Consider the following 72089-nt stretch of genomic DNA (forward strand, 5'->3'; position numbering starts at 1 on the left):
CCCCTAAAATTACAAACAAACAAAAAATCTGTAAATTACATATCCAATAATGTACCTATGAAAAATATAATATAAATATATACATATAAAATATAGGTATATTATTTACCAAAAAAAAAAAAACAAAGTCAGTTACTTTGTAATTGCGTATATTTTTCATAATTAAAAATAGGTACACAATAATTTATATAAAATATAGGTACATTATTTACCCACAAGTAAATTATTTTACAATATACCTGTAAATGTGTATAGGTACATTATTTGGAATAGATAATTATGTACACTTTTCATACTAGGTAAATTATGTTTTTCATAAAACAAACAAGTAATAGGTACATTATTTTTTCAACATAATTAGTATGTACAGTTTTATTCATAAACAATTATAAAATGGATTATTAGTCATGTATAATTCATAAAAAGAAAATAACATAAACATTTTATTAAACAAACCGATTACCTAAATTTGAATTTATTGTTAAATTTTTTTTAAAATGTTTCAAAATTAATTCATACATCCATTACAACCATTTGGAGATCTTTCCAAATTCAACATCTGTCATTATCTACAATCCAATTAAAAAATGTTCCATATTGATTTCTACATTAATATACAAAATGCAATAATGGCTTAGTTGGGGGTATTTTTGGAATCTGAAAAGTATAATAAATCAGATTTTATGCTTAATTAGGTAACTTGCTGAGTTGGATCCTAGTCATGAGTTTTTACTTATACAAATTGGGTATTATTTATAAGAACAAAAAGTGAAGGGTTTTAGGTACGGCAAATTGAATTTGAAGGGTGTAAGCCAAATTTACTATAAAGTAAAAGACAGAGAATGGTGAAACATTCAAAATACTAGAAAATACACTTGGTTAATGCAAACATTAAGAATTGAAATTATTAATTAAATGAGAATAATATGGTAAATTCACATTTTTTCATATTTAAAAAATTAAAATTAAAAATAAAATTATATAATAGGTCCTACTTTTATGGAATATAACTACCCATATTATCTTTTCTTAATTCTAAAAATAAAATAAAAAATAAAAAATAAAACCAATTGGCACATGCGTGAGCATGTGCCATGGGACTAGTAAAGAAGAAAGTAAAAGAACCAACATGTTGACTCATAAGTCTACAAGACTCCTATCCATGTTTTTTTAATACGAGTGATATATATATATATTTTTTTTCCCAAACAATGAGAGAATATTATTAAAGTCAAATAGTAAGGTTTACATCACTAGTAAAACCTTGAGTACAAGATCAAATGATCTTACAACTTGAGTTTAGAAGCCCCTCGTCTATAAGACTCTATCCTTAGAGCCTCCGCAATAGTGAGGGTCATTTCAATTTTATTTCAATAAATTGAACTTTGACTTGTAGTGGTAAAGTTCAACTCATTTTAGAGATCAATATTTCATTTTAGGAATCAATAGCTCATTTCAAAGGTCAATAAAATGAATTCTGAAAAAAAATTCATTTCAATAAGTTGGCCCACCATCATAACTCTAAAGCCTCTCTCTTACATGGACAACATTACTTTTTACTTTTACATTCAATTAGTGTAAACTAGCCGTTACCTTTTTTTTTTTTTTTTTTTTTCCAAAGCAACTTGCCGTTTTTTATTATTTATTTAACTGTTTTAAAAATAAATAAATAAAACAATATAGTTCATATATATACTAGCCATTACTGAAACAAGGCAGCGCATAAAATTGCGGCCTTTGTGTCTAGAGTTGGCAGTATCTATATTTCGGATAAAATATGGCCTGAGTGGATATTTGATATTCTTAATAATGATGTAAACCTTACTAATTCGTCTTTAATAATATTCTCTCATCGTTTGACAAAAAGAAAAAGAAAAAAGAGAGAACGATTTGCGATAGATTTTTTTTGGTAAAAAGATTCAAATGTCATTGTCAATTTCCAATTACCAATCAAATGTAAGTGGGGAAGTAGCATCACTCTTTAATTAATGCAACTGAATAATTGAAAGTGAACTTAATTCTGTACAATTAATTAGGAGTGGACTCGGTCTGGGTTGGTTCGATTTTGGGTTCAACTTGAACACCTAACCATAGGCCTTGGTTTGGTTATTTTGAAAACTGAAATCGAACCATAATTGATAGAAACCGACCACTTCGATTAATCGAATATATAGCTCAATCCTCAACTCAATGGCTCGAAAAATTATTGTAGAGTACAATAGTATAGCCACGTGATATAACTCGTCCAGATTTTCAAAAATCATCATTTTGATACGCACCAGCTAGGAAAATTTGATATCAACAAAGCCTTAAATGGCCCGTCGCAGCCGATCATTTTCTAGTTTAACTACCTTCTTATTTATTTACTTATTATTTTAAAAATTAGTGTGAAAAGTGAAATTACGGCCAAAGACGTCTGTTGGTCTTACCAATACAGGCGGCGACATGAATATGAAGCTGTCTGTCTCGTTTTATATCTTGTAATTGTCTTTTGGTCTTTTCAAGTCTTGTAATAATTATTAACTCAACACGTCTTTATTATATCTTTGACTTTCATTTTCTTCCTACTACTTTTCCTGAGGGATATTTTGATTTTCAAAGAAAAAGACGTATAATCTTCCTATTTAATAAAAACGTCCCTTTTTTGGGTTGTGTTTCTAGTTGCTGAATTGGGGATTTAGTCATTATTTGAGTTTTGCGTGATTCTCTCAAGATCAATCCAACATGTTGTTGTATTTGATCACTTGAGAAGATTTACTCTTATTCGGCACATAGTTGCTTTGTACTTTTGTTTGTTCATTAATAATATACTGTCGCTTATTTTCGAAAGTAAAAAAATGTCCCTTCGTTTTTATGTGTATTAATTTTTCAGTTCTACAACTTGGACAGGAAATCGAAGAGCTAAGTAATTATTATAAGGCGCCGTGCCATTCAATCCTATTGCTTGTTTAGCAACAAAAAATTGTTTCAGAGCCAAGTAATTATTAACTTCGCCTAGAGGTAGCAGCCTTTATTTTCTTTCTTTCCAAGTCCTTTTTCTGCTGATAAACTCACTTTAAGTACATATTGCTGGCCACCATCTTTTACTGTTGATTGTAAACTTGAATCCTCCTCTTGCTTCAGTGCTAAGCAAGTGGAGTTGAATATAAAAGAGAGAGTGATATATATCCACAGAAGCCACAGCATTTTATATATCAGAAGTTGGGGAATTTTCAGTTGAGTTAGTAGTAATAATTATGGATCATGAGGACAATGAGGTGAAGAAGCCTTTTGAAATTGCAGGTAGAAGCTTAATCGACTTGGTCTTCTCTTGGTCTCTTAGGAATGTTCTCTTCAGAGATCTTTACAAACACCAGGTTTTGTTTCCAGTTATTTATCTCCTCATTATGCATATCTAGCTATTGTTCTCAACTTTCCTTTCAACTCATTTGTTAAATTTCTTTTTGTTTTGAGTTATATAAATTTCACATTATTCACTTTTGCAGGTGACCAAAATTCCAGAGACATTTTCGACAGTGGCGAGTTACATGAAGTCATTCATTCCTTCACTTATTGAGGAAACACATGCTGATTTACTCTCAAACGTTACGGCAATTTCGCAGGCACCTATTTGTGAGATTCTGACTGTTGAAACTTCTAAGCATTATAGGCCTCCCAAAGACTTGTTTTATGAAATTACAGTTGGGAAGATGATTGCGACAGAAAGCAGTGCAGGAAAATATGAGCCAGCGGTTGGAGATATCTTTGCCTTGACAAATATTAGACCAAAATGCATTGATGATTTGAACAGGCCTCCAAATTTCTATCTTATTGCATATGTTCTCGGATCGAAAGATGAAAGCTCAGACAATCTCCAGATACTCTCATCAAAGCCTATCAGTGGGGAAGGATACAAAAAAATAAAGAGCAGGAAAGAAACACTGTTTGCTGTCTATCTGACGAACATGACCACAAATGTTCGTGTATGGAAAGCGTTGAACTCAGAAAAGACAAACACCAATATCATTAAGAATGTGCTGCAAGTGCAACCCAATTCATCAGATGTATTTTTCTGTACTCTTATCCTTAAACTCAAAGCAAATAGTTATCCCTCACTAATCCATTTCATGTTTGTTTCTTACAGGGGGAGAATTCTTGCGCAATCTGTTTTTCCGAAGACATGTGCTCCCCTGACCTTTCTACAAAATGGCCCACAGTGTGCTCTGATCTAAATGATTCCCAAAAGGCTGCAGTTTTAAACTGTATCAGTTTGAGTAAGTGTCATCACCATAATGCTGTAAAACTAATATGGGGTCCTCCTGGAACTGGAAAGACCAAGACAGTCGGTACGACACTCTTTGTCCTCTTTAAGTTGAAGTGCAGAACACTAACATGTGCGCCAACCAATATTGCCGTGTTAGAAGTTACGGCACGACTCTTGAGGTTGGTTAATCAGACTCCTGAATATGGAAAGTATGGACTAGGAGATATAATTCTATTTGGGAATGTGGAGCGGATGAAGATCGATAATTATAATGACCTTTTTGAGGTATTTCTTGATAGTCGTATTAGTATTCTGTCCAAGTGTCTTGCCCCTTTGTCTGGTTGGAAACATTGTTTAGAATCCATGATAGGTTTACTTGAGGATCCAGAGCAACTCTATTCCTTGTATTTAAAGGAAAAGAGGGAACAGCACAAAAAGAATGACGAGCACGATGAAGAAACTGATAATAGCAGCTCAACAAGTGATGATGAGAGTGATCTTTTGACGTTTGAGGAGTTTGTGAAGAAAAATTTTGATTACTTTAGTGAGCATCTGAAAACTTGTATGGTAAACTTGTACACCCACTTGCCAACATCTTGCATTTCACTTGAGGTGGTGAAGGATATGATTAGAGTTTCGGATTTGCTTAAGTTGATTAAATCTATATTGCATCGGGACGGTGTTGCTAATGAAAGGTTACAATCACTTCAAAAAGATTGCACACAAATTCTTAAGTCGCTTCGTGAATTTTCTGTTCCAAATTCAAATGATGGACAAACAATAAGAAATTTGTGCTTGGCAAATGCTTGTTTAATATTTTGTACTGCGTCAAGCTCTGCAAAATTGCACACTGAAGGAATGGCACCTCTGGAAATGTTAGTGATTGATGAAGCAGCTCAGCTGAAAGAATGTGAATCAGCAATTCCTTTACAACTACCTGGTCTTCGCCATGCTATTCTCATAGGAGATGAGATGCAACTCCCTGCTATGGTTAAAAGCAAGGTTTTCTTTTTACCCTTTGTTTTCTTTAGTTTTTTAAATAATGAGAAGCTTATACACACGCACACACACATAAATATATTAACATCTTAGCAAATGAACTTGTTAGCTCTCCGAGAATGCTGAATTTGGAAGAAGTTTGTTCGAAAGACTTGTACTGTTAGGCCACGAGAAGCTCCTTCTTAATGTCCAGTATAGGATGCATCCATCGATCAGCAGGTTTCCAAAACAGGAGTTCTACAACAATCAGATATTAGATGGTCCAAATGTCAGTGAAGTAAGCTATGAGAAGTCCTTCATTGAGGGCAGAATGTACGGGCCATACTCCTTTATAAATGTAGCCAATGGAAAAGAAGAATTTGATCGCGGGCATAGTCTGAAAAACATGGTTGAGGTTGCTGTTGTATATGAGATAGTTTCATGCCTTTACAAAGGTAATTACTGTCCTAAGCTAGTTGATGTTCTTAGTTGTTGTAAGAATATGCTGTAGTTTTCTTAACTTTTCCTTCTTCGCCACAGAATTTACTCGAACAGAGAAGAAGGTTAGTGTTGGGGTAATATCACCTTACAAGGCTCAAGTTAATGCAATTCAATTGAGAGTCAGAAACTACAGTGAAGTTTCTGGCACAGATTTCTCTGTAAGTGTGCGATCTGTTGATGGATTCCAAGGTGGTGAAGAGGATGTGATAATTATCTCCACTGTCAGATGTAATGGGAATGGATCTGTAGGTTTCCTCTCCAATCGTCAGCGAGCAAATGTGGTTCTAACTCGTGCCAGGTATTACTGCATGTTACATCTTAGCTTGCTCATGTTGTAGATTAGATGTTTTGTCTGAATTATTTGTAGTTTTGATGAAGTTAATTTTTTGTGATTTTGTTGGTGTAGGCATTGCCTTTGGATATTGGGGAACGAAGCGACATTGACTAACAGTAACTCAATTTGGAAGAATCTAATTCTTGATACGAAGAAACGCAGTTGTTTCTATAATGTTGATGAGGACAATAACTTAGCTCAGGCTATTGCAGCAGCCCTTCTAGAGCATAACCAACTACATACTCTGCTTGATGCTGATTCTCTGCTGTTCAAAAATGCAAAATGGAAGGTATGCTGCTACTTCTGGTTTTCCCTTTTTGTAGTCATCATAGTATTTGCTTATGTGTTCATTAGCAATAATCAGTCTTTTTCCGATATAGGTTTGGTTCGCCAACGAATTTAGGAATTCAATAGCAGAAATTAAAGACACCGAGATTCGACAGGACGTAATTTCTTTAGTAAAAAAACTTTCTAATGGTTGGCGCCAATCTCATAATGATAAAGTGATTATAGTCCATGGTGGGACTTCTGCTGAATTGCTAGAGACGTATGAAGTCAATGAGCTGCTGTATCTCATCTGGAGCGTAGAAATTCACAAGCAGAACTCAGATTTTGTCCAGGTTATGAAGCTTTGGGACATTGTCCCACTTTCTGAAATTCCTAAACTTACACAGCGCCTTGACATTATCTTTGGGAATTATACCGTCGATAAGATGAACCGTTGCAAACACAGATGTTTTGATGGGTATGTAAATTGTCCTTGGAACTTCTTTTTTTCAACTTTTATTCCTCACAGGTTGGCAAAAAAACACAGTTTCATAATACCTATAACTTCAGTGGATTTAGCTTAAATAATTCATTATTACTTCGTTGGTGATCAGGGTCACTGTTGTTCCGAACAGATGGCTAGCAGATTCGAGCAGCTGTGACGAAGCTGATCCAACAGAGTTCCTTTCAAAACCATTTTCTTCACTCAGTCTGAGAGATAGGCCATCATCAAGTTCATCTTTTAGGTATGTTGCATGCATGCGGTCGAAAACATTTAAGCCTGTTGGGATATCCAGCTTTCTCTTCCTCTCTTTTACAACACAAAATATGTAGTGATAATCACCATTTCTCTAATTTGTGTTCATGGATTGCTTTAATTTAAGTACTAATTATTTCGTATTAATTATTATTATCAGAAATAATTTTATGTCCAGAATGGGTGGAACCAAGGGCACCAGATCGAGGCCAAGATGGTAGTTAATGTTGCTTATATAATGGTACAATTTCCTATATGTTCTTCTTTTTAGAACATTACATTTGAGAAATCTTTTCATAAAACAGACTTTGGTAAATGCTAACAATTTTGAACTTTAAAATACACTGTGTGCAGCAGCATCAGCAGGAGGCAAGGTGTTTTAGCTGTATGTTGGCAAGTTGTAGCCATTGCCAATTTACCGGATGTAGAAGAAGCATGTTTCTGTTGGTCTTTAATTTCTTGATGCGGCAATTCAGTGAAACAATTATCGAAATATATGAACCATTTTTATTACTTGATAGCTTCTATTGGCGTTGTTTTTTTTTCTTTTGGTTTGGTTGAAACTTGAAAGTTTTTTTTTTTTCTTGATTGTGGCTGTTCATGATTCATGGGTCCTCTGTTATTCTTGTGAAGTCCTATTTAAAAGTTTATTTTAAATATTAAATTTTACATTTAAGTTAATTATTTTAAATTTAATATTAATATTGGCTTAAGTGCTACAATGCCCCCTGAAACATTGGTCAATTCCCACTAAACTCCCTGAAAGTTAAAGTGACTCATTTTGCCCCCTTGACCGATGTTTTGTGTTTCACTTTGCCCCTCACCGTCAAGTCTGTTAAAAATTCGATGAAAAATGCTGACGTGGCACCAATAGGACCCACTATTTTGCTAAACTAAGTGCCATGTGTGAAGAAAAAAAATTAAAAATTAAAAATTGTCTTTTAAAAAACTTAATGTAACTATTAATAATAAAAATAATACTTTAAAACCAAAACATCCCCAATTCACCAATCGAAACATCCTTCACCCCATTATCCCTTCCCACTCCTCTCTCTTCCTTTCTTGCAGACCCAAAGGAAGCAAACACCAATCGAAATCCAGGCAACTTGGAACCAAAACCAGTTAAATGATTCGCATAATGCACATATAATGATATAAACATGTTTGGGCCTAAAATTCCACACGTCATCCCAATTGACATTGGCCCATATCAGAAGCAGGAGTTTTGGGCTTTGTTTTAAAAGACATAGATCAGCCCAGATGGTTTTGAAGGCCCAGACCCTTGTTGAAAGGACCCGACCCAAATTCCACTTTGGAATCCGAGCCGAACCCTTTGTGTGTCCGAAACCTGGCGGGTGCTGGGCACAAATGACCAAAAAAACCTTTTTATACCAAACCCAAAGACTCCAACTTGTGGTTGCACCTTGTAACCTTAGGCTGCCTACGTACCCTTCTGAGGAATCAAGCCACATGTAGTTCTTTCCTCTACTCATATCAGTCACACACTGAATATAAGTATGCCCTACACTGAACTCCCTTATCTTGGTGTAAGAATGTCTTAGACTGAAATCCTCTCAACCTAGGTGTACCTCTAATCTTGATCCGTCAACTCCATTAATACTGCTAATACCCTCTCATAGGCCGAGCCGCAATCCTCGCAGGCCTCGGAGATACCACTTCTATTCGGGCCACAACCTAGAAAAAACTATCTATTCATCCCTTAACATGATTTAGATAACTCATTTCGGTCAGGACTCGTTTACTATAAACCTAGCCCTAGGGTTGGCATTTCTGGAGTGTCTGGGACTCCGTTTTACAATCTGTCGAATCTTATACGATCCTGGCATTATCTAGATCAATGTATCTATAAATGACTGTGATTCAACAGCTCAAACATGTTGAACCCGGAAATCACACACTAGGCGAGATCCGCTCGGGGCTCAAACGTTACCCGAAATGGAATCGCGAGTACCCACTTGCTTGTGAGGACCAAGGGATTATTCTAGGACTGAATATGGTCCCCATCCTGCTGCCCACGCGCCGGCAACGCGTGGGTGGCTTGATCAATTTTCAGAGGCCGGAAAAACTCTAAACCGCTGGCCTAAACTCCTACTCTAGGTGTAACACCCTGTTTGGAACCACTTTTGTTCTTGGACCTACCCCAAAAACTGGTCGGAAGTAGCTAGAATAGCGATCCCAAAATTGGCCAAACCCTAACTCGAAAATCAACCTGTCAAACCTAGAAATTTCTTTGATCCTACCCAACCATCAGCTAGAGCACGGAAAATAGCTAGAAATCCATACCTTATTCATCCAATTTGGCAGTCGGAGGTGAGAGAACGAACGGTGGAAAGTTTTGACAAATGCTGTTTTGGCCATTTTTCGCAAGTCGTTAACTTGGCAGAGGAAGGGTAGGATATGAGGAGGGCGTCGGGCGGTTCGTTTGGGACTGGTGCACCCCAAATGGTGGCGGATGCGACGGTGGTGCCCCAAAAACCAAGCTGATGAATAGTAACAGGAGGAAGAGGAGGTGCTGCCCACGAAACATAGGGAGAAGAAAATAAATAGAACACGAGTATTGTAGCACTTTGTAGCGGCATTGTTGCTACAAGATAACTAATTTTAAAATTCCCATTACGTCCTTTTGTTTCTAGACCTTTTCTCCTTTGTTACAACTCGGAATCGGGCGTGCCGCATGTCTACGAACTCGTATCAATGTGCTCTACGCAACGATACAATTGAAATTCCCAAATTCCTTCCCAGTCATAAAGTCAACTTTTAAACCATATAAAATATTCCGAGGGTATACTAGTCCTTTCCTTGAATAAAATAATAATTAAGAATTAATTGAGGATTAGGTTGTTACACTTGTAGACTAATTAGCTAGGATTAAATTCATGAATTAAAGATTAATTACCATTTAATGGTGATTTAATCTAGGCAAGACAGTTGCTAATTGAATTTAAGATTATGCCCAGTTTCAAATGTCTTCAAAAGCCCAAGAAATTTGATCATCACCGTTGATCTCAATTCAAATCAATAGATATTTTGGAAGATCTTTTTCTCAGAAGAAGGCCCATGTGACTTTGAAAGTCAAAGTTTTCAATTGAAGCAAAGGAAGTGATGGGGAGTTAATGAAAACTGGTTAACCAAAAGAACACTCTCCATAAACATCTAAAAAAGCCAAAAAAAAGGGGCAGCCAAGTTTCCTCTCCATACTCATAGAGGGCTCTACATTAGAACATGATGTGTTTTTTTAAAGAAAAACAAACAAGAGACAGGAGAGTTTTTGGCCAGAAAAAGCAAACAGACCATCATAGAAGTTGATTGTTGATGGTTCTTCTTTGCCAGAATAATAACTTCCCCTTTTTGTGGCATTAGAAAAGGAAAATCCTTTTAAAAGATCTTCCCACCAAATAATAAAAACCCTCATTTAGAGTTCTCTATAAATATGAGAGGAGGTGAACAAGTTGGAGGACAACAAAAAATCAATCAAGACAAAAACTCTCAAGTTATATTGACAAATTCAAAAGATCAAGGTCATTCAAATCTCAAAAGTCTTCAGACTCTGAAGTAATCAAGCCAAAACTCAGGTTTCTGACCTCATTTCAATTAAAAAAAAACAATTCACAAAGGAAACGAGACTTCTCTCGTTACAAATTTGGTCAAGCATAGACCAAATCAAGCAAGATCCGGGTTTTTCACAATATGAAAACCTCAACAAATTTATAGAGACACCTTGATCAAGCAGAACATGTACTATAGTGCAGCTCCAGTTCAGCAATCATGAATCCATCACTTCCAACGCTGTCCCGGTGAAAAGGCCTCAATTCGCCCATCCAAAAAGGCTCTCCATGGCTTAAACAGATTAAAGCTCTGCCAATCTCAAACATTTGCATCGATTTCCAGTTGAAACCCATTAGTTGAAGGTGCTGACGTTCGAATCAAGCATAGACATATCCAATACAACCTGACTCAAAGGTAGCTACCCAAACAGAAATCGAAGCCCAACGTTCTGTGATCCTTTTCGGACATGGCAGTTCTCTTTTAAGTTGTGTAATAGGCAGTTATGCTAAAAAAAGCTTGATTTCTTTTAATACTTATTCTAGTCAGAACTCCCAATCTTTATTGTGGAAAATTGTGAAGTCCTCACCAGACTGAGGTAGGACAATAACTTACTTGGGAGATATTCCTCACCCAAATTCACAATCATTTGTTTAGAGTCAGTAAACTTGGCACGCAAGTTATGTATTTTTAAGTCTATTAGGGTTTTTAACTGCTAACAGTAGCACACTCATACAGAAAAGAAGATTGACTTGTTGACCACCGATGGTTTTCAAGTTAATGGGGAATTTTACCCTACGATCACATGATTACATCAAAATAGGTGAACAAAACATTACAAGATTAGCATGCTAATAATTAGGAATTAGACAAAGATTGTTTTATCAGCTGCTACAAACCAGAAACATAAACTTCATTCCTTATTAAATTAAGCAATACTAAACCCAACAAACAAACAACAACCCAAAAACATAATCTTTAATTAATTTTTTACACGTAAAAAAACTAAAACCCACCCACCCAAACACCGCCTTCCTTCTCCTCCCAAACAACAAAGATTGTTTCATCACTCAAACCGATTAGCAAACCTCATCCAAACCCGCAGAAGAACGGCACCCTGAAATTGTGCTTGTTAATGTGGTGCTCTTCGTTGGTGAGAGTCAGGACCTCACTCTCGTCAACGTAATCAATCTGACGGCTTCGAGGATTTAGGCCTCAACGAAGTGGCCGATTCAGGCCTTGGCCATGATGGGTATGGTCACGGCCAGCTTGATTCCTTTGATGAGTTGCGGGTTTCGACTAGTGTTTGCTTCCTTTGCTCACCACCAACATCAGGGATGAGTGTTTTGGCCATTTGGGCTTCATTCTTTCCAAAATTTGGGATTTTTTTCTTTGTTTGGGTCAAGGTTGGAGAAGGGGCTTTGGTTACTACAAAGACGACCAAGGGTTGGAGAATGGTGATGATGATTTGGGTTAGGAGATGAGGGCTATGGTTTTGGCTTAAGAAGGGGGTTGTGTTTTGGATCTGCAAGAGAGGAAGAGAGAGGAGTGGGAAGGGATTGGGGATTTTTTGGTTTTAAAGTATTATTTTTATTTTTAATACTTAAATTAATTTTTTTAAAGGCAATTTTTAATTTTTTTTCTTCACACATGGCACTTAGTTTAGCAAAATAGTGGGTCCTAGTAGTGTCACATTAGTATTTTTAAAGGAATTTTTAACAGACTTGACGGTGAGGGGCAAAGTGAGACACAAAACATCGATCAAGGGGGCAAAGTGGGTCACTTTAACATTAAGGGGTTTAGTGGGAATTGACAAATGTTTCAGGGGGCACTGTAGCACTTAAGCCTATTAATATTTTTTTAATTAGTGAAACTAACAGCATTGAAGCATTGGACTTGATTGTGATGAAGAAATTGAGAAAATTAGAATCACATTGACCAAAATCGTCCCTAAACCCTAACCTAGTGATCAAAATTGATTTTTACACTATTTGATAAGGTGTAGTCTTTTTGGTTTTTTGGGTCGAAGGAAATGAATAATTCATTACCAAATATAGTTACAAGAGAGTCCAAACCACAAGGTGTGGTGTGGTTGGCAAACTGCCACCTCCAACTGACAAGCTATCTGGTGCCTCAATGGTAGAGGTTCGAAACCCGTTGGAAGCACTTTGTGGCCAGGGCAAGCCGAACTGGGATTAATCCCACCCTTCGGGTGTGGGGACACCTTGTGGTATTTTTTATTTATTTAAAAAAGACGTTATAAAAGAGACCAAATACATAAGTCAGAAAAAGAAAACCAAGGCCTAAGTCATAACAAAAGAAAAGACCAATAGACGAGGCCCAAAACAACAAAAAGCGCCCAAATTACAAAAACCCTAAAATCAAACCTCACACAAACGAAGCAGCTGCCGCCACCTCCGCTAGATATGTCGTTGTCGCCACAAGAAGACCACGGTCCAAAGGAAGCAAGAAAAGGAGATATGTAGAGCAAACAAGGGACCAATATGCATCATACTCAAGCGATCATCAAGTAGTGGTCAAAATTTATGTTTGTGCAAATTTCTGCATGGGGAATATTCGTGGGTTGATTCCTCGACCTTCGATCTTCCTTCTCTCTCTTTCTCGATTCCTACAAAATAAATATGAGTAAATAGACCACACTCGGAGCGTGTTGGCCAAAGGCCCTCCGATGCCTAAGTTAGTTCAATTGGATCTTTGATAAAAGATACAACATAGCTAAAATGGACGAAGTTATCTCTCATGGGAAGAGCCTGTGGCCTTAGCCATGTGTGGTGGTACTTAGGAGAGAGGGGATAGAGAGTGGCGGCAAGAGAGGGTTTTTCGGGTGAGGAAGAGTTACCTTGAATGTCTTGTGTAGCCATGTATCTATAGGCTCCTTGTGTGCTAGGGTTTGAAGAATAATCCTTATTTGGTTAGGATTATTCTTACCTATAAATAGGAGATTTGATGGAAATCTCATCCTTGATTTGGGGAGATATTCTCATCTTAAATCAAAGATAACTTTCCTAATTAAATATGATTTAATTAGTGTGATCAATAGACTTAAGGAATATTCCTTTTCCATGTGTCGCCCATCTATTGGTTCCCGAAATATGTGTTCCCACATTTTACCATTGAGTTACAAAGCCCACATAGCTCAAAATGCAGATTAGAGTCTTAGATATGATAATGGGTTGTAGAAGTGAAGCAATTGCAGCAAACCAGCAATCGACCCAGTGAATCCTAGGGAAAGAGAACTTCAGAGTGTGAGATTTGGTGGGAGGAGAAGAAATAAGGATAGATGCATGGAGGTGTGGTGGGATGAAGGGAAAAAAAAGATGAGGGAGATCTAATGGCTGAAAGGGGCGACATGAGATGTAGAGGGGAAAGTGAAGGACGTTTTAGTTAATACTAGAAATTTCAGGGTAGAAAGGGCATCAAAAGTAGAAAGAGAAAATAAAATAGAGGAGAGGGAGAAGTCATACCAGAGGTGCCGGAGAAGCCGCCTTGAACGTTAGGAAGGGCTTTATCCCTGAATGAGTTTCGAGGCAGGCAAACTCCCGCAGGGTGCAGGTCACATGTACTCTTGGAGAACTCACCTAAGTGAGAGACATCGTGAGGCCGCGATTGTGAGAATTGGGCTATTATCTAGAACTCTCATGAGAATCAAGATTAGCACATGGCCATAAATAGCGCTACCCCGCATCCGAGTCTCAAGGTCTTAAATATCGATAGTTTCGGAAATATCGGTGGTTCAAAAACACGGAAATATCAATGGAAATATCGGAAAAATATCGATATCGATAAAAATTGGATAAAAACCACGGAAATTATGATAAATACAAGGAAATTTTTAATGAAACTTTAGAAGAAGTTTATTTAGTCAATCATCTATTATTTTGACACAAAAAATTGGAAGAAAATGCATTGCATAGTGGGTTTGTGTGATTTAAGTTGATTATATTGCGACCTGACAAACTCTATGACTTAGAAAATCTGAAGTAATTAATGAAAGAGAATTAAACACCCCTTAGTAATTTATTTATCATTTTTTAGTACAATATTTTACACTTTATAAATTGCATGATAAGATACATGAGTAACCTTATTTCACGTTATTCACTGGACATGGTACACGTTGTTATATCTATTAATTTATCAAAAATTGAAAAATAATTAAGGATGTAAACCAACTTGATTTGTTATGAAAATTAGGCACTTTACCATGCTTAAAAAATAATAGTGAAGATTGAAAATTAAATAAGAACATAAATAAATTTATCCAATGAAGAATTAAATAGGAAATAAAGAAAATGATTATAGAAATTTAAGTAATTAAGCAACAATTTATTTCACATTATTCATTGAACATGGTACACGTTCTTATATTTATTATTTATCAAAAATTGAAAAATAATTAAAGATGTAAACCAATTTGATTTTTCATGACAATTAGGCACTTTACCATGCTTAAAAAATAATAGTGAAGATTGAAAATTAACTAAGAACATAAATAAATTTAGCCAAGGAAGAATTAAATAGCAAATAATGAAAATGATTATAGAGATTTAAGTAATTAAGCAACAATTTGAAGGAGAATTTAGTAATGTAAGTACTTATAATGAATAATAAAATAATCAATAACATTAAATGGATTAAATAGAAAAGAAATAAATTATATTAAGTAATTAAGTAACTGATCAACAATATAAAATAATAAGTAATTATGTTAATTTCTATTTGGAGAAATAGCTTGCAAGTATTATAAATACTAGATTCCATAGTTTATAATTACAAAGTGATGATTGGCATGGTGGTTAAGTGACTACAGATCTTGGAATGTGGAGGGGGTTCGAACCCTTGTGTGTCGGTGTCTGCAAAACCGCAAAAACCAAACATATATGCGGCATTATCATTCACATTTCCCACTTACCAAGTACTTTCACGTTTCCCTGCCTCCCTCTCCCACTTCCCAAGGTTTTTTTTTCCTTTTTTTGGTCTGAACTTCCCAAGGTTGCAGATACATGCAACCTGCCTTCTCTCTCTCTTTTGGGCATTCACCCATCTCTCCCTTTTTATTTATTTATTCCTCTTCTTCCTCTTCCGTTTCACACACACACACACACAGTGACACACACACACACTCTCTCTCTCTCTCTCTCTCTCTCTCTCTCCCTTTCTTCTTCTATCTCTTTGTCTCTCTCCCTCTCTTTCTCTTCTTCCTCTTCCCTCTTCTCTCTCCTCCATCACAATCCAAAACAGTAAAACATAAAGACCCACTCCATACTTTTTTTCCCTCTTCTTCCCTTATCTCTCTCGCTCTCACTCTCCTTTATCTGCTTTTTTTTTCTTCCTTCTTCTATCTCTCCGTCTCTTTCCCTGCTTCCTCTTCTCTCTCGCTTCATCACAATCCAAAACAGCAAAACATAAAAACCCACTCCATAATTTTTTTTTCCTCTTCTTCCCTTCTCTCTTGCTCTCCTCTTTCTGCTTTTTTTTTTTTTTTTTTTAGTTGAGTTAAGATTGAGTTGAGAGACAGAGAAAGGCTGAGTTTCGGAGGTTGAGGGATTCATCTGAAGGTTGAGTTTAATTTTGTAAGTTCATATTGCGATATTATCGATAATATCGCGATATATTGTCCATTTAAAGCTGCAACTTGAACGAAAATATTGTTATTGAAATATCGGTGAAATTATCGATAAATTGACGATATATATATGGAAATGTGCTAAAATATCGCTGCACCAAAAAAACGATAATTTCGCCGAAATATTGGCAAAATTAGCGATAGCTGAAAACATAAACACCGTCGTTAAAAAATAGGGAGTTTCACTAAAACACCCAAAATTGGGGCTGAAATTATAAAAAAACCCAAGCACTATTTAAACATATAAACACACCCAAAACCCATCATTACACACACTCAAAACCCATTTATAAACACACCCAGAAAGTTGACTTTGGGGTTGATTTTGGGTGTGTTTCTATGTTTAAATAGTGCTTGGGTTTTTTTATAAATATATGTCTAGAATTGGGTTTATTTATAAATTTGTATAAAAAATAATACCCTAAACCTTAAACCTTAAACCCTAAATTATATATTTTTAAAATATAATTTTAGAAAAGGGTTTATGGTTTTACGGCCTAATATATAACAACCATAAACCCTAAACCCCAAAAATTATCCTTTAACCCTAAACCATCAAACTATAAGTGATGTTATGACTCATCAATTTTTTTTTTTTGGGTGGTCATTTTAAATTTGTATTACTCAAACTACATTTTTTTAAGCTTTAGGGGGAAGAAAATATATCAATGACTTCATAGGAGTAGTTGACGTTGCATTTTTTTGATATATTTTAAATTTATTATGAATATTTTGAATGAAATAGAATAAAATATTCCTACAAACACCAACAAACCACGTCGGCGTTAAGAAAGTAACGACGTTGTAAATTTAATAAACGACTTACGTGTAAAAAGGACGTCATTTAAAAGCGAAACCATGGCGAAATTTTCACTCAAACAACGTCGCATCGACGTACAAACGGTATATCACGACTTAAACTAAAAAGGTGTCGCCGTGTAATTTAATTACCACGTCATCTTTGTCGTCTAAATATCCTTTTACGTCGGATTTGTTTCAAACGATGACGTTGTTATTTTTTACAATTTCGGTTGTAGTAAATGGAACATGCATTAAACGTCACCTATACTTCCTTTAGACGTTGTCTGTAATGTACAATCGTGTTTTTTATTCCTCTCGTTTTATTTTTTTACAAACTTTTGTACTCCATAAGACGACGGTTTTTGACATAATTATGTCGTTGGAACGTTATTACACGTCGGTTATGCAATTTCATTTTTTTAAATTACGAAAACCTCAACAAATTTTCAGGGAAAAAAAGGATGTATATTATAGACAAAATTTGTACAAAAACTTGTCTAATTCTAACAAAATGTGTACATTATATAAAAATGTCAAGTGTTCTAAAAATCCTCTACTCCATATGAAGGCAAACAAACTCTACCCATTCTTTCCTGACTTCATCAATGGCTGCTTGGGGGTATGGAGCTTGATCTTTTCCCTTCGCAAACTGCAATCCATAAACAATGACAGAAATTCATTAAGCTTTATTAGGGGTGACGCTATTTTCAGAAATTCAATCACAGACGACGCTATTTTTCATAACTGACGTAGTATATCGATGCAACGACGGTAATTTTAAAGGACCGTCGTTGATAATACAAAAAACCACATAAAATAAATCTGAAAATTTTCTTCTTACCGTCTTCTCAAACTCCAGGGAAGGATCCATGATGATGTCTCTCATGAAGCGCATGACATAATAGCCGCATTCTACACTGCTTGGTTGCTTTGGTGTGCCTGGCAGAGTTTTCCAAATGGTTGCTTTACGGCATTGTCTGCCTATGTGTGAATTATACATTTTGATAGCACTGTTCAATATGTTTTTGGCCTCCTCATCAACCACTCGATTTCCGGGCAGAGGATCTAGAAAATAGACAGTTTCCTTTTTTGCTTTCACAATGAACAAGACCCAATAACGGCTGCACAAAATTAATATGAAGGTTAAACAGTTTTATACGTAGTGCATCATACAAACAAAATCCTGTTAAGGAGACTAACCCTGGATTGTAAGGCATCATGAAAATCTATTCACCATCTGTCTTTTGAAGTCGATTGGCTACCAAATGTGATCTTTCAATTAATGACCCAGCATTGGCACTAACTTGAGCAGGGTCGATAAAGCCAACCATGTTCAACATATTTGCAGCTTTCAAATTATCAAATAGGCACCTAAATATATATATGAAATGATCACATGACTTTTTTTTTCAACACAAAGGAGAGTGTGAAATAAATATTTGATAAGGACAAACCTCATATATACTGCAACCACAGTAGCCCCAATTTCTTCCATGCCTGCAAACTGTGTAATATCTTCATGCAAGACGAAGGTACTACGATCATCACCAAACACCTCCTCAATTGTAAAGGTCATAATCTTCTCCTGAGGCTTTAGTGTCGTTTCCACATCACGACAAAGGGATTGTAAAGAAGATGGCACCTCCAGCTTTGAATAATCAACTACTTCAATATTCTGTTTAAAGAAATAAAGCAAAATAAAATGACGTGGTAATTCAATAAAAACGACGGTTTAAAGGAAAAAACGTGGTCTGATAAAAATTTAAACAACGGTAACAAAACACCGTCTTGGTGAATAATTTATTACGTCATAGAAAACAAATTCCGACGTCTAATTAAAATGCAAAATTCATAGATAATGAATTTACCAGAATTTCCTTTTCTCCACCACTGGATTTATGTTTTAATAAATAAATAGAGATATATAAGAAAGCTTGTACAACAATGTAAAAATTCAATTAAAAACAAAACTGCAGTGGAAATTTAAAACATACGACGGTTTAAAGAAAATATCGACGTCTGAAATTTGAAAAACAAATAAAAAAGGCACAGTTATGAGAATTTACGTTTTCATCTTGCTTTTCAAAATCCCTAGATTTCTATTTTAAGAAATAAAGAAATATATATATATATATATATATAAGACAGATTGTACATAAAGTAAAACAATTAAATCAAAACGTCATGGTAAGGCATAACATAAGACAGTGTGTAAGAATTATGGACGTCTTAAAATCATTAAACGATGGTAAATAATAAACGCGTGGGGATTTGTCTACTACGTCGGTAAGGACTAAAACCGTCATCTAAATCACCATAAAAGTTTTCAAAAATAATGACGTCTAATGGCGTGTAAAACAAGTAAACTAAATACGACGTGGTATTCAAATCCAAATGATGGTTTATTAATAAAATCGTCATGGTATGTATTTCAAACGACGGTTTGATTCATAATAACGACGTCTAATAGCTTTTTAAAAAAACAGAGAATTCAAAGTTCAGATATGTTACCATTTCATCCTGCTTTTCCCCATTCTTGGCAGTATCATCCTCAAAATGTTGGGATCTCCCATCAAGAGCCCCAGAGCAGCTTGCTTTGTCCGACATTGGATTTTTGGGACTTTGCTCTTAACCTTGGTTTTGACAGGGGCTAGTTTTCGGTTTAAGCATGCTTGGATCAAAATTGGGGATGAATTGGGAAAGCTAACTCAGTAAATTTTCCCTCTCAGCCTCTACCAATTGCTTGGTTCTAGCCTCCATCTTTAAAGTCTCTTCCCTTGATCTAGCTTCCATCTTCAAAGTCTCTTCTTGAAGGACAAGTCTTACACTTTCCCTTAATTGATCGGCAAACTTTACCCTCTGTTGTCTAGGTAAATTGAAGTATTGCCTAGGGGAAATCCTAGCACCTACCCCTCTAACTCTCCCTAGATGCTTGGGACCCAAAGCCATTGTCAACACATCATTACTGCCAGATATAGTAAGACTGCCTTCAAAGAATTGTTTTTGCAATTCATCCTAAAACAAAGATATATAAAAAAAAGTCAGCACAAGAAAACACATGACGGTTATTTATAAACAAACGACGTATTACATAATTTGACACAACGCAATAACACAGCAATCAACGTTATCATAAATTTATCACGACGGTACTTAACTAACGACGTGGTTAGAGGTTTCAAATGACGCAATAAATAAACCACCGACATCTTATGCTATAATTACAAAAAACAGAGTAGTGATTCCAAATTCAGACTTGTAACGACGTTTTTTAAAACATCTCGACGTAGTAATATCATTCACACGACGCAAAAATATAACATAAGACGTAATAAGAATTATCAGGGCAATACACAGTTTAATAAAAATTTAAAACAGAGTGAGTAGGCTTGCAATTAATTTTGCTTTCTCTGCCACCTTTGGATCCGGGATGTTACCATGTTTGTCTTGTCTAGCTTTCTTCCATAAGGTAGATCGATCAATTTCTACCTCGGGCATGGTTTCCTCCAATTGATCCTCCAAACCAGCATATCCTTTTCGAGACAATCGATGATTGTACTCAAGTTTCTCCCTAATCTGTGAATGTTGAAAATGCACAGACACAAATTGTTCGGATAACCTTGAAGCTACAAAGGCATCCCATTCTGCTTTCTCTATGAATTTATATAGTTCAGGGGGTTGGTTTAATTTCTCCTTCTCCTTGATGAATGGAAGGATATGATGCATCGTTAGTGTAGACTTGAAATCCTTCCATTTCTTGGCAGCAGAAGATAATGGAGCGTGCCCCCTTGACCTACCACAAAAGCCATGTCAATGGCTTCCCAAATCTGCTCTTTTATATCCTTGGGGATTTCAACCCATTTCTTGTCCACAAGTGGGACTCTGGAGCGTGCCAACACACCAATGTAGGACTGCATCTCAGTATGTGCAAGGCCACATCCTTTCCCCCTTTTATTGTACTCAACAACTGGCTTGATTTTATGATATTTTCTCTTCACAACACGAGGCATTGTGCTTATACCTCGACCTGACTTTGAATCCTGAGAATATGTTGTCGTGCTGCCTAGTTCTGTCTCAACAGATGAAACAAACTTCATCTTCTTCAAGTACTTGTCTTGAGGATTTACCATTCTAAGCTCCTTACCTCCATTTTTTTTCGAGCCAGAGTCCTTACTTTGGCCTTGAGAAACCATGATTACAGACAAATCAAACCTGAAAGTGAAAATATTTCAGGAAAAAATTAAGAACACAAACGACGGTTATTTATAAAACACGACGTATGATAAGATTTTACACGACGGAAAAACATAACATCAGACATAATAAATGTTTAAAATGATGGTACTTAAACAACGACGAAACAATATAACATAAGACGTAATAAGACCTTATTACGGCGATATTTACATTCCGTCGTGATATTTATATTCAAACGACGTTAATATTAATATAACGTCGTGGTATGAAAATTCACACGACGTGAATAATAAGATACCATCGTCTATATAAGATGGAAAACAAAAACAGTGAAGTTGTTCCAAACCCTTCTTTCTTTGTCTTTGTATTTTATCAAATTAGGAAAAACAAAAACCATGGTTTAGAGAAATCAAACTTGCAATGAATATATCTTAGACAAGCAAATAAAAAAATGAAGGTAATTTTAAAAACAACTTATAACAACTTTCAGACGACGCTAGGACGACTGACGAACCGTCGTGGTCTATAAATTTAACCACGTAAATAAGAAGCTACTGTCGTCTTATTTAGTTGAAGTAGTTGTGTTCAAAGTTGGAAACTTTCCCTCTTTGTCTGTATATTTTATCAAACTTGGAAAGAATTAAAATGATTTTGGCCAGAAAAAAGGTAAAAAGATTTTCAAAACAAAAATCGTATGAGCATGCAAAACAGCAACAAAAATAGTGAGAAATTCTTACCTTTTGCATGCAATGAAAGCTTTCTCTCGGAGTTTGGTGTTTAAGTTCAGAGACGAAGAAGAAGACGAGAGGAAGACGATGAGATACACCGAGTGCTCGAGAAGGAAAAAGACGAAAAGTTTTCTCTCGAAGCTTGAAATTTTTTCTCGAGTTTGGAAACGAGTGCAAGTGTAAGTCGGTAGACGAAAAGTTGAATATATTCACACACCGTTTCATAAACGATGCGATTAATAGAAAGCGCCTTAGTATTATATATTAGACGTCGGTATATGTTTTCACCGCCCTAGTAAATTTGTTTAACGACCCTTAGTTTTCATAAAATGCCGTGTTTATATACAATTCCACGACGATATTATCTTCAATAAAAATATTAATTAATTAGTTTTCCTAGTAAATTTTTTTCTTTTACCAAAATAAAAGAATAATTAATTAATTTTAAAAAGCAATAAAAATAAGACAGCGGTAATAATAAGAATCGCCCTAGTATGTACTTACCACAACATTAAAATAACATCAACTGATGTGGTTAATAAAAAAGCCTTTTGACTTTTTGTATTCCGAAAACGACATGGTTAGTTGGGCTCTACACGTGAAAAGTTTACTTTAAATAAGTAATATTATAAGTTACCACGTCGTTTTTTATATTAAACCGACGTGGTTTCCAAACACCTTGTTGACTTCATTTTAATAACCGACATTGTTTGTAATTTAATACGTCCTACTTTTGTACAAAACCGACGTTGATTTGTTATGAAACGACGGTATTTTAAATGTAACCGACGTGGATATGAAATTTTTTGTATAAATAGAGTTTTTTTCCATGATTTCTTTCAGTTTCAGTTTTCTATTAGGATTCCAATTTCGTCTTGCCCTCTGTCTCACCTCTTAGGAGGCAATTGTTTGGATGTTGATGTGTGTGTATGTTTGTGTATCTGATTCACAAACATACACACATCACCTAAGTTCAAAAAATTGTCTCTCTGAATGCAAATCTGTGGCTACCGTCGTGAAATTTTAGGAGGCAATTGTTTGGATGTTGATGTGTGTGTGCATTTGTGTAGATACACAAACGCACACACATCATCAACTTCCAAAAAATTGTCTCTTTGATTGCAAATCTGAGGCTGCCGTCGTCAAATTTTAGAGGCAATTTTTTGGATGTTAATGTGTATGTGCGTTTGTGTATCTCAAAGACACAAATACACATACATCATTAACCTCTAAAATATTGTCTTTCTGTGGTCCGATTATGATGAGGAACAAAGTTCCATCTGATAAGATTTCGTAACCCTTGGGATCTAAGAAAAATCTAATTATGTCGGCGGTTTTCTATATAAACCGTCGTGGTTATTTCAATTCTTGTCATTAAGTTGATCTACCGACGTAGAATAACAAAATCCAAAAATAAGTTGTTAAAAAAAATTCTTATTAAGACGACGGTTTAAATATAAGGTATGACGTATAAAGTGAATAAATACGACGGTAAATTTTATAATACGTCGTTAAATGAAAAAGCCCAACGTGATGAGAGTTAAAGATACTGTCGTAGAACTATACAAGAAAGACGTCGATAAATTTATCTTTGCCGTAGTTGTACATTAATTTAATACGGCGGTATTTTGTATTATACCGCCGTGGATTTATTTGTAATTATACGGCGCCTTATACGAAAACTTGGTCGTGTTAATTTCGGAGTAAAAACGGCGGCTTTTTTTGACATCGTTGTCTTTACTTTCTACGTCTGTCTATTCATACCTTCTGCCGTTCTTTGTTGGCTTAGATTTTACTCTGTGGAAATCGTATTTCAATAAGACGTCGATTTTTTAATTAGGTGATTCGTTTTTTCGAAACAACCATTGGAATCTCCATTTTTTAGGTGTTTAAGTTGTTCTTACATGGCGGTTTTATAGAACCATCATCTAAAGAACGACGACGGTTTTCCCTTAAACCGTCGTTTTTTTCTGGTCGTCTTTGTCACTTTTTGTAGTAGTGTGAACAAAACTACAAATTCACATTAAAGCTTAAGTTTGGATCAAACTAATAAAAATTACATACTCATATTAAAAGCTTTCCCCCTAGCCTTAGCTAGGGAGTTAGTTCCCCATAAAATAAAACTAAAACATAAATTTAGAACTAGAAGAATTGGAGGAAGGAGAGAGAGCTCAAGAGAAGATTGTGAGCTTGGTATGTGTTTTGAAGCTTGAAGACTTCTCTATTTATAGGGCTAAGAGGGAGGAACATCATGATGAATTCCAACGCCACCATTCCTATTTTAATACAATCCATAACTCCCACTTCATCTTGTCTATTTTGGTGAGGTTGCCATAATTCCATTGTTGAATTCTTTTCTATTCCTTTCCCTTTTCTTGTGGCTTTCATCATCATTTTAGATAATATGCATTGAATTTGATCTTGTTTGGAGTGGATGACAACTTACAAGCATGTGAATTCCATTTCTTCTTGTTTGCTTTCATCCCATACTTCTTTTACTTTCTTCTTTTGGCATGAGTGTGGCACTTCATGCATTCTTTTCAATTCTTTTCTTGCTTCTTGCTTCCATCCCATTTGCATGTGTTAATTGCTTGGATGCTTCACTTTGTCCATTTCTTCTTCATCTTTATTTATACAATTCATTCTTTTGAAGGGGACATTTCTAGTCATGCATGTGTTTTTTTTATTCTTCTCACAACGCACACGCATGCACACCTACAAAAATAGAAAATCATTTATCAAAGTGTTTGGGCCTAAAATTGACATGCCTAGACCAACAAAGGAGGCCCAGAATAAAACTACAAAACTCAAACAGTTTTGTCTTTGAAAAAAAAAGGGGGAAACAGAAGCCCAAAATCCAGAAAGGGCTAGCCCAAGACCTATCAAAACAGACAAGCAAAACTTGGGCCTCAAAAGAAAAGTCACCTTTGGGCTCCAGACAAAAATAAACCCAGCATGATTTTGATAAAAGAAAAGACCCATTTCTTTTTAGAAAACCACGTGACACCCTTTTATCATATTTGGAAAAGTCAACAAAACCAGCCATTACAGAGATGATTAGAGAGGGTCATTAGCGCAAAGGAAGGACATCTCTGAAATTCGAAAGATCAAATCCCCTTACATATGAATATATTTGGAGATATTTCTTCTATTCAGAAGGTGATTTTCCCAAAGAGATAAGCAAACACAATCTCAGAGAAAGATAAACAAGAAAATAGGGACACTGTTCAAAAGCGAGAATTAGACTAACCATCACGGTTCTCATGGGCGGTTGGAATTAAAGAGGGTTAGGTTCTTTTTCAAGAAAAGCAGGGAAGTGATCTTAAGAACTGACTATTCAGAGCTTATCTATCAGAAATTGATCAAAACCCCATTTCTTTACAATTAAAAATGAAATATCTTTTTAAAGAAAATTGCCGCCCATTATTTAAAAGAATTACCCTACTCCAAATAACATCTCTTATAAATACAAGAAGGAGTGAACAGGGCAAAAAAACAATCAATCCAACACTCAAGTCATCAATCAAACAAACAACTCAAAATCAACCAGAAACTCACTTGAATTCCAAGTGAAAACCAGCTTTAGATCAGAATTCCTAAGGTTCAGACTTAGAAAATAAGTCATTCAAAACGAGATTTCTCTCGTTACAAATTTGGTTCAGCAAAAAACCAAGACAGGTAGAGCTTGAGCTTTTCCCAAACATGAAAACCTCAACAAATTTTATAGTACAGTCTCTAGCCCACTGAAGTCCTCGAGAACAGCCACTTCTACCCTTACAGATTGAAGAAGCGCGATTACGCCCACTCAAGCCTCACAAAAGCTTGAAGTGTATTAAAGCTCGCCAAAATTAACCTTTGGTATCGATCTACAGTGAAGCTTAGCGGTGAAGTTGTTAATGATCGTCTAGCCTGATATTTCCAAATCCAGCCGGATCAGAACCTCCTATCCAGGCAGAAATGGAGTTCCAGCTGTCCTTTCATCTTTCTAGCTTGGATATTTATGTTTATAGTTTTGTAAAAGGCAGTTATGCCTAAGACAGCTTAAATTCCATCAACCATTCTGGCCAGAACAACCTCTTTATACTGAGATAAATTGTTAAAGTCCTCACCAGTCTGAGGCAAGAAAAGAACTTACTTGGGAGATATTCCTCACCCAAATTCACAATCGCTTGTTTATAGAAATCAGTAACTTGGGCCGCAAGTTATCAATTCTAGAATAAGTCTGCTAGAATCTTCATTGCTAGTAGTGGCACGCTGATACACCAAACAAAGTCGACTTGCTGACCAGTCAATGGTTTTCAAGGCAGTAGGGAACTTTGCCCTTCCACCACAGGAGTGATCACAAAACGGGTGAACACAAAGTTAATAAAATAGCATTAAACCAATTTGACCAATTAAAAATATAATTGCACAATATTCTTTAATTACCCCTTATGTTTGTTTTGAAATTAAACGCTAAGGGCAATAAACATGTGTTATTGTGTTATTATCACAGTGGACAATGGTTCAGGGCTGGGACGAAATTCTTCAAATTGAACTTGCTGATGCTGTTGAATCTAGGGCGGGTGCGCCAGGATATTAGAATATGGGTTGCAGAAGGCGTTGTGCACTTGGGGAAGAAGACAATGCCTACTTTGAATCGGATTCTGGAAAGAAAGTGAGAGGGAGAGAAGAATAAAAAGGAAAAATGAGAGAGAGAGAGAGAGAGAGAGAGAGAGAGAGAGAGAGAGAGGAGGGAAGAAAGAAAAGAGAAAGAGAGGAAGAAGACGGAAAAGGAAAAAGAACAAAGAAAGAGAAAGAAAGAACAAATCATGATTTTTCATTTTCTTTATTATTTTTTGGTATTGTTCTGGTAAAATGACAAAATTACCCTTATAATTAACAGAAAATTGGATGGAAGTCCAAAAACTTGATTGACATGTGCTAAATTGACCATTTTAAATAGTCTGTGGGCTAAATTAGCTGAAAAAATAATTCATTGTGGAGATTTCGACAAGCGTGACTGTTCAGGGGGGGTATTTGACAGTTTACCCACATTTTATATATTGGAAGTTGGGGAATTTGCAGTTGAGTAAGTAGTAATAATTATGGATCATGAGGACAATAAGGTGAAGAAGCCTTTTGAGATTGCAGATAGAAGCTTAATCGACTTGGTCTTCTCTTGGTCTCTTAGGAATGTTCTCGACAGAGATCTTTACAAACACCAGGTTTTGTTTCCAGTTATTTATCTCCTCATTATGCATATCTAGCTATTGTTCTCAACTTTCCTTTCAACTCATTTGTTAAATTTCTTTTTGTTTTGAGTTATATAAATTTCACATTATTCACTTTTGCAGGTGACCAAAATTCCAGAGACATTTTCGACCGTGGCGGGTTACTTGAAGTCATTCATTCCTTCACTTATTGAAGAAACACATGCTGATTTACTCTCAAACGTTACGGCAATTTCGCAGGCACCTATTTGTGAGATTCTGACTGTTGAAACTTCTAAGCATCATAGGCCTCCCAAAGACTTGTTTTATGAAATTACAGTTAGGAAGATGATTGCGACAGAAAGCAATGCAGGAAAATATGAGCCAGCGGTTGGAGATATCTTTGCCTTGACAAATATTATACCAAAATGCATTGATGATTTGAACAGGCCTACAAATTTCTATCTTATTGCATATGTTCTCGGATCAAAAGATGAAAGCTCAGACAATCTCCAGATACTCTCATCAAAGCCTATCAGTGGGGAAGGATACAAGCAAATAAAGAGCATGACCACAAATGTTTGCTGTCTATCTGATGAACATGACCACAAATGTTCGTGTATGGAAAGCGTTGAACTCAGAAGGGACAAACACCAATATCATTAAGAATGTGCTGCAAGTGCAACCCAATTCATCAGATGTATTTTTCTGTACTCTTATCCTTAAACTCAAAGCAAATAGTCTATCCCTCACTAATCCATTTCATGTTTGTTTCTTACAGAGGAGAATTCTTGCGCAATCTGTTTTTCCGAAGACATGTGCTCCCCTGACTTTTCTACAAAATGGCCCACAATGTGCTCTGATCTAAATGATTCCCAAAAGGCTGCAGTTTTAAACTGTATCAATTTGAGTAAGTGTCATCACCACAATACTGTAAAACTAATATGGGGTCCTCCTGGAACTGGAAAGACCAAGACAGTCGGTACGACACTCTTTGTCCTCTTTAGGTTGAAGTGCAGAACACTAACATGTGCGCCGACCAATACTGCCGTGTTAGAAGTTACGGCACGACCCTTGAGGTTGGTTAATCAGACTCTTGAATATGGAAAGTATGGACTAGGAGATATAATTCTATTTGGGAATCTGGAGCGGATGAACATCGATAATTATAATGACCTTTTTGAGGTATTTCTTGATAGTCGTATTAGTATTCTGTCCAAGTGTCTTGCCCCTTTGTCTGGTTGGAAACATTGGTTAGAATCCATGATAGGTTTACTTGAGGATCCAGAGCAACTCTATTCCTTGTATTTAAAGGAAAAGAGGGAACAGCACAAAAATAATGATGAGCACGATGAAGAAACTGATAATAGCAGCTCAACAAGTGATGATGAGAGTGATCTTTTGACGTTTGAGGAGTTTATGAAGAAAAAATTTGATTACTTTAGTGAGCATCTGAAAACTTGTATGGTAAACTTGTACACCCACTTGCCAACATCTTGCATTTCACTTGAGGTGGTGAAGGATATGATTAGAATTTCGGATTTGCTAAAGTTGATTAAATCTATATTGCATCGGGCCGGTGTTGCTAATGAAAGGTTGCAATCACTTCAAAAAGATTGCGCACAAATTCTTAAGTCGCTTCGTGAATTTTCTATTCCAAATTCAAATGACGGACAAACAATAAGAAATTTGTGCTTGGCAAATGCTTGTTTAATATTTTGCAGCGTCAAGCTCTGCAAAATTGCACACTGAAGGAATGGCACCTCTGGAAATGTTAGTGATTGATGAAGCAGCTCAGCTGAAAGAATGTGAATCAGCAATTCCCTTACAACTACCTGGTCTTCGCCATGCTATTCTCATAGGAGATGAGATGCAACTCCCTGCTATGGTTAAAAGCAAGGTTTTCTTTTTACCCTTAGTTTTCTTTAGGTTTTTAAATAATGAGAAGCTTATACACACGCACACATTCATAAATATATTAACATCTTAGCAAATGAACTTGTTAGCTCTCCGAGAATGCTGAATTTGGAAGAAGTTTGTTCGAAAGACTTGTACTGTTAGGCCACGAGAAGCTCCTTCTTAATGTCCAGTATAGGATGCATCCATTGATCTGCAGGTTTCCGAAACAGGAATTCTACAACAATCAGATATTAGATGGTCCAAATGTCAGTGAAGTAAGCTATGAGAAGTCCTTCATTGAGGGCAGAATGTACGGGCCATACTCCTTTATAAATGTAGCCAATGGAAAAGAAGAATTTGATCGCGGGCATAGTCTGAAAAACATGGTTGAGGTTGCTGTTGTATATGAGATAGTTTCATGCCTTTACAAAGGTAATTACTGTCCTTAGCTAGTTGGTGTTCTTAGTTGTTTTAAGAATATGCTGCTTGAGAAGGTTTTAGCTTGGTACATGATACCTACTACTCGGTAGTTTTCTTAACTTTTCCTTCTTCGCCACAGAATTTACTCGAACAAAGAAGAAGGTTAGTATTGGGGTAATATCACCTTACAAGGCTCAAGTTAATGCAATTCAATTGAGAGTCAGAAACTACAGTGAAGTTTCTGGCACAGATTTCTCTGTAAGTGTGCGATCTGTTGATGGATTCCAAGGTGGTGAAGAGGATGTGATAATTATCTCCACTGTCAGATGTAATGGGAATGGATCTGTAGGTTTCCTCTCCAATCGTCAGCGAGCAAATGTGGTTCTAACTCGTGCCAGGTATTACTGCATGTTACATCGTAGCTTGCTCATGTTGTAGATTAGATGTTTTGTGAATCATTGGTAGTTTTGATGAAGTTAATTTTTTGTGGTTGTGTTGATTTAGGCATTGCCTTTGGATATTGGGGAATGAAGCGACATTGACTAACAGTAACTCAATTTGGAAGAATCTAATTCTTGATGCAAAGAAACGCGATTGTTTCTATAATGCTGATGAGGACAATAACTTAGCTCAGGCTATTGCAGCAGCCCTTCTAGAGCATAACCAACTACATACTCTGCTTGATGCTGATTCTATGCTGTTCAAAAATGCAAAATGGAAGGTATGCTGCTACTTCTGGTTTTCCTTTTTTGTAATCATCAAAGTATTTGCTTATGTGTTCATTAGCAATAATCAGTCTTTTTCCGATATAGGTTTCGTTTGCCAACGAATTTAGGAATTCAATAGCAGAAATTAAAGACACCGAGATTCGACAAGACGTAATTTCTTTAATAAAAAAGCTTTCTAATGGTTGGCGCCAATCTCAGAATGATAAAGTGATTATAGGCCATGGTGGGACTTCTGCTGAATTGCAAGAGACGTATGAAGTCAATGAGCTGCTGTATCTCATTTGGAGCGTAGAAATTCACAAGCAGAACTCAGATTTTGTCCAGGTTATGAAGATTTGGGACATTGTCCCACTTTCTGATATTCCTAAACTTACAGAGCGCCTTGACATCGTCTTTGGGAATTACACCGTCGATAAGATGAACCGTTGCAAACACAGATGTTTTGATGGGTATGTAAATTGTCCTTGGAAATTCTTTTTTTCACCTTTTATTCCTCACAGGTTGGCGAAAAACTCAGTTTCATAGTACATCTAACTTCAGTGGATTTAGCTTAAATAACTCATTATTGCTTCACTGGTGATCAGGGTCACTGTTGTTCCAAATAGATGGCCAGCAGATTCGAGCAGCTGCGACGAATCTGATCCAACAGAGTTCCTTTCAAAACCATTTTCTTCACTCAGTCTGAGAGATAGGCCATCATCAAGTTCATCTTTTAGGTATGTTGCATGCATTTGGTCGAAAACATTTAAGCCTGTTGGGATATCCAGCTTTCACTTCCTCTCTTCTACAACACAAAATATGTAGCTCAAATCACCATTTCTCTAAATTGTGTTCATGGATTGCTTTAATTTAAGTACTAATTATTTCGTATTAATTATTATTATCAGAATGAGTGGAACCAAGGGCACCGGATCGAGGCCAAGATGGTAGTTAATGTTGCTTATTTAATGGTACAATTTTCTATATGTTCTTCTTACTTTCAACATTACATTTGAGTAATCTTTTCATAAAACAGACTTTGGTAAATACTAACAATTTGGAACTTTAAAAGACAGTGTGTGCAGCAGCAGGAGGCAAGGTGTTTTAGCTGTATGTTGGAAGGTTGTAGCCATTGCTAATTTACCTGATGTAGAAGAAGCATGTTTCTGTTGGTCTTTAATTTCTTGATGCGGCAATTCAGTGAAACAATTATCGAAATATATGAACCATTTTAATTATTTGATAGCTTCTATTGGCGTTGGTTTTTTTTATTTGTTTTGTTGAAATTTGAAAGTTTTTTTTTTTTAAATTGTGGCTGTTCTTGATTCATTGGTCCTCTTTTATTCTTGTGAAGTCCTATTTAAAAGTTCATTTTAAATATTAAATTTTGCATTTAAGTTTATTATTTTTCATTTAATAATTAATCTTTTTTAATTAGTGAAATTGCAGGGATTGAGGCATTGGACTTGATTGTGGTGACGAAATTAAGAAAAGTAAAATCACAGTGACCAAAATTGTCCCTAAACCCGAACCTAGTGATCACAATTGTTTTTTACCCTATTCGATAAGGTGCAGTTTTTTGTTTTTTTGTTTTTTTGGGTTGAAGGAAATGAATAATTCATTACCAAATAAAGTTACAAAAGAGCCCAAATACATGTCAAAAAAATAAAACCAAGGCCTGAGTCATAACAACAAAAAAAGCCCAATAGCTCAAGCCGAAAACAACAAAAAGTGCCCAAATTACAAAAACCATAAAATCAAACCCTACACAAACAAAACAGCCGCTGCCGCCACAAGAAGACCAAGGTCCAGAGGAATCAAGAAAGGAGATCTGTTATCGCTTGTTTTTTTTCCTTTGAAATTACGAATTTGCTCTTAATATTGACTCAAATTTAGATGGACATTTAAAAACTTGATGGTGAGTCACAAATTGACCTATTTTAAGTAGTTGAAGTCCTTAATTTGGGTGAAAAAAAGATCTATGGAGTAAATTGATAATTGTGGTATAGTACAGGAGCCAAAACGGCAGTTAACACTTGGACTAATTTAAATTCTCTCATTCTCCTCTCATTTTACCACTGGAGCATTTGGGTTTCAAATTATATAAAAATTAGGCCCAATTTATTCCGGACTCAATTAGTCACATTTTGGGTCATACCCAAATTAGGCTCAAAACCATAGCTCTCTTCCTCATGTAATGATTTTTTTTTTTAAAGTTATTTTTTGTTTCAATGGGTAATGATTCAAGTTTGGCTTAGTTTCATTTTCGTGGCTGTCTCCACATTCTCAATTATTTGAGCCTTGTAATTTGGAAGTGAGACTTGTGAATTGAAATTAAAAAGGGAGCGGAAGACTAAAGGTTCAGACTAGAAAAAAGGAAAAAAGAAAATGTGGATTGCAGTGGAGGATTAAAGGGAGGCCAATCATGGCGGGTTGGGAAGATTCAAGGTTCATACCGAAAGCAAAGAAAAAGAAGAAGGAGCATTTCAAGGGAAGAGAAAATGAGAAGTCAAAATGCTTGACAGGTGGGAAAATGGGGTTTGTTTGTTGGTTTCAAATGAGTGGACTTGTAGACATTGTTGGATTGATGAAAATGGAAGCTGCAATTTGTTTGGTCTCGTCTGGCTATACTTTGGCTTGGTTTCACTTCCATCAAATTGAACGGTTCTCTTGCTTCTTCTTTCTTGGTTCGTCGAAGCTCTTTTTTGTTTTTCTATTTTGAAAAGTTATTTTTTTTGGTTTATTTACATTTTCTTTATTGTTTTTAGTATCGTACCTTGTAAAATGACAAATTTACCCTTATAATTAACGGAAAATTATAGGGTGGGCACAATTTCAGGTGAACCCGATCATAGTGAGTTGGGTTGGCCTAAAAATGATTGGACCTTAGGTTCAAAAAAGGGTTAATCGTTTTATTAGTCCCCCAACTTTGACTAGATTTCCATTTGAGTAACCTGAACTTCCAAAATGGTACCTGTGGTCCTTTAACTTTAGTTTCATTTGGATTACTAGTCACACCATTACTTCTATCAATTTTTTCATTAAATTTAGGGGTAGATTAGTCTTTTCAAGTTGGTTTTATTATCCCCTTTATGCAACTTGCCTTCCCTCTGAAATAGACCTTCGAGAGCTTGCCGCCGAAAACCTAAATAACCAAAAATTGCAATCCACTTCTACAACTCGCATATTGGTTGAGTAAAAGTTGGAATCGTCAAGTTTGGAAGCTTGGAGAGCAGATTAGTTCGAAGGATGGCAAGTGATATGTCTCAAACATCATCAATGGAATCTAACCAAAGCCCCAAATCGGTGAAGTATTGTCATTGTGGGAGTTTGATCAAATCAAGGACTTCATGGATAGACATGAATCCAGGAAGACGCTTTGAGGCTTGTGATAACAACTAGGTAAACAATTTTTTATTTTTGGGTTAATGCAAAAAATATTATGTTCAGATTTTGTACTGATGAAGAACTGGATAATACCGAAGCAGAAAAACAGAGTTGGAGAGCATTATTTTAGGTGGTTGGACAAGGAGACATGTACAAGAAGGAAGAATGTGGTGCCTTGTCTGCTTAGAAGAATAAGAATGATGGAGACTAAAATGAGGGAGAATAAGAATGATGGAGACTAAAATGAGGGAGACAGAAGACATAAAAAATGTTGTGGTCAACACACTTCAATCCTTAGAAGCTCGAAACTTGGAAATGGAGGGCATAATTGAAGAAAATCAGAAGGAGTTGGATTACGCAGTCAGAGACAACAGAAGGCTTAGACTTTTGCTGGAAGACAATATGATGAGGCATCAACAAAGTGAATGTAGGATGAGTATGGGCTCTTGTGTTTTATTAATGGTCATTGTGATGATGATGATCATGGTGTCGAACATGTCTGGAAAATGTATGGGAGTAAGGGCAGTGAAAACCATTTTGGAGCTAATGTAATTCCAGAAATTAGTTATGCAATCTTGTAATGTTATTAGTTATGCAAAAGGCTTATTGAATTTGAAGACTTTGGTTATTTGCAATCTTGTAATTCCAAATTCATTGACCTCAATCTGCATACAAGACTTCTTAAAATTAAGGCATACAAATGCACATGAAATAGTAGAGAAACTTTTCACATATGCAGAAGAGTGAAACTTACATTTACTACAAATTCAAATGTTCACAGATAGAGCCTTTTCTACAAAAGTGCAATCATATGACATGTTTAATACATCCCCAGATCCACCACATTTTCCAAAATAATAACTTGTTACTCAAACAGAGTATAAAACACACTTAATCCCCAAAAGAGCCATGTTTAAGTCTCAAAAGGTATCCCCAAAACAGCAGTCACAACATAGTTAAATCCTGGATGAACCCAAAACAGTTACAAAACACCATTCATCTTGCAGTGCATCTTCTTCTCATTGGTAACTTGTTTGGTGGCTGTGAAGATGATGCATCATTGGTTGTTCCAGTGACTCTCCCTTTGCTCATTGTTTGAGATGATAATCTTCCAAAGCCTCTTATTCTCCCTCTTTGACAAGACCAAACCCAAATTCCACTTTGGAATCCGAGCCAAACCCTGTGGGTGTCCGACACTTAGCTAATGTCGGGCACAAAGACCAAATTGCCCTTCTACTAAAAATCCATTTTTTAAAATAAGATTATCTTCTGCTGAAAATTCGGCAAAGTTTCCCCTGTAATTTACTCATTTCCCAAAATTTCCACCTGTCATCAAACATTTATATAACTCAATCGTTCAGCATGCATTCAATTATATCCAAATAAATTAAGCATCATAATATTTTGGTCTCAAGTCGCAATAACTCAAATAGATCAATCTGCTAACAAATTCACCTCAACTTTCAGAACAACAATAATGCAAGGATAATCTCAAACATTCTCACTCGTGGCTGCACCTTGTAACTATAGACTGCCTACGTACCCTTACTGAGGGATCAAGCCACACGTAGCTCTTTCGTTGCAAAATCACGCTAGTTCTCATATTGTATCTCAGCTTTCTGTTTCAAGCTTCCTGGCATTTCTCACATGGCAATATATAATCAATTTATTATATAAAAGTATTTATATCAGGTAATCATGCTTGGAAAGCCATAACCATTAATTTCTCGTGACACTAATGGTGACACGTCATCCTCGCTGGACTTAGGAGACATCTGGTCAACCTGATCCACAATCCTCGCTCCCACGTGAAGCAGAAATATCTACCATTATCCTATCAACAGAGTTTGTTGGACGAGTGGCAAACTCTTCGTCAAGACGACATGCTAGTTGCTGAATATATTGCAAAATTTGAGGAATTCATGCTGAGATGTGACATAAGGGAAGATCGAAGGATGACTCTTTCTCGGTTTAGATCAGGACTTCGTCCAGAGCTCCAAAGGGAATTAATTCCTCATACGGTGAATACCTTGGAGAGGGTTTTTCAGAAAGTACAAGAATTAGAGAAGTATTTGAAATCTTCCAACATAGTCAAGCGAGTGGATCCTTACAAATCTGATTTTCGTGCTGGTACATCTGGGACAAAGCCTAACGCAACATCTAAGGGTTTCACAACGACAAGTTTGGTTAGAATTGACAAAGGAAAAGGAGCACTAGTGGATACACGATCAACATCATAAACATTGACAAACAAACTGACGATCAAGACAATTTTGAGGAAGATTCTTATGAGCCCCAACAACCTGCTGAAGATTGTGGAAACAACTTTGAAGCCCCTCATCCAACATTATTAATAGTAAGGTGTACTTTGGCTCAACCAAGGAAGGAAACTGAGGATTGGCGTAGAACTTCCATTTTCCACACTTACATCAAGTCTGGTGATAAAGATTGGAAAGTGATCATAGATAATGGCAGTTGTATCAATGTTGTATCAACACTTACTGTCTCGCGTCTTGGCTTATCAACCGAAGAACATCCTGAACCACACAAAGTAGCATGGATCGACAATACTTCTTCGATCCCTGTTACCCAGTGATGTCAAGTTCCTATTCAATTTTCATCTTACAAGGATCATACTTGGTGTGACGTGGTGGCAATGGATGTGGGTCATATTCTCTTGGGAATGCCATGGATATACGATCACAACGTGACCATCTTAGGTCGAGAAAACATATGTTCATTCATCCACAAAGGGAAGAAAGTCACGTTAAAGCCACTTCAACCCAAGATTGTGAATAACCCTACACCAAGCAAGGAGGAAAAGAGTCAAGTAAGCAAATCCAAAGCCTTGCACATCATTACTTTAAAAGAATTTATTAAAGAAGTAGAAGATGCTCCCATATATGTTCTAGCCATAAGGGAATCAGGGCGTTTCGCTAATATGGAAGTGCCTTCCACGGTGAGACCGATTTTAGAAGAGTATCAGGATGTGTTCCCCGATGATCTCCCAAATGAACTTCCTCCTCTCCGAGACATTCAACATGCGATTGATCTTGTTCCTGGGTCAACATTACCCAATTTACCTCACTATCAAATGAATCCCACAGAACATGCAGAGTTGAAGCGACAAGTTGATGAACTTCTTGCTAAAAGATTTATTCGAGAAAGCCTTAGCCCTTGTGCCGTACCCGCTCTACTCATACCTAAGAAAGATGGCACGTGGAGAATGTGTATTGATAGTCGGGCTATCAACAAGATTACAGTCAAATATCGGTTTCCCATACCAAGGCTAGATGACATGTTGGATATGATGACCGGTGCCACTATCTTTTCCAAGATAGATTTGAAAAGTGGATATCATCAGATTCGTGTTCGGCTAGGAGATGAGTGGAAGACAGCCTTCAAAACAAAAGACGACCTATATGAATGGTTAGTCATGCCTTTTGGACTAACCAACGCGCCAAGCACTTTCATGAGAGTTATACACAAGTTTTGAGGCCATTCATGGGTAAATTCTTGGTTTATTTTGATGATATCTTAATCTATAGCACCTCACAAGAGCAACACCTTAGCCATCTAAAGCAAGTCTGCACGGTTCTTCGAGCAGAGAAGCTGTTTGCTAACCTTAAGAAGTGTTCCTTCATGTCTAGTGAAGTTATCTTCTTGGGGTTTGTTGTATCGTCTGAAGGCATGAAATCTGATCCGGAAAAGGTAAAAGCAATTGTTAGTCAGCCAGAACCAACAAATATCCACGAAGTGCGTAGTTTTCATGGATTGGCCACATTCTATCATGACTCATCTCACGGATTGCATGAAGAAGTGAGAATCATACCACTAAAACTTAGTCAAGCAATAATGGAAAAACTATAACTTAGTAAAATCTGGAAAATCTAGAAATCCTAGTGAAATCTGGAATCTAGAAAAAAAATAGTTTTCCTATTGAAATCTGGAAACTAAGATTTCACCCCAACCATAATGATAATCTTGGATTGGCTGATCGCTTCTTCCTTCTTTGGTAAACCTTAAAAGGTTTGTCATAGATGTCCGCATCAATTCCCCCAGGTTGAAGAGAGCTTGACTCCGGTGAGATAAAACTGTAGTAACGCTCAAGAATGTCGGGATCAATGCGTTGTAGGTCCTCTTGTGTAATCCAAGTACTATCTGAATTTGGTCTATTCTTCCACTTGACTAGGAATTTATGATATCGACCTTGTCTAGTAGAAACAATATGATCGTCCAAAATATCTTCAACAATGTCCTTTTCTTTAGGCCTAAGGTGCGGTAAGAGTGGGGTTAGGGAAGAAAAATCAGATATAGAAAATGGATCTGAATTCTCGGCAGAAGTATTGTCAGAGGCGGCAGGTTCCTTGTATGGCACCAAATCTTCAATATTAAAAATTGGGCTGATCCCCATTTCAGGAGGAAGCTCCAACATATATGCATTTGAGCCTAATCGCTTCAAAACTTTAAAAGGTCCCATGCTACGAGCTTGCAGCTTCTTTGCAATTCCCTGAGGAAATCGTTCTGGCTTAATTTGAACCATAACAAAATCACCAACTGAAAATTCCTTCAATCTGCGATGAACATCGGCATCCCTTTTATATGTGGCATTGCTATTGTTAATCCTTTGAATAATCTCGGCATGTAAGTCATGAATGTGGCGTGCAAATTCATTCGCAGACGCAGATGATCTATGCGAAGCTGACATAGGCATGAGGTCTATAGGAGCCCTAAGTTTATGACCATACACAACTTCAAACGGACTCATCCCAGTTGTTCTGTTGACTGAATTATTATAAGCAAACTCCGCAATAGATAACACAGAATCCCATGACTTAATGTGCTCACCAACCAAACATCGCAACAAATTGCCCAAATTTCGATTAACCACTTCGGTTTGCCCATCTGTCTGTGGATGATAAGCGGAAGAAAACTAGAGTTTAGTACTCATCACGAGCCATCAAGTCTTCCAAAAATAACTCATGAATCGAACATCACGATCCGATACTATAGTCTTAGGCACACCATGCAAACGAACCACATCATCCATGAAAAGTTTAGCCACTTTAGAAGCATCAAATGTCTTAGAGCAATGGATGAAATGGGCCATTTTGGAGAAACGGTCCACTACCACAAAGATAGAATCGTGCTTCCTCAGTGTCGTCGGTAGACCAAGTACAAAATCCATGCTGATATCTTGCCATGGAACATGGGGTACCGGTAATGGAGTGTACAACCTTGTATTTTGCCTATTATTTTTTGCAAGTTGACAAGTACAACATCGTTCCACAATCTTGGCAACATCACGTTTGAGACTTGGCCAATAAAATCTGTCTTCCACAAGAGCAATGGTTTTGTCTCTCCCAAAATGACTAGCTACTCCACCAGCATGCAACTCCAAAACCAGAAAGTCTTGTACTGATGTGCGGGGAAAGCAAAGTTTATTACCCTTGAAGAGAAAACCATCTTGTAAAACAAATTCATTACTTCTGGATTTGTCTTCTGAAAGTGCAGCATATACCTTCCCAAATCTGGACATATCGGATAGTCTTCTTTCAATCTTTCAAATCCAGTAACTTCCACACTCATAGTACTTATAAGAGAAACCTTACGACTGAGAGCATCTGCTGGTTTATTCTCCACACCAGCTTTATGTTTCAACACAAACGTGTACTCTTGAAGGAACTCAACCCACTTTGCATGGCGGGAATTTAATTTCTTTTGTGAACCCAATTATCGCAGAGCCTCATGATCTGAAAATAAAACAAATTCTTGTGGTAACAAATAATGTCTCCAATGTCTCAAGGCTTGAACAATTGTGTAAAACTCTGTCATAGGTAGAAAATTTTTGCTTGGCTTCATTCAATTTCTCGCTGAAATAAGCCACTAGATGTCCTTCTTGACTCAATACTCTGCCTATCCCTAACCCTGACGCGTCACAAGCTACATCAAAAGGCTTTAAGAAATCTGGAAGACGTGTTACTGGAGCCTCAACCATTTTAGCCTTAATCTCTTTGAATGCTTTTGCAGCAGCATTATACCAATGGAATTCTCCCTTCTTCATGCAATCCGTGAGAGGAGCCGTGATTGAACTAAACCCACGAATAAAATGACAATAGAATGTGGCCAATCCATGAAAACTACGCACTTTGTGGATATTTGTTGGTTCTGGCCAACTAACAATGGCCTTTACCTTTTCCGAATCAGCTTTCATGCCTTCAAACGATACAACAAACCCCAAGAAGATAACTTCACTAGACATGAAGGAACACTTCTTAAGGTTAGCAAACAGCTTCTCTGCTTGAAGAACCGTGCAGACTTGTTTTAGATGGCTAAGGTGTTGCTCTTGTGAGGTGCTATAGATTAAGATATCATAAAAATAAACAATCAAGAATTTACCCATGAATGGCCTCAAAACTTGTGTCATAACTCTCATGAAAGTGCTTGTTGGTTGGTTAGTCCAAAAGGCATGACTAACCATTCATATAGGCCGTCTTTTGTTTTGAAGGCTATCTTCCACTCATCTCCTGGCCGAACACGAATCTGATGATATCCACTTTTCAAATCTATCTTGGAAAAGATAGTGGCACTGGTCATCATATCCAACATGTCATCGAGCCTTGGTATGGGAAACCAATATTTGACTGTAATCTTGTTGATAGGCCGGCTATCAATACACATTCTCCACGTGCCATCTTTCTTGGGTATGAGTAGAGCGGGTACGGCACAAGGACTAAGGCTCTCTCGAATAAATCCTTTAGCAAGAAGTTCATCAACTTGTCGCATCAACTTTGCATGTTCTATGGGATTCATTCGATAGTGAGGTAAATTGGGTAATTTTGACCCAGGAACAAGATCAATCGTATGTTGAATGTCTCGGAGAGGAGGAAGTTCATTTGGGAGATCATCGGGGAACACATCCTGATACTCTTCTAAAATCGGTCTCACCGTGGAAGGCACTTCCATATTAGCGAAACGCCCTGATTCCCTTATGGCTAGAACATATATGGGAGCATCGTCTAATTCTTTAATAAATTCTTTTAAAGTAATGATGTGCAAGGCTTTGGATTTGCTTACTTGACTCTTTTCCTCCTTGCTTGTTGTACGTTATTCACAATCTTGGGTTGAAGTGGCTTGAACGTGAATTTCTTCCCTTTGTGGATGAATGAACATATGTTTTCTCGACCTAAGATGGTCACGTTGTGATCGTATATCCATGGCCTTCCTAAGAGAATATGACCCACATCCATTGCCACCACGTCACACCAAGTATGATCCTTGTAAGATGAAAATTGAATAGGAACTTGACATCACTGGGTAACAGGGATTGAGGAAGTATTGTCGATCCATGCTACTTTGTGTGGTTCAGGATGTTCTTCGGTTGATAAGCCAAGACGCGAGACAGTAAGTGTTGATACAACATTGATACAACTGCCATTATCTATGATCACTTTCCAATCTTTATCACCAGACTTGATGTAAGTGTGGAAAATGGAAGTTCTACGCCAATCCTCAGTTTCCTTCCTTGGTTGAGCCAAAGTACACCTTACTACTGATAATGTTGGATGAGGGGCTTCAAAGTCGTTTCCACAATCTTCAGCAGGTTGTTGGGGCTCATAAGCATCTTCCTCAAAATCATCTTGATCGTCATTTTGTTTGTCAATGTTTGTGATCAGACTTCTTGTTGTCTCCTTCGTTGGGCATTAGACAACAAAGTGTCCAAAACCTTGGCATCTGTAACATCTTTGTGTTCCACCATTTCGTGTATCCACGATTGGTTCTTCACCATCTCTCTCTAGCTGTGTTTAAACATTGGTCCAAAACAATCCAGCTTGACCCACCCATTTTATCTTAGCAAATCTCACCCTTCGAGCTTCAGACATGTCATGCCACTTAAAATAGCGATCCATGGTAGCCAACCAGTCGAGGAGTGCTTTAGGATTTAGCTCACCATCAAAATTAGGAGCGTCAACTTTCACTGATCTCATCACCCTTTCATCGGGGTCTTGCTCATAGCCACGATGAAAATTGTCTCTCTCAACGTCTCGATCATTCCTTCTATCATGACATTGTTGATCATGATTCCTCTCTTCTCCATTCACACTTGCTTCATCATGTTGGTTAGCTACTTCTAAGTCTGCAAGGCGACGTTCCACGAGTCTGGATCTTGTGTCTGAATCTGCCACTTGCTTTGATAAGTTTTCCATCATCTGATTAAGACGTTCAAAGTCCGTCTCTAGCTCATCTGTCTTTCCAGGCTTAGTTGGAGCCATCACTTGAAAAATGGTGTGAAGACAAGAAATATTCGAAAAGTTTGAACCCAAGGAAAACGAAAACCAGGCTTTGATGCCAAATTTGATGTAGGATATGGGTGTATTGAGTATTTGGGTAATTTAGCGGAAGCGAAAACAATGGAAAAACAGAAAATAAGTGGTAAAAGATGCCTTGGCTTCACACCAAAAGAGTTTGGCTTCACACCAAGGAGTCTCCAATCTCTGGAAAGTAAACTTTTCTTATTATCTCAAATCTCAATTTTAAGAACTACATAGAGAGTATTTATAGCAAACTAAACCTAGAGACAATAGGATAAAGATCCCTTACTAAAAAGGAATCCTAATCTAATCCACAAAGGAACCAATCCAAACAAACTAGGAAACTTAAATCAAATCCTACTAAAAATTGGAAAAACTAAAACTTAGTAAAATCTGGAAAATCTAGAAATCCTAGTGAAATCTGGAATCTGGAAAAAAAATAGTTTTCCTATTGAAATCTGGAAACTAAGATTTCACCCCAACCATAATGATAATGTTGGATTGGTTGATCACTTCTTCCTTCTTTGGTAAACCTTAAAAGGTTTGTCAGAGATGTCCGCATCACCACGGTCCGGATATCTCTAAGACTCGTGGGGCAAAATATGCTAGAAAAACTTAAGTTATTTACTACTATATCCAATAATAAAAAGATAAAGGCAAACCACTTAAATAAAATAAAATAAGATAAATTAAAGCAAAATGGATTAAAATAAAATAGACAAGCTCCGAATACTCTTGTATCAAACTCACGTAAGGTTCATAAATAAACATATAGATATATATATATGTATAATTCCATCTATTACTTGTAAAACAAATGTGACGCTTAAGAAAATAATGATAATTGTATAAAATCCTCAATTTAGTTTAAATCCCAGAACTTAAATTTTCTCCACCTAGGCGTACCCCCCTTTATTTCCGTCAATTCCTGATATTCCGTCAATTCCTGGCAGTCTCGGTGACATAAGGTCAACCCAGCCTCAAAGCAGGATTCAAGGGACCGTAGTAAGCTCGATCCAAAGTGGCGGTCTCTGAGACAACACTTCAATCCGAGCCGCAAAGTGGCACCATACGGTTCGTGTCCACGAAACTCGTGGGGCATTATCAAAATAACAAACTGTCTCAAGGCAACTGGGGGTACCCTCGTGGTGGGTTTGAAAACCATAACCCGTCATTTATATAAACTTTCAAGAAATTAGTTCTCAACTAAACTTAAAATATATATCCATATATATATATATATATATATACCAAAATATGATAAAAAAACCAAAAGCAATATGTTTGTGCCTAATAAATCACGGTCGTCGAAGGGACCTTTTCTTGGCCGTGGCACTGCTCATGGACTGAACGGCCACGCTTCGTCGACATTTAGTCTTTTCAAAGCGAGAAGAAAAATACGAAGGCAGGATCTTCTTGGCCTCACAACCACGGCATTATGGGCCAAGGCTGAGGTCCATGAAAGACACGGCCGAAGATACTATGGTCAAATCGTCACGTGGCCTCAGGGTCCCACGCCCCATTTAATGAAGTAGTGCCTCTAACCACCGCAGCAGAACCACTGGGTGCAAGAAGCATTTAATGCACGAGGGCAGAAGGAAGTGATTAAAGTTATGATTTGGTAACAGGAATCAGAGTGGTTAGGCGCAAACATTCTCACAAAGCATTCTCACAGCTTGAGGTCAAATCACCAACCACCGGTCCAGGACATTAAATGCGTTCCCATGGCCAAGGGGTAGAACCTACGATCAGGGCGGTGGCCGAGATTTGCCGAGATTTATGGGGGTCACACCACCATTCTTCTCAACTCCAGACCACCATGCTTCACAATCCCAAATGCCGATTTGACTATCCACTTGCCCGGCCAGGCTCCTACCATGCAGGTCTTGTCAGCCTCGAATGTCCTTCCGGGACTCCTATAAATACTAAGCTCAGGACTACATTCAAAGGGTTCAAACACCAAACCAAAAGCCTCCCACGGAGCAACTTATATTTTCTGTAATGCACTTTCAATACCTTTATTTGCTTTCTTAGGAGTAGTGGTAGACTGTAAGGAAAATCCATTCATCAATATATCATACGACCCTTGATTTTCAAGGCTGGAGCACCACCTCTGTTATCGCCTCACTCACCCCATATATCATACGACCGTCGCTCTCTAAGCAACGCGCCGGAGCACCGCCTAAAAACCCACCACTAAACGGCCTTGTAGCTCGGGCCGTGAACTCGACGGCGAGATTCGTTCCTCACTCACCACAATCTGTCGTTTGATTAGGAGTCGAACGCAAAACAGGCGCAACATTTAAACCATCTTCTACCCGAACCTCATCATCACCTCGACGCACGGTAGACCGTCTTTGGCACGCCTGCGCACAACCGCACGCATCCAAAAGGAGGACGTCATGTGTTGACACACATCCCCTCGGCCCGGAGCACTAGGCCGCGAGATTTGCGACAGACCAACACAATAATTATTCCTTTTCAACTACTAAATATATGTATCAAATACTTAGCTAGTTTGCTAGCCATATTGATCTCTGATTAGCACATCATTCAAATATTATAATAATAATCTTACAACATAATTAACCATCTGAATATATAAGCATGTGATAAATCAACAGATAATTAAATACTCATCCTGAATTCACATAAAATCAAGAAATTAAGACCATAAATAAACCAATTGAACACTCGCACGCACCAGAACTTTCTAAAAGCCTAAACATATTCTATTAAGCTCATCCTCATTATTTAATCCAAAGTCCTGGCCCTGGGGCTCCTAGAAGTGCGTGCATTGAACTGAAGGTCATTCTCAAGACTATGTAAGCTTTTCCACTGATTAGAACGGTCTAGAAGTGCCTCAGGACTCAAAAAGCGATAAGTCCCAAAAAGTGAACTCGAGACCCCATGGGATCCACAATGTCAAAATTCTGCTCCGAGAGTTCTTAGAGGTTCTAGCATGTCTAGGACTTATGTCCTGAGAGTCTAGTCTCGATCGGACGGTCGGACAACTCACGATCGCACGATCGGATGGTTACTGTAAACCTAGCTCTAGGGTTGGCCTTTTCGGAGTATCCGGGACTCCGATTCACAATCCATTGAATCCTACACAATCCTGGAATTACATAGCTCAACCTATAAGAAATTGATTGCGATCCAACAGTTCAAACGTATTGAACCCGGAAATCGCATAATATGCGAGACCCGTTCAGGGTCCAAACGTTGTTCGAATTAATATCCGCGAATTCCTATACGCTCGTGAGGACCAAGAGATCATTTTAGGTTGAAAGTGACTTCACTGAGCTGCCCACGAGCCTCCACACTCGCCGGTAGCGTGGTCGCGATCAAATTCCGCAATCGGAAATCTTCAAAACAGGAAACCCAGCTTCCTACCCTAGGTAAAACACCCTATTTGGAACCACTTTAGTTCTTGGACCTACCCCAAAAAGTGGCCGGAAGTGGCCGGAATCGCGGTCCCAAAACCGATTGAAATCCAATTCGAAAATCGAACTACCTAGGCTTAAAATTGAGAAATTCCTACCCAACTATCAGCTAGATCCTGAAAAATAGGTGAGAAAGCATACCTCACTCGCATGAAACGGTGGCGGAGGGGTCCGAACGAGCCCGTGAAATTCCGTCAAAAACTATCCAAACCGCTTGTTTCGTGGCGGTTTGGCGACCACGATGGCGGATCGAGGCGGGATGGTGGGACCGAAAGAGGGAAGTGAGGTGATTCGTTTGACACCGGTCTTTCTTGAATTGGTGGTCGGAGTGAGAGAAACCCCTCCTCAAGTCGGGGTCGAACCGCCGAATGCAGAAATTCTGGGTTTAAAAAAACTGAACTTCGAGATATTTACGGTTATGCCATTAAACTTCTTTTTATCATCACTTCTTCGTTACAACTCCGATTTGAGCCCACTACGTGTCTACGGACTTTTTTCGTCGTGCTCTACACAACAGTACAACTGAAATCCCCAAATTCCTTCCCGAATCAAAAGTCAACTTTTATACTAATAAAATATTCCAAGGGCAAAACAGTCTTTTACCTGAATAAATTAATAATTAAAATTTTATTTAGGACTGGGATGTTACACTCTCCCTCTACCACCCCTAGTTGATACAACCAAGAAGCAAAATTTGACAGAAGTGATTGAGGTTATTCAAATGATATAAGAAAATGTGAGTATGAAACCATATTCAACTATCACTTACAAGTTGGGCCATTTGATTTGGTCCAATTGGTGCACTTCCTTAGATATTTGAAGGTAATGTAAGAGGTTGAGGTTGAGATGATGATCTTCCTAAGCCTCTAATTCTCCATCTACTTGTGCCACCCCTAGTTGTTGCCACCTACAAGCAAATGTTCACATATGTGATTGAGGTTATTCAAATGACATAAGAACATGTGAATATCAAACCATCATCTTCAAATATCACTTACATCTTGGGCCATTTGGCTTTAGCAACACTACATTGGCATCAGTAAATCAAAAACCGATGCTATGAGTACATTAGGTATCGCTTTTATAAATTATGATGCTAAAAGGTAAAAAGACATCAACACAAATATTTTATTTTTGTTAGCGATGTCTTAATACCAATTTAGCATTGTCTGTTCTAACGACTAATGCCTAAAGCTTTTTTTTTTTTTTTGGGTAAAGTGGGGGGCTTTTTTGTTTTTGGCAAGCACTGACGCTAAAAGTATAATCAACACTCCAGCAAAAAAATTTCACGCTCCCTCTCCTTTTTTCAGACTTCCATTGCGAACTTGGCCCCTCACCCTCGTATTTTTTTCAATCCCTCCCAAACTTCTCGCCATTTTTCAGCTTCTATCTCCTGAAAATAAATTTTTTTTTTTTGAAAAAAAATCACAATGTTTTTGGATCTCCTCCATCTCCTTCTCTTTCCTCCATCTGGACACTCAAAGTTTGGCCACAACAAAAATAACGTAAGGCATTCGAAGAAAGGGAGAGCCATAGGCATCCTTCTCGTCTCCGAGAGAGAGCTATGGAAGTCCCTTCGTTAGGGTTTTAACCTTTTCCGTCGCCATCCTCTTCTACAATGGCGTCCTCTTCTTGTTAGAGTCGTCCTATGAGATTATTTAAGTTAGGGTTTCAATGTTTTGGGAAATTTCAATTAGGGTTTCAATTTATTGAGTAATTTCTCTAATCTTACTGTGTTTTTCTCTCTTCAACTGTCTTGTTGTCTCTTGGATCTCACTGCTTCTCTGGGCTTTAATCTAATGTATAAAAATCTCTAAGCTTTCGATGTTTGGGTGTTTTTGATTTGGTGTTAATGTTTCTAATGTGTTTTCATCTTTCTTTAATCTTCTACTTTTTTGTTTGTTTTATTTATGTATTTATGTTTCTGGATCTCATGCTTTCTTTTGTTGTAGGTATTGGGAGGTGAAGGATCTATGATTTTCTCTCTCTCAAGATTGCTATATTGCTCAACTCATCTCTGTGCTCTCAATTCACTACTACAAAAAGTGACAAAGACGACCATAAAAAAACGACGGTCTAAGGGAAAACCGTCGTTGTTTTTTAAAAGACGACGGTTCTATAAAACCGTCGTGTAATAACACCTTAAACACCTGAAAAATGGAGATTCCAATGGTTGTTTCTAAAAAACGACGCACCTAATTAAAAAACCGACGTCTTATTGAAATAGGATTTCCGCAGAGTAAAATCTAAGCCAACAAAGAACGGCAGAAGGTATGAATAGACCGACGTAGAAAGTAAAGACGACGATGTCAAAAAAAGCCGTCGTTTTTACTCAGAAATTAACATGACCAAGTTTTCGTATAAGGCGCCGTATAATTACAAATAAATCCACGGCAGTATAATACAAAATACCACCGTATTAAATTAATGTACAACTACGACAAAGATAAATATATCGACGTCTTTCTAGTATAGTTCTACGATGGTATCTTTAACTCTCACCACGTTGGGATTTTTCATTTAACGACGTATTATAAAATTTACCGTCGTATTTATTCACTTTATATGTCATACCTTATATTTAAACCGTCGTCTTAATAAGAATTTTTTTGAGATTTTCTATTTAAACCCTGCACTTCTCTTTGTTCACCCCACTACTTAAATCATTAAGCTGTAAGTTTTATTATTGTGTAAAAAGACAAAAAAGGTCATCCAACTTGATAATTAACCCTAGTACATCTATACACACACACTCACACACCCCACCACTCTTTATATTAAGTTTTAGAAACCTCCTTCCAACTTCTTGTTTACAAACTCTCTCTCTCTCTCTCTCAACTCAATAATACCCAAGTGTTAGAATTTTAGTTACAGTTCTTGGAGAGAGGTAAAGTTGTTCTCTTTCTCTAGAAAGTATTAAATTTCGGACTTGGGGTTTCATTTGTTTGTGTTTTTTTTTTGCTGGGAACAAAGAAAATTGTGGTGTTTAAATAGAAAATCTCTTTTAGTTCTTATTTTTTCAGTTTGGGGTGTATTTAAGGGTAGTTTGGGAAGATAGTGGGGTTTTCTTAGAAATTGTGAAAATTTAAATTAAAAGTTGGGGTGAACTTAGAACATGGGGTGAACTAAGAGAAGTGTGGGGTTTAAATAGAAAATCTCATTTTTTTTAACAATTTATTTCTTGGATTTTGTTATCCTACGTCGGTAGATCAACTTAATGACAAGAATTGAAATAACCACGACGGTTTATATAGAAAACCACCGACATAATCAGAATTTTCTGAGATCCCAAGGGTTACGAAATCTTACCAAATGGAACTCTGTTCCTCATCATAATCTTACCAGAAAGACAATATTTTAGAGGTTAATGATGTATGTGTATTTGTGTCTTTGAGATACACAAACGCACATACACATTAACATCCAAAAAATTGCCTCTAAAATTATTTGATGACGGCAGCCTCAGATTTGCCATCAGAGAGACAATTTTTTGGAAGTTGATGATGTGTGTGCGTTTGTGTATCTACACAAACGCACACACACATCAACATCCAAACAATTGCCTCCTAAAATTTCACGACGGCAGCCATAGATTTGCAATCAGAGAGACAATTTTTTGAAAATTGGTGATGTGTGTATGTTTGTGAATCAGATACACAAACATACACACACACCAACATCCAAACAATTGCCTCCTAAGAGGTGAGGTGAGACAGAGAAAAGGGCAAGAAGAAGTTGAAACCCTAATTGAAAACTAAAACTGAAAGAACTTGTGAAAAAAAACTCTATTTATAATTAAAAAATCAAATCCACGTCGGTTATATTACACCTAACGACGTTTAACAAAAAGAATCCACGTTGCGAAACAAATATATTGCGTCCTCTTAGTCTCAGAGCAAAAAACTAACGACAGAATCAATTAAGTAACTGATGTAGAAATTAAAGATGTCGGAAATTATAAACCTACCGCCATCTTACGACCAAAAAAGACGACGGTAGAACAAAAAACCGTTATTGTTTTTATATTCGTATTTGATTTAAATCAGTCACCCAAACAAGAAACTTTACAAATTCTAGAACATTAATTTCCGTCACTTTAATTTCTGTCATTTAAATTTCCTCGGGAAAAAAAACTCTATTTATAATGCACTGTAATTGAAAACTAAAACTGAAAGAACTCGAAAAAAACTCTATTTATAATTAAAAAATAAAATCCACGTCGGTTATATTACACTTAACGACGTTTAACGAAAATAATCTACGTCGGTAATTATAAACCTACCGCCATCTTACTTTAATATACTACGACGACAAAAAAGACGACCAAAAAAAGACGACGGTAGAACAAAAAACCGTCGTTGTTTCAATTTTATTATTTGATTTTAATAGTTTGGTATGTTCAAAGCATTGACAATGTTTAATAGTTTGGTACGTTCTTTCTGCAGGACTTGGATAGTTCAAAGCATTGACAATGTCTTCATCATATCTCCCAGCAACTACTAATTCAATTGCTCATGCTTTAGAGGCCATCTGAAGCCATTTCTATTCTTTATCGCATTCTGGAAAACCCATCTTCTTCTTCTGAAGCTCTACGGATAAAGGAACAGGCTATCACAAATCTGACGGATCTTCTTAGACAAGAAAATCGAGCAGAGGATCTTCGTAACCTTCTCACCCAGTTGAGGCCTTTCTTTAACTGCAAAAACTGCAAAAATTGTACGTAGTATTATTGATGTAGTAGCTAAAGTACCAGGCACATCTGATCTTCAACTTTCCTTCGATAGCAAGTGGAGGCCAGGCTTGCATCTCTTTTGATGGAAAGCAAGGAGCATTCAGAAGCACTAAGTCTCCTATCAGGCTTGATCATGAAAGTGAGAAAGCTAGATGACAAGCTTTTTCTTGTGGACATAGATTTGTTGGAGAGTAAGCTCCATTTCTCTTTGAGAAAGACATCCAAATTATTGTCTTTGAGATGTGAGAGAGAGTGTCTGTGAGAAAGGAAGACGAGCCTCCAGAAGAACTTGGAACCCTAAATGAAACTGAAACTGAAAGAAAGCGTCAAATTTATACAATAAATCTTTAAAATCCACGGCGGTCCTTACACACAAACCGCCGTTTAATTGTAAACATCAACGTTGGTTATTACTTAATATACGTCGTATATTATAAATAATCCACGTCGGTATATTACAAAAAAACGACGTGTTAAATCCTTGTACCATGACGCGAGAGATTAAGTTATCGACTTTTATTTTGGAGTTTACTACGACGGTACCTACAACACTACTGTCGTATTTATTTACCACGTCCTAAGTTCAAATTACCGTCGTAGTTTTTTATTTATACATCGTCGTTCTCTGTAAACCGCCGTCTTATTTTTATGAAACGGTTTGTGTATATATTCAACTTTTCGTCTACCTGACTTACACTTGCACTGTTTCCAAACCCGAGAAAAAATGTCAATCTCTAAGAGAAAACTTTTCTTCTTTTTCCTTGTCAAAGCACTGTCAGTGTATCTCATCATCTTCCTCTCGTCTTCATCGTCGTCTCTGAACTTAAACACCAAACTCCGAGAGAAAGCTTTCATTGCATGCAAAAGGTAAGCTTTCATTTCTCACTATTTTTGTTGCTGTTTTGCATGCTCATACGGTTTTTGTTTTGAAAATCTTTTTACCTTTTTTCTGGCCAAAATCATTTTAATTCTTTCCAAGTTTGATAAAATATACAGACAAAGAGGGAAAGTTTCCAACTTTGAACACAACTACTTTAACTAAATAAGACGACGGTAGCTTCTTATTTACGTGGTTAAATATGTAGACCACGACGGTTCGTCAGTCATCCTAGCGTCGTCTTAAAATTGATCTAAGTTGTTTTTAAAATGACCGTTGTTTTTATTTGCTTGTTTGATTTTAGGTTTGATTTCTCTGAACCATGGTTTTTGTTTTTCCTAATTTGATAAAATACAAAGACAAAGAAAGAAGGGTTTGGAATCTTATATAGACGATGGTATCTTATTATTCACGTCGTGGGAATGTTAATACCATGACGTTATATTAAGATACCGTCGTCTATATAAAATTCCAAACCCTTCTTTCTTTGTCTGTGAATGTTTGATTGCAGGTTTGATTTCTCTGAACCATGGTTTTTGGTTTTCCTAATTTGATAACATACAAAAACAAAGAAAGAAGGGTTTGGAATCTTATATAGACGATGGTATCTTATTATTCACGTCGTGTGAATGTTAATACCACGACGTTATATTAATATTAACGTCCTTTGAATTTAAATATCACGACGGAATGTAAATATCGCCGTAATAAGTTCTTATTATGTCTTCTTTTATATTGTTTCGTCGTTGTTTAAGTACCATCGTTTTAAACATTTATTACGTATGATGTTATGTTATTGCGTCGTGTAAAATCTTATCATACGTCGTGTTTTATAAATAATCGTCGTTTGTGTTCTTAATTTTTTCCTGAAATATTTTCACTTGCAGGTTTGATTTGTGTGTAACCATGGTTTCTCAAGACCAAAGTAAGGACTCTGGCTCGAAAAAAAATGGAGGTAAGGAGCTTGGAATGGTAACTCATCAAGACAAGTCCTTGAAGAAGATGAAGTTTGTTTCATCTACTGAGACAGAACCAGCTAGCACGACAACAATTTTTGAGGATTCAAAGTCAGGTCGAGGTATAAGCATAATGCCTTGTGTTGTGAAGAGAAAATATCATAAAATCAAGCCAGTTGTTGAGTACAATAAAAGGGGGAAAGGATGTGGCCCTACACATACTGAGATGCAGTCCTACATTGGTGTGTTGGCATGCTCCAGAGTCCCACTTGTGGACAAGAAATGGGCTGAAATCCCCAAGGATATAAAGAAGCAGATTTGGGAAGCCATTGACATGACTTTTGTGGTAGGTCAAGGGGGTAAGAACCTGGTGTTATCTTCTGCTGCCAAGAAATGGAAGGATTTCAAGTCTACACTAACGAGGCATTATATCCTTCCATACATCAAGGAGAGGGAGAAATTAAGCCAACCCCCTAAACTATATAAATTCATAGAGAAAGCAGAATAGAATGCCTTTGTAGCTTCAAGGTTATCCCAAGAATTTGTGTCTGTGCATTCTCAACATTCACAGATTAGGGAGAAACTTGAGTACAATCATCGATTGTCTCGAAAAGGATATGCTGGTTTGGAGGATCAAGTGGAGGAAACCATGCCCGGGGTAGAAATTGATCAATCTACCTTATGGCAGAAAGCTAGACAAGACAAACATGGTAACATTCCGGACCCAAAGGTGGCAGAGAAAGCAAAATTAATTGTAAGCCTACTCACTCTGTTTTAAATTTTTATTAAACTGTGTATTGCCCTGATAATTCTTATTACATCTTATGTTATATTTTGCCTTGTGTGAATGATATTACCACGTCGGGATGTTTTAAAAAACGTAGTTACAGGTCTGAATTGGGAAACGCTACTCTGTTTTATGTAATTATAGCATAAGACGTCAGTGGTTTATTTATTGCGTCGTTTGAAACTACTAACCATGTCGTTAGTTAAGTACCGTCGTGATAAATTTATGATAACGTCGATTTCTATCTTATTGCGTCATGTGAAATTATATAATACGTCGTTTGTGTATAAATAACCGTCGTGTTTTTTCTTGTGCTGACTTTTTTATATATCTTTGTTTTAGGATGAATTGCACAAACAAGTCTCGGAAGGCAGTCTCAGTGTATTTGGCAGCAATGATTTGTTGACCATGGCTTTGGGTCCCGAGCATCCAGGGGGAGTAAGAAGGGTAGGTGCTGGGATTTGCCCTAGGCAATACTTCAATTTACCCAAACAACAGAGGGTAAAGTTTGCCGATCAATTAAAGGAAAGTGTAAGACTTGTCCTTCAAGAAGAGACTAAGAAGATGGAAGCTAGGTCAAGGGAAGAGACTTTAAGGATGGAGGCTAGAACCAAGCAATTGGTAGAGGCTGAGTGGGAACATTTACTGAGTCAACTTTCCCAACACATCCCCAATTTTGATCCAAGCATGCTTAAACTGAAAACTAGCCCCTGTCAAAACCAAAGTCCTAAAAATCCAATGTCTGACAAAGCAATCTGCTCTGGGGCTGATGTGAGATCCCTACATTTTGAGAATGATACTGCCAAAAATGGGGAAAAGCAGGAAGAAATGGTAACATATCTGAACTTTGAATTCTCTGTTTTTTTTTAAAGCTATTAGACGTCGTTATTATGAACCGTCGTTTGTATTTCAATACCACGTCGTATTTAGTTTACTTGTTTTACACGCCATTAGACGTCGTCATTTTTGAAAACTTTTGTTGTGATTTAGACGACGGTTTTAGTCCTTACCGACGTAATAGATAAATCCCCACGACGTTTATTATTTACCATCGTTTAATAATTTTAAGACGTCCATAATTCTTACATACCGTCTTATGTTATGCCTTACCACGACGTTTTGATTTAATTTTTTTACTTTCTGTACAATCTATCTTATATATATATATATATTTCTTTATTACTTAAAACAGAAATGTAGGGATTTAGAAAATCAAGATGAAGAGAAGAAAGAAGAAAAACAAGATGAAGAGAATAAAGAAGAAAAACAAGATGAAGAAAAGCATTATGAAAAGGTATATTCTCATAACTTTGCCTTTTTTATTTGTTTTTCAAATTTCAGACGTCGATATTTTCTTTAAACCGTCGTAATAAATTATTCACCACGACGGTGTTTTGTTACCGTCGTTTAAATTATTATCAGACGACGTTGTTTTCTTTAAACTGTCGTGTTTATTGAATTACCACGTCATTTTATTTTGCTTTATTTCTTTAAACAAGGTATTGAAGTAGTTGATTATTCAAAGGTGGAGGTGTCATCTTCCTTACAATCCCTTTGTCGTTATGTGGAAACGACACTAACGCCTCAGGAGAAGATCATGACCTTTACAATGGAGAAGGAGGTGTTTGGTGCAGATCGCAGTACCTTCGTCTTGCTGAAGATATTACACAGTTAGCAGGCATGGCAGAAATTGGGGCTACTGTGCTTGTAGTATATATGAGGTTTGTCCTTATCAAATATTTATTTCACACTCAAATTTGTGTTGGAAAAAAAAAATCATTATAGGATAAGACGTCGGTGGTTTATTTATTGCGTCGTTTGAAACTACTAACCACGTCGTTAGTTAAGTACTGTCGTGATAAATTTATGATAACATCGATTGCTATCTCATTGCGTTGTGTGAAATTATATAATATGTTGTTTGTTTATAAATAACCGTCGTGTGTTTTCTTGTGCTGACTTTTTTATATATGTTTGTTTTATATATTTAGGTGTTTATAAATAACATGGTTGGCTTTATTGACCCTGCTCAAGTTAGTACGCATTTGGGTCACTAAGCTGCAGATCACGATTGGTAGTCGACTTCAGAAGACAGATGGTGAACAGATTTTCATGATGCCTTATAATCTAGGGTTAGTCTCCTTAATAGGATTTTATTTGAAACTTCTAACCACGTCGGTGGTTTATTTATGGTGTCGTTTGGAACTTCTAACCACGTCGTTAGTTAATTACCGTCGTGATAAATTTATAATGACGTCGTTTGCTATGTTATTGCGTCGTGTGAAACTATATAATACGTCGTGTTTTTATAAATAACCGTCGTGTGTTTTCTTGTGCTGACTTTTTTATATATCTTTGTTTTATGTTAATTTTGTGCAGCTGTCATTGGGTCTTACTGATTGTGAGAGCAAAGAAGGAAACCGTCTATTTTCTGTATCCTCTGCCCAGAAATCGTGTGGTTGATGAGGAGGCCAAAAACATGTCGAGCGAGTGCTATAAAATGTATAATTCCCACATAGGCAGACAAGGCCGTAAAGCACCCATTTGGAAAACTCGCCAGCACACCAAAGCAACCAAGCGTGTCGAATCACGGGTATTATGTCATGGATCCTTCCCTGGAGTTTGTATTATCAATGACGGTCCTTTAAAATTACCGTTGTTGCATTGATATACTACGTCGGTTATGAAAAATAGCGTCGTCTGTGATTGAATTTCTGTTTATTTATAAAGCTTAATAATCATTGTTTATGGATTGCAGTGTGCCAAGGGAAAAGAGCAAGCACCATACCCCCAGGCAACCATTGATGAAGTCAGGAATGAATAGGTAGAGTTTGTTTGCCTTCATATGGAGTAGAGGATTTTTAGAACACTTGATATTTTTATATAATGTACAAATTTTGTCTATAATATATAATGTACAAATTTTGTCTATAATATATAATGTACCAATTTTGTCTATAATATACATCCTTTTTTTTCCTGAAAATTTGTTGAGGTTTTCTTAATTTAAAAAATAATAATAATAATTGCGTAACCGACGTGTAATAACTTTCCAACGACATAATTATGTCAAAAACCGTCGTCTTATGGAGTTGGAAACAACGTCATCGTTTGAAACAAATCCGACGTAAAAGGATATTTAGATGACGTGGTAATTAAATTACACGGCGACACCTTTTTAGTTTAAGTCGTGACATACCGTTTATACGTCGATGCGACGTCGTTTGAGTGAAAATTTCGCCATGGTTTCGCTTTTAAACGACGTCCTTTTAACAAGTATGTCGTTTATTAAATTTACAACGTCGTTACTTGCTTAAAGCCAACGTGGTTTGTTGTGTTTGTAGGAATATTTTATTCTATTTCATTCAAAATATTCGTAATAAATTTAAAATAGATCAAAAAATTGCAACGTCAACTCCTATGAAGTCATTGATATATTTTCTTCCCCCTAAAGCTTAAAAAAATTCAGTTTGAGTAATACAAATTTAAAATGACCACCCAAAAAAAAATTGTTTTGATGAGTCATAACATCACTTATAGTTTGATGGTTTAGGGTTTAGGGTTGTTATTTATTAGGGTTTAGGGTTAAAGGATAATTTTTGGGGTTTACGGTTTACGTTTGTTATATATTAGGCTGTAAAACCATAAACCCTTTTATAAAATTGTATTTTAAAAATATATAATTTAGGGTTTAGGGTTTAGGGTATTACTTTTTAACGACGGTGTCTTTTTACAAGTGAGTCGTTTATTATGATTTACAACGTCTTTAATTTCTTAACGCCGACGTGGTTTGTTGTTGTTTATAAGAATATTTTATTATTTTTAATTCAAAATATTCAAAATAAATCCAAAAAATGCAACGTCAACTCCTATGAAGTCATTGATATATTTTCTTCCCCCTAAAGCTTAAAAAAATGCAGTTTGAGTAATACAAATTTAAAATGACCACCCAAAACAAAATTGTTTTAATGACTCATAACATCACTTATAGTTTGATGGTTTAGGGTTTAGGGTTAAAGGATAATTTTTGGGGTTTAGGGTTTATGTTTGTTATATATTAGGCGGTAAAACCATAAACCTTTTTATAAAATTATATTTTAGAAATATATAATTTAGGGTTTAGGGTATTATTTTTTAACGACGGTATTTATGTTTTCAGTCGATGTTTATTTTTTTGACGACGGTGTTTATGTTCCTTTAAAATGACATTGTACACGAATAACAACGTCATCGATTCAACAGACGACCCTATTGGTTCAACAGACGACGTGGTTTCTTTAAAATAAACGGCGTTACGTTCAGTGTTTGAGTCGTGGAATAATGAATTTACGTTGGTTTTGGTAAAACTTTCGCCATGGTTTATCTTAGTTTTGACGACGGATGTTTGATTTTACGTCGTACATAGTTTTACCACGACGTCTTTAATGTAATAAGCGTCATTTTTAAAGTGAAATTTTAACGACGGTTGTTTTTTCCGTCGATGTTTTAAAGAGCGCGCTTTCTAAAAAATTTTGCGCGACCTAAAATTTTCAGATTTTGCTCTAAGTCTTATACTTGTAACCTTGAACCCTAAAATTTTCAGATTTCGCGCAACATAACATTTCGCTCTCTCACTTCAACTCTAATTCAAAGTTGGGCTCTCCAGGCTCCGTCAAATCCAAGTAGGCCATAATTTGTGAGCTCTGCCTACCTGTAAGTACAAACCCTTATCTTCCCCTTGTAAATTCATTGAATGATATTAGGTTGTTTTGTTAAAGGGTTTTAGATATATGTTTTGCGATCTTTTAATAATGTTGTTGGAGGTATGAGTTCATGGATTTTCTGTTTAATGTTTTTATGATCACTCTCTGTTATGTTGAATCGGGAATGGATTTAATTTTGTCGGATCTTTTAATCACTCTCTGTTATGTTGAATCGGGATTGGATTTATTGTTTTCATGCTTAGTATATGTTGGTTTCATGCTTAGTATATGTGTTCTTAATACCCAACATAAAAATTAATGTATATGTTGTGTTCTTAATAGGGTTTTAGGTTCTTGAAAATAAACTGGGATCTCGACGCGTTTTTAGGCATACGACGACGGTTTTTTCATAAACCGTCGTCTGTAATTCTTATACACGACGATGTTCTTTAACTACCGTCGTGGTTAGAATTAGACGACGTTTGCTGAAAATACGTCTGTTTTTGTTTAAAAACTGTCGTTTGTATAATATATTACTTGTTATTAAAACTTTATATAATCTACTATAGTGATGGTCATTGCTTGTTCACTTTATTATAGATAATAGGGTATAGTGTCGGAGATGGATAAGTCATGGATGCACTCGGATAGAAAATCGAAGGCATATGAGTTAGGGGTGGAAGCATTTTTGAACTTTTCTGTGGAAAATCTTCTAACTACAACACATATCCGTTGTCCATGTGTTAAATGTGTGAATTTGAAATTGTTTGGGGTTGGAATTATAAGGGATCACTTATACTTTAATGGAGTTGACCAAAGCTATAAGAATTGGACATTTCACGGAGAACCTTGGGAAGCAACTACTAATGCTAGTAGAAATGTTGAAGAAGATGATGACCATAGTAGGTACAGTTTTGTGTCTGAAGAAATAGAGATGGATGATAATGATTTTGGTGATTTTGGATCCAATCCTTATGAGTTTGCCAATGTGATTGGGGATGGAGATCAACCATTGTACCCTGGTTGTAGAAAGTACACGAAGTTATCGGCATTAGTGAAGTTGTATAATTTGAAGGCAAAACATGGGATGAGTGACGTCTGTTTTACAGAATTATTGATACTTCAAGGTGATTTGCTTCCAGAAGGAAATACAATACCAGTCTCTATGTATGAGGCAAAAAAGACTTTGTGTGCACTGGGGCTGAGTTATGAGAAAATGCACGCATGCCCCAATGATTTCATCTTGTATAGGAAGGAGTATGAAGATTCAACTAATTGTCCTACTTGTGGTATCTCAAGGTGGAAGGAAGGCAAAGATTCAATCTTGAAAGAGGGTGTGCCAGTGAAGGTGGTGTGGTATTTTCCTCCAATTCCAAGGTTTAAAATGATGTTTCAATCACATGAGACAACTAAGATTTTGACTTGGCACGCTGCTAGAAAATCAATTGACGGTCAGATGTCTCATTCGGCGGATTCCCCGTCTTAGAAACTTCTTGATGACAAATGGCCCGAGTTTGGTAATGAGCCAAGAAACTTGAGATTGGCTCTTTCATCTGATGGATTCAATCCCCACAGTTCTCTAAGTAGCAGATATAGTTGCTGGCCAGTTATCTTAGTTACATATAATCTCCCTCCATGGCTATGCATGAAACGAAAGTCCATGATGTTGACCTTATTGATTTCCGGTCCTAAACAACCCGAAATGATATAGACGTCTACTTGGAGCCTTTGATTGATGATTTAAAATCTTTGTGGGATGGGATTAGAGGAGTGTATGATGCACATAATGGAGAATACTTTACACTCAGAGCTGCATTAATGTGGACAATTAATGATTTCCCCGCCTATGGAAACTTATCTGGTTGTGTTGTTAAAGGATATAAAGCTTGTCCAATATGCGGCGATGGTACACCTAGTCATAGGTTGAAAAATGGCCACAAAATTTGTTACATTGGGCATAGAAAATGGTTACCAATCAATCATCCATATAGGAAGCAACGTGCAGCTTTTAATGGGAAACCTGAATATGGCATGCCTCCCGAGCCATTAACCGGAGAAGAAGTGCTGCATATGGTTGAAGATGGTGACAGAGTTTGTTCGGAAGAAGAAATCAATATTCTTTGATCTCGAGTATTGGAAATACCTTCCTGTGAGGCATGTCCTAGATGTTATGCACATTGAGAAGAATGTTTGCGATAGTATCATTGGTACATTGCTGGAGATCCCTGGAAAAAATAAAGATGGGACTGCTGCTCGATTAGATTTATTGAACATGGAGGTCAAAACTGATTTACAACCCGAGTATGGAGAAAGACGTACTCGTTTGCTTCCCGGGCCTTGGAATTTGTCAAGAGCATAGAAGAGAGAGGTTTGCAATTCTTTCTATGGAATGAAGGTCCCTAAAGGTTATTCTTCAAATATAAAAAATCTTGTATCTTTACAAGATTCAAGACTTCTTGGCCTTAAATCACATGATTGCCATACCTTAATGCAACAATTGCTCCTTGTGGCAATTCGTTCTGTTTTGGAGAAGCCTGCAATGTATGCAATAACTCGTTTGTGCTTCTTCTTCAATGCTATATGTGCAAAGATGGTTGATGTTTCCAAGCTAGATAAGTTGGAAGAAGATGTAGTAGTTACTTTGTGTTTGCTTGAGAAGTATTTTTCCCTTTCATTCTTTGATATCATGGTTCATCTAGTAGTACATCTTATAAGAGAAGTTCGTCTATGTGGGCCAATATATTTTAGATGGATGTATCTGTTTGAAAGATATATGAAAGTGCTTCAGAATCGTACTCGTCCCGAAGGTTGCATTGCTGAGCGGTATATAGCTGAAGAAGCTGTAGAGTTTTGTACCGAGCATTTATCTGATGTTAGTACAGTTGGAGTGCCTTCAAGCCAAAAGATGGGAGTTTCAAAGCCATTATCAGGTTGCATAGTGAGCGTAGTTGATCGGGACCTGTTGAACCAAGCACATCTATATGTCTTGGAGAATACGGAGGAAGTCCTACCTTATATCGAGTACGTATGAGTTTTATTCTTTAAGTTTCCATTTTAAATTATTTCTTATGTTTATCTTATATGTTTGGGACCGTAATGCTTGAATTTTTCGTGTCATGTAGGCAACATATGATCCACATCAAGGCTGCTTATCCAAAATTTAGAAAGAGAACAAAGTGGTTGTAGGATAAACACAATAGCACTTTCATTCAATGGCTACGCTTCAAGGTATATGTTGTTGAATAACATATTGGACTTTTAATTTTCTTCTTTCTATGTTAGATTTAATTAAGATATGATTAATTTGCAGGTTCAAAGTGAACTTAATGAGGAAGACAATCATGGCATATCAGAAAACTTAAGGTGGCTAGCAGCTAGTCCAAACATGGCAGTGCCATCATATAAGAGCTATCTTATTAAAGGTATTAAATTTAACATCAAAGCATAAGATGATGTGCGGACAACTCAAAATAGTGGAGTTTATTTACTTGCACATACCATGCAAGTTGCTAGTGCCAAGGATAAAAACCCAATTCTCTCAAATATGGGTTTCTATGGTGTCATTCAAGAAATTTGGGACCTTGACTACCAAAAGTTTACAATCCCAGTCTTTAGGTGTGATTGGATAGATAGTACTTCTGGTCTTGTAGTCGACGAACTTGGATTTACCTTTGTAGATTTGAGTAAAATTGGACATAGGAATGACCAATTTGTTTTGGCTTCTCAAGTCAAACAAGTATTTTTTGTTGACGACCCGATGCATCGTGGTTGGTCGGTAGTGTTATCAATTCCTAATAGAGAATATAATGATGTTATTGGTGATGATGTCTTAGGTAATGTGAGAATTGAGTGTGAGCCATTTACTAGAGGGATGCCAAATGTTGACACATTTGATGAACTGGTGGGTGAGTTTGGGAGTCAAAATATTTGAGATGGGTGTGAAGATATATGGATTGAATGATGCTTATGTAATTGGCAGTGTATGACATCAATTTTGTAATATATTGTAATGTGGTTTCTTCACTTTCATTATATAGGTTTTGACTACAAAACAATCAGTACAAAAAATATTGGTTCAAGATTACAAACACGACGGTCTTGATAAAAATGTGAAAAACAAACGTCTGTTCTAATAAAAAACGACGTTTTGGAGCATTCAATGACCGCAATATATTTACCGACGTCTTAAAGCAACGTAACAATGAAGAACCACAACGCTATTGTGAAACAGTTATTAAGGATATCACGTCGGAGAAACATAAAGAGACGCCATGTAATTCCAAATAACACGACTCCAATCCCATAATACCGACGTCTAAAAGACGAGATATCTAACCTGAACGTTTCAAAAGATGACGTCGTCTTAATTTTACCACGTCGCATGTTCTTTCATAAACGAAGTGGAAAAGGATTAATTCACGACGGTATTTGAAATCCGTTGGTAAATTTGTCGACGTTAAGATATATTTGGACGTCGTTCCTTTACAAAAACAACATTATATGAATGTATCCACGTCTCTTTTCTTATGATCATGTCGTTAAAATTACTTTACATGGCGAATTTCGGATAAACAACGCCGTCTAATAGGAATTAGACGACGGTAATTTTGTTAATGATGACGTATAAATTCTTAAACACGGCGGTCTTTTGCATGATAACAATGTTGCATATTGATGACATCGTCGTCTATATAAATGAATGTGTCGTAAGTAATGACCCCAACATATTTTCCACGTCGTTTATTTTCAGATCGTGTCATTAAAATAATTTTACACGGCGATCGACTGAGAAACGTTGCCGTCTCGATGCATTAGACGACGATTATATTTTAAAAGATGACGTATAAATTTTGTAATACAGCTCTCATTTATTTGGACCCGACGTTGTTTATTGAATACAACGTCGTATGTATAAATACATGCTTCGTAAGTAATGACCCTAACATCTATTTACACGTCATCATTAATAGAAAAATCGAAGTGGAAAATTTATTTCACGACGGTTGTTGAAAATGTAGTGCCGTAGTAGGAATCAATAACGTCGTCGATTATGTATTTAAAGACGTCATTGTTTTATGTGTCGTGAAAGGTATATTTAACGGCGGTGAGTTTTAGTTCTCGTCGTTGTATGTATATCTTGTGGCCATGTTTTGTTAATATATGTCATATGTTGCCTTTTTAACGACGTTTTTTTGTTAGAATTGGTCGTCTATTCTCATCCTTGACTGTTTTTTTTAACTCTTTTTCCAGTACACAGACGTCGGTTTTTATTTGTTAATGACGTTGTTTGTTTTAACGACGGTTATTTAGCGTCGTGGTTTGATTAGGGAAAAGATGTCGGTCGATTTCACGACCATTTGAAAACGGAATACACGATGGTGAATTCCCATCGTCTTTTTCCTTTTTGTAGTAGTGATTTTTGGTTCTGTAGAGATAGATCAGGCGCCACCGCTTTTGAAGTCTCCGGTAATCTCTCTCTCTTTCACTATACATTTATGTATATAATCCGGAATTATATACTAATTATGTGATTATGGGCATAATCAATATCAGGAACGCCAGCAGATTGTTTGCCTTTAGCATTATCAGAGGCATTGTTCGCATTGGCGGACCTACAGAGGCGCAAGGAGGTGCACCTGAACCTCCCCTCGTTGGAAAAAAGCCATGGAGGTGCTAGATTTGCCCCTTTGTGCTAGCGCCCAAGGTTTTAAAGCGCTATATAAGGGGTCTGGAAATCGCCTCAAGGAGCCAATCATTTGGCAAGTTACACATACTAGCATGGTTCAAGGCGATGCAAGGTGCACAATGTGTTGCAGAGGCGTCTCTAATGGAGGCTGAGGTGATGGTTCACGAAGGAAGAAGATAACTCTATACCCTAATTTTCTTTTTCACAAACAATGTCATCCTTTAGTTTTGTTTAATGAAATGCACGTTTCATTGAAGTTTATTAAAAGTCAAACTCTACCGTTTTGGTGAAATAAAATTCATTTTCCTGCCCAAACTCTGACAAAATTAATAAATAAACAATAAATTAATAAAAACCTTACTTACAGCCCACCTAGTTAAAAGTGAAATGTTGAGTCTTGACCAATCTGTTAAAACCAAATCGTTATCACTGCAGCATATATGTATGTATAATTTTGCAAACCTCCCTAGCTTATTCTTGTTTCTTTAGCAAGTCCGCCTAGATACAAATAGTTTTAAGATTGATTATTTTGCTTCAATTACTTGATTATAGCTATTGTAATATATATTTCATTTTAATTTGTTCTTTAATTTTTTTTTAAATTCAGTCCTATCAAAATGTTATTGCCCCTCCTTTGAAAACTTCCTGGATCCGCCGCTGATTGTTCGCATGGTCAAAGCCTGCTTTGGTATTATTGATTCTAACTGTTTGATTTGAGGTTTGTTCAGATTTCTCGATCAATCAATGATCTTTCTTGATTTTCAGGTCGTTAGTGGAATAAACAGAGGATCAAGCTCTGTTTATAAAGGCTTTCTCAGTTATTTCAAAAGGGTCTTGTTTATAAAGGCCTTAAGATTGGTTGGTTGGTTGCATTGTGTTTTCTTCAACTGGGTATTGAGAATTTCTGAATTAAACAGGTTTTGGTCATTAGTGGTGGGGGATGACATAATTGTTTTTCTTTTTTGTAGGTCGTGCCATACAGTACTGGCTGCAAGATACCGCTCTCCAATTTTGAGGGCGGTCAAGAATATAGGGTTTGTGATACTTCTGTTGATATTTTATACAAATTTTGCTGAATTAGTTCTATCTTTGTTTGTATTGCTATTGTTGAATCTTGTTAATGTGTTGAATCTTGCTATTGTTGAAGACAAATGTTTGACATTGATACCTTAAAATGGCTGAGCTTGTATATAGATTTAACCCCCTGAATATCCAGGTTCGTAACCATCACTCACATGTATTATCTTGCTTTTGGCAAAATATTGGAAGGCTGTCTTGTACACTAGAAATTGTCCCAACGTGTTATTAAATTCTGCTGGAAGTAAATTCATTTGTTCACTTTTCTACTTCATAGCCTGGTTGCTATTAGTTATAATTATATACACTTTCTTAGCCTGGAAGTAAGCCAGATGCACTTATTTGTTCCAGCAATTTATGATTGTACAGTAGCTGTTCCCAACAATCAGCCACTGCCTACGCTGTTGAGAATATTTCTGGGCAATCTTCTGTGGTAGGACCATAGTCTGAAATATCGATAATATCGACGAAATATCGAGGATATTTCGGTTTTTTCGAATCACGGATATTTCGGAACATATCCATGTACATAGCGTATAAATATCGACAATATCGACGATAGTGTCGGAAAATATCGATGTCGATAATTTCGCTCACACTTCAGCAATCTTTTGTCAAAATATCGGTGTAATATCGCTAAAATATCAAAAATATCGATGTAATGGAAAAAAAAACAAAGGAAAAAGAAGAAGAAAAAAAAAAGGGAAAAAAGGGAGGAAAAAAAACACAAAGGGGATTTGAACCCCTCCCATTTTACTCCTCCAACACATTAACCACCATATATCACTTATGTTTTAGTGATAATATGCTAAAATATTTATATTTATATGGGTGGCATGTTAACAATTACATGTAAAACTATTTTGGGGATTTATCATTTGATGAATACTCTTCACAATACACTTACTGTACACATAGAGATGATGAAGATAGTGAAAAATTTGAACCTCATAGGAATTCCATGTGGTACTAAGTCACTCATGTATCTTACCATGCAATGTATAAAGTGTAAAATATTGTAGTAAATCATTATATATAAATGATTATGGTGTGTTTAATCTTTTTTTCATTAATTATTACATATTTTCTACACTCACAGTGTTTGCCAACTCGCTGTATAATCAACTTGAATCAGTTAAATCCATCATGTAATGCATTTCCTTCTAATTTTTTATTATTATAAACTAAAAGATAATTGACTAAATAAACATTCTCCAAAGTTTCAATAAAAATTTCCAAGTTTTTCTTACAATTTCCGTGGTTTTTATTCAATTTTTATCGATCAATAATATCCCAATATTTCCATCGAAATTTCCATATTTTTGGACTATCGACATTTCCGATATCATCGATATTTTAGACCATGAATAGGACAACAAAACTCTTTCTGCATATGCTGATAAAGTTACTTGTTATTAGATAACTAACTTTTTTTTAAGTGCATCATTAGTTTCTTGTAGGGAACATTACACATTCTTACTTGTCATTGATCAGTTTTTAGCTGCATATCTCAATTGGTGTGGTACATTGGAATTGCTTGATTGTTTTTCTCTTAAATAGTGAACTGTTTTACTTAGGAACCTTTAAATCATCTTGCATGGAATCAACAGGGTTTCTTAGATTTGGTTTGTATTTCTTTACTACTTTTGTTTTACTAATGTCCTAGTAATGAGGTAATCTGTTTGTAAAAGTAGTGCAAATTTTTAAGATAGCTTTTAAGTCAAAAAGTTTGAATCCAGGAATAAAATAGTGGAGACCATAGAAAATGTTACCAGGCCGAGGTTCAGGGATATATTTACTGGCTGGTTTAGCAATAAACAAGCTTCTTTTCAAAGCACTTACATGACATGTGGAAATGGATCTTTAGCATATAACTATCATATATATCTTTCCTGTATCTTCTCAAAAAAATAATAATCTGGTTCCACACATAAACAACTTGGGCAGAAACAACTTCACTGATTGCAATGTGGTAAGCTTCAATATAATCTTTTTTTTTCCCTTCTCTTTTTCTGAAGCTTCAAATCAGTTTTTCTTTGACTTTTGCATTTTAGCTCCTCAGTATGAATACAAAAGCAATTGCATATATGATTATATATAGCCTCTGCTGGTGCAAATTTGATAGAACAACAATCCAGCTTGTATATTGCTATTTTATAAGCATAATTTGTCAGTTTATGTTTTGATTGTTCTTTTATCTAAGATAGATCATTTATTAGTTTGGGTAGTTTCTTGGAAGTTGCAAATTTAAGGTTATCTTTCAATTTATTGAGCATTGTTCTTTCTGTGGTAAATTGAAATTGGTTTCCTTATTTCAGAGACTCATGTCCACCCAAATAGAGCTAGACGGAAGGGCACGTACACCCAAATGGAATTGGATGAGGTGCGAGAAGAATTGGCAACTCATGCCCTATAATGGCTTTTTGATTGAACTAAACATTCCTCCTTGATTTTACATGTCTTTCTAGCTACTATTTTGCTTATATATAGACAAGTATTGATCATTTGTGGTGTGGGGCTGGAAAAATTGTGATTTGGATGTGACAAGTACGGATCATTCAAGTGTTTTGTTTACATATATAGACAAGTATGGCAATGGCAACACAATGCCTAAAATCAGATAAAAACAACCACCAAACATCTATGATCACTAATGCCTAAAATTAGAAGTAACATTAGCATTTATATAACAACCATTGCTATTGGAGGCTTTTCATGTCGGCAAAATAGAAAAAGCGATGACGTATAACATAATTCGCAACAGCACTATTTGTTTCTGCGATGTTGTAATTGATAATACGCATCAGTATAGGAGATACCACGATGTTGTAATACCTCTTTAGCCTCCTCCCTTTTGAAACTACTAATACTGTTTTAGGTTTAGGCATCAGAGGTCAACGTTTTTTTGGCACATGGAAATCATTTACGCATAAGAGTTTACCAAATATCCAATGTTGTAAGTATAAAAAAGCCACGGATAATATATGTTGCCTATTACATAGTAATAGGCAACAGGCTTGAATACCACAGTATTTATGGGTAATAGGCAGCTAAAGGCCTTTTTTGGCATAGTGTTTGGTCTAATTACTGCCCTTGCTTGGATATTTGTAGAAAAGGCTTCAGTTTGGCCTTGGGCTTGGACTTGGACTTGGACTTAGGCTTGGACTTGGACTTGGACTTGGACTTGGGCTTGGGCTTGGGCTTAAGGTTGAGGTTGAGATGATGATCTTCCTAAGCCTCTCATTCTCCCTCTACCCCTACCACCCCTAGTTGCTGCCACCTAGAAGCAAATTTTCAGTTTCAATTATAAACATTGAGGTTATTGAATGACAAATCAGACCTGGTTCAATATCACTTACTAGTTGGGGTTGGCGTTGGGCTTGGGCTTGGGGAGCATGAGTTTGGGCTTGGGGAGCTGGAGCTTGGGCTTGCCCTTGGGGAGCTGGAGCTTGGCCTTCAGTTGCTTCTGCTTGCATCTGGAATCATTAAAAAATTAGGTTAGGTTAGGTTTTAGGTCATAACATAAAGGCAAGGAATCTTAAGGCAACTTTTACCTGTTGGACCGTTTCACATCCTTTTCTGTTGTGTCCTTCTTGACCGCATCTTGTGCACTGAATCTTGATAAAGAATCGTCTGAGCCTTGTAGGTTGTGGTTTCCAGTTCGATGGTTTTGGATTTGGCAGTACTGAAGCTGGTATTTCCACCTCCCCTAGTTCTTTTGTCCTCACCTTCCTTGTCCTTCCTGGTTGGATTCTGAAGTTGGGAGGCTTAATTGCAGGTAAACTACTCCTTGGCCATTGGTCAATGGAAGGAACAGGTCCAATGATAGGGCCATATGTTTTTAAGTAACCCTCTTTCTTGTACAATTTATCCACATTATCCTCTATGTCTTCATTTCTTTGGAAAATAGCAGAAATTGCATGTGGGCAAGGAATCCCACATAAATCCCATCTTCTACAAGAGCAAGTCTTTGCTCTTAGATCTACACCAAATTCTCCCCCATACATATGACTTATTTGATATTTCTTCTCCCGAGCCAACCTTGGTATGCATTAACTTGATGCTAACTTATTTTTCTCTATTATGTTGAAGATTCTATGACCAACAGTATACCTCCAATGTTGACAAGATGCCCTTTATTAGCCATCCTAATCATAATATACATCCTTATTCTCTCAAGGCATGTTAGGATTGGCTTATCCCTTGCATCCAAAATGGGTGCATTAAAGTTTTACATAGGTTATTTAACAAAAAATCACACTTATAGTGTGTTGCAAAATGAGATCTTGACTAATTTTTTGCTGGCCTCTCAATTAGCCACCCCAAAGAATCTAGATCCTCCTTCATATCATCCATCTTTGCTTCCCACCAAGGCAATGTGGTTGCCCTTGCAGCAGCCCATAGCAAATGTTTTAGAGCAAGTCCTGTGTGTTGGCCTCTGAAGTTGTTATACAAATGTCTCATGGACATTCTGTGTTCAGTATTTGGTAGAACTGTTTGCATAGCAAGAATTAGCCCTTTCTGTTTATCACTTATAAACACCCATGCCAAACCATTTTGGATCCCCAAGTCTGCAATTAAGAGTTCTATAAACCATATACAACTACTTTTGCTTTCTATTTCAACTATAGCATAGGCCAATGGAAACATACCATTGTTCCCATCAACACCAACTACAGTCAAGATCTGCCCTAAGCAGGGTCCTTTTAAGTGGCAGCCATCAACACCTACGACAGGCCTACATCCTTCTAAGAAACCCTTTTTAGAACTAGCTAAACAAATATAAATCCGTTCAAACAATGCATCTTCACATGCTAGTTCTGTTTTATTTACCAGAGTACTTCTTGGGTTGGTCTTCTTAATTTGCTCTGCATCATCCCTTAATCTCTCGTATTGTTCCTTATACGAACCTTGAATGACTTTCTTAGCCAATTTTTTTGCCCTATACACTTAGTTTTGTGTAACGTTCATTGCATAGTGTTCCTTCACCTCATCTTGAAGTTGCCCTACCGTCCAATTGGGATTTCTTCTCATCTTATCACAAAATCTTTGTGAAATCCACGCTGAATTAGCATATCTCAACCTGTCTACTCTGCCACATGTATGTTCAGCATGTATAGCCTTTACTACAAAAGTGGATTCCTCTTTATCAATCCTAGATGCATAAAGAACAAATGCATAGTTCCTAGATCCACGACACAGAACCTTCACCATTCTCTTGTCATTTTTATCAAATTTCAACAGCTTGTCGTTTACAATGGCATACTCCTTTATTGCTTCTTTCAAGTGCTCCCGATTTGCAAATTGCATCCCCAAATGAAACTCTAGATTTTTAAGGTCAGTAGCTCTCATATATCGCTTGAACTTTGGTAGGCGAATCCTCTACTTTTTTGTCACATGTCGACTGCTATTCTCATCATCTGAGGTGTTCCCATCAAAATATAAAATATTAGAATCTGTCCCATCATTAGAAATCTCTCCTGGCCCCTTGTGTTTCAATCTCAACATTCACTTCTTCATCACAAGGCATATTGATGTCTGCATTACAACCTTTGTTTGCCTCCTCATCTTCACTAAACTCATAATCACTATCCACAAACTCTGAATCTTCTTCTTCTTCATCAACTACAGCTTCACAATCTCCAAGCGAAACAACATGCTCATTAGTATCTAAAGCCTCATTAACCTCCTTCATTTGGTCTTCATTAAATCTCCCATAGTTGTATTATTCACTTTGCAAACTAGGCCATTCCACAGATGTTTGAGTTGAGTCCATGTCGTTTTGATTTTTTTTTTTTTTTTGGTGAGTATAGTATAACACTAACACTCTATTACTTGTTATGCAGCCAACCATGTCACATATAACACTGTCATTGTCAATGAGCTTTACATTAGTTTCACCATTACTGTCATACATCTTACAATGTATTTGCAAACCTATCTCCTTCTTAGTTAGGTCCACTTCATATCCTAACGCTATACCTATTTTCCTTAAATCCAAGAGTGATAGATACTCATCCACACAGTTGTCCAAATAACACAATGTCCTCCCCTTATACTCCCCATCTTGTACAACACCCCCATGGTGAATTTCCAAAGTGCAAAACTCACCCTTATCTGCAAATGAAACAGTAATTTCAGTTCAGTATATTCAACACCAATTTTTAAAATCTTTGTTCACCTAAGTAAGGAAAAATCACACTTCAATTAAAGCAAGGATAGTACCTACAAAATGTGCTAATGTGTGTAACTGTGCAATCAATTGACACAAATCATACTAGTAGGACCAAAAACCCTTAAATTCAACCAAGGATAGCAGGACCAAGTATGCACTCAATGTCTGACCAAAACACAAGATATGCGTTCAATGTTGAAATAAAGACAAAAGAAAACAGTTTTTTATTTGCCCAAAAGAGAGACAATAACAAAACCCTTAATTGCTACATAGCTGGAGCAGACACAAACAAAATTCCAAAACAACATAAAGCAATTAACATATAAAAAAGCATTTCTTGTACTTCCATTAGCATCGCATACTGTATATGGGGGGGGATCTCTAGACGTCCTAAATTCAAACTCCATCAAAGTTGTTGACAACAACTATTGACCCCACAATGAGAAAACCAACATGTATCAACCCAGACGACCTTAATGCACAACGACCCAAACAAAATCAACTAAAACTTGTTGTCCAATTCTTTAGCTTTTTTGCTTTTGTTTGAAAGCTTCGTCTGTTTACTCTTTAGCTTTTTTGTTTCTGTTTGGTTCGTACCTCTGGTCAAAGTTCTGATATGTTATAACTCGTATAAGAGAATCTAAAAGAGTAAAAGTCTTTTTGGTCCCTCAAAACCAACCTGAAAAGACCCATCTACCCCTAAATGTAATGAAAAAATTGACAGAAGTAACAGTGGGACTAGTAGTCCAAATGAAACTAAAGTTAAAGGACCATGGGTACTATATTGGAAATTGAGGTACTCAAATGCAAATTCGGTCAAATTTGGGGGACTAATAAAATGATTAACCCTCCAAAAAATTATAAACCGCTATGTACGGGTTGAGTTATGGATTGGAACCAAAATTTAAAAATAAATTTAGGGTTTTTAGGTGTAATGGTCCTTAAACTTTGACCTGATTCGCATTTTAGTGCCTCAATTTCCAAAAACGTTGGTCTTGCCGTCAATTTTGTCAATTTTTTTGTTAAATTTAGGAGTAAATGGGTCTTTTCAGGTTTGTTTTATTTCCCCCCATTTTGAAAATCACCTTCACTCTGTTGTAGCCTCTCGCCAAAATAGCCATAAAGAACCCTAAATTGCAATCTCCTTTATAAGTTGGTGCTCCTCAAATTGGTTGAGTAAATGTTGAAATCGTCAATTTTGGAGTTTGGTCAATTTAAGAAGGTTTTTTAGTTTTTAGTTTTTAGTTTTTATTTTTTGGGTGAAAGAAATATTCATATAGTAGAAATTAAAAACAATACGAAAAGAAAAAGTTAGGGTTTTTAGGTCCAATGGTCCTTGAACTTTGGCCCAATTCTCATTTTGGTCCCTCAATTTCCAAAATTGTTCTCGTGGTCCTTAAACTTTAGTTTTGTAAGCACGAATACTCCTGCCGTCTCTTCTGTCAAAATTTTCTTTAAATTTAGGAGTACATGCGTCTTTTTATGTTGGTTTTATTTCCCCCCTTTTCAAACCGACCTTCCGTCAACAAGTAGTTGCAGACCAGCCCAAAACAACTTGAAAATTCCAAAGCATTGTTGCTGGTCCATACATTCAATTCAAGCAACCTATTTTTGCCTTGCTTGCTTTTTTAATATATCCTTATAAAACCCTCATTCCCAGTACCTAAACCAACATAATTCAGATGTCCACAGAGGAAGTTTCCCTAAGTTGCTTTATGTGAGAGACATGTGTAAACA

General features: G+C 36.6%; 1 protein-coding gene and 2 pseudogenes across 6 annotated transcripts; all 3 read left to right on the forward strand.

Annotated features, from left to right (window-relative positions):
• The first annotated feature begins 3166 nt into the window (after positions 1-3166).
• On the forward strand, positions 3167-7605 carry LOC148920564 (uncharacterized). Of its 5 annotated transcripts, none has more exons than XM_089047604.1 (10): positions 3167-3356; positions 3486-4043; positions 4124-5245; positions 5352-5676; positions 5762-6020; positions 6129-6345; positions 6437-6801; positions 6938-7069; positions 7259-7321; positions 7435-7605. In XM_089047604.1, exons 1-9 carry the CDS (start codon positions 3237-3239, stop codon positions 7299-7301), a joined length of 3141 nt encoding a protein of 1046 aa, XP_088903730.1. In that variant the 5' UTR covers positions 3167-3236; the 3' UTR covers positions 7302-7321; positions 7435-7605. The 5 variants fall into 5 exon arrangements, with proteins under 5 accessions (XP_088903730.1, XP_088903731.1, XP_088903732.1 ...); XM_089047605.1 differs by having other exon boundaries at positions 7438-7605; XM_089047606.1 differs by having other exon boundaries at positions 6959-7069; positions 7241-7321.
• Positions 7606-27104: 19499 nt separating this feature from the next.
• Positions 27105-31473, forward strand: LOC103322339 (uncharacterized; annotated as a pseudogene). Its single transcript, XR_016123594.1, has 9 exons — positions 27105-27224; positions 27354-27909; positions 27996-29109; positions 29216-29540; positions 29668-29926; positions 30033-30249; positions 30341-30705; positions 30841-30972; positions 31144-31473. The product of XR_016123594.1 is annotated as an uncharacterized LOC103322339 (transcript).
• An 18357-nt stretch (positions 31474-49830) lies between these two features.
• Positions 49831-50374, forward strand: LOC148920565 (26S proteasome non-ATPase regulatory subunit 11 homolog pseudogene; annotated as a pseudogene).
• Positions 50375-72089: the final 21715 nt, after the last annotated feature.

This window comes from Prunus mume, linkage group LG2 (genome assembly GCF_029339155.1).
Source record: "Prunus mume cultivar Tortuosa linkage group LG2, ASM2933915v1, whole genome shotgun sequence".
In the NCBI taxonomy this organism is placed as follows: Eukaryota; Viridiplantae; Streptophyta; class Magnoliopsida; order Rosales; family Rosaceae; genus Prunus; species Prunus mume.

Excerpts from the sequence above, each read along its gene's own strand:
- LOC148920564 (XM_089047602.1), top strand. The coding sequence starts at position 3,237 with ATGGATCATGAGGACAATGAGGTGAAGAAGCCTTTTGAAATTGCAGGT. Across the intron at positions 5,246-5,351 it reads CTGCTATGGTTAAAAGCAAG|CTCTCCGAGAATGCTGAATT; the intron begins GTTTTCTTTTTA and ends TGAACTTGTTAG. Across the intron at positions 7,070-7,240 it reads TCATCAAGTTCATCTTTTAG|AAATAATTTTATGTCCAGAA; the intron begins GTATGTTGCATG and ends TATTATTATCAG.